At 41.1% G+C, this 72,089-nt stretch overlaps 1 protein-coding gene across 1 annotated transcript; it reads right to left on the reverse strand.

Moving 5' to 3' along the window:
- Positions 1 to 26,553: 26,553 nt before the first annotated feature.
- SERTM1 (serine rich and transmembrane domain containing 1) lies at positions 26,554 to 54,803 on the reverse strand. The gene is made up of 2 exons (XM_062195366.1): positions 54,714 to 54,803; positions 26,554 to 30,178 (listed from the first exon to the last, which is right to left on the reverse strand). The coding sequence occupies exon 2, from the start codon at positions 29,988 to 29,990 to the stop codon at positions 29,667 to 29,669; it is 324 nt and encodes a 107-aa protein (XP_062051350.1). The 5' UTR covers positions 29,991 to 30,178; positions 54,714 to 54,803; the 3' UTR covers positions 26,554 to 29,666.
- Between the last annotated feature and the right edge of the window lie 17,286 nt (positions 54,804 to 72,089).

Consider the following 72,089-nt stretch of genomic DNA (forward strand, 5'->3'; position numbering starts at 1 on the left):
TCCTCCCTCTCCCATTCCCAGACCCATTCTCTGTTAAGAAAAAAAAAAAAAAAAACTTCTACAACAATCAAGACAAGGGCTGTTCAATTCATTGCTTCTCAAATTGTCAATTTCACTTCTACACATTTATTTTAGATGCTCTATTATTTATCACAGATCAGGGGAAATTATGGTATTTGTCCCTTTGGGACTGGCTTATTTCACTAAGTATGATGTTTTCCAAATTCATCCATTTTGTTGCAAATAACTGCATTTAATTTTTTTTACTGCTGTGTAGTATTCCATAGAGTATGTATCCAATAATTTCTTTTTCCAGTCTTTAGTTGACAGGATTTAGATTGATTCCATGTCTTAGCTACTGTGAATTGAGTTGCGATAAACATGGGGGTTTAGATAACTCTTTCATATGCTGATTTCATTTTCCTTGGGTAAATTCCCAGGAGTGCTTGGATTGATTTGTGGCATTTCTATTCTGTTTCATTGGTCTATCCATCTGTTTTTGTATTAATATCAGGCTGTTTTGATCATAACTGCCTTGTAGCATGTCTTGAAATCTGGTATTGTGATGCCTGACTTTGTTTTCGTTGTATAAGATGATTTAGCTATTTGAGGACTCCTGTGTTTCCATATGAATTTCAGCATCATTTTTTCTAGATCTGAGAAGAATGTCTTTGGTATTTTGATTCGTATTGCATTGAATCTGTAAATTGCTTTCAGAAGAATGGCCATTATGATGATATTTATTCTGCCAATCCATGAACATGGAAGATTTTTCCATTTTTTTGAAGCTTCTTCTATTACTTTCTTTAATGTTTTGTAATTTTTGTCATAGAGATCTTTGACATCCTTTGTTAAATTTATTTCAAGGTATTTGATTTTTTTTTGATCTATTGTGAATGGGATTGATCTTAGAAGTTCATACTCAGCCATGGCATTGTCTGTGTATACAAAGGCTTTTGATTTTATTGTATTGATTTTATATCCTGCTACTTTACCAAACTCTTCTATGAGTTCCAATAGTCTCTTGGTGGAGTCTTTTGGGTCCCCTATATATAGAATCCTGTCATCTGCAAATAGGGATATTTTGACTTCCTCTTTCTTCATTTGTATATCTTTGATTTTCTTTTCTTGCCTAATGGCTCTGGCTGAAATTTCCATGACTATATTGAATAGCAATGGTGAGAGTGGGCATTCTTGTCTTGTGCCAGATCTCAGTGGGAACACTTTCAACTTTTCCCCACTCAATAGGATGCTGGCTGTGGGTTTGTCATACATTGCCTTGATTGTGTTGAGGGATGTTCATAATATACCCAATTTGCTTATGGTTTTCATCATGACAGGGTATTGTATTTTATCAAATGCTTTCTCTGAATCTATTGAGATAATCATATGGTTTTGTTCTTCAGATTGTTAATATGACATATCACATTGATTGATTTGCAAATGTTGAACCATCCCTGCTTACCAGGGATGAATCCCACTTGGTCTGGGTGGATGATCATTGTGATCTGTTGTTGGATTGGATTGGACAGAATTTTCTTGAGGATTTTTGCATCTACATTCATCGGGGAAATGGGTCTGTAATTCTCTTTCTCTAGTGCATCTTTTTCAGGTTTACTAATTAAGGTGATGCAGTCTTCATAGGAAGAATCTGGGAGGATTGCCTCCCTTTCAATTATTTTGAATAACTTGTGAAGAAGTGGAGTTAGTTCTTCTTTAAATGTCTGGTAGAATGCATCTGTGAAGCCATCTGGTCCTGGGCTTTTCTTTGTTGAGAGGGTCTTTATTACTGTTTCAATTTGTGTTTTGGTAATGAGGTTTTTTGTGTCTTCATGGCTCAATTTAAGAAGGTTGTATGTATTCAGGAATCTATCCATTTCATCCAGGTTTCCCAGTTTGTTGGCTCTTTATAGTAATTTCTGATGATTATTTTTATTTCTGTGGTGTCTGTTGTTACATTTCCTTTTTAGTCTCTATTTTTTTTATTTGGGTCTTCTCTCTCCTTTTTTTGGTTAGTTGGGCCAAGGGTGTGTCAATTTTTTTCTTCAAAAAAAGCTGTTCATTTTGCTGATCTTTTGTATTATTTTTTGTTTATATTTTGTTGATTTTTCTCTAATTTTAATTATTTCTTTTCTCCTACAAGCTTTGGGTTTGGTTTGCTGCTGTTTTTCTACATCCTTGAGATGCATTTTTTTTCTTTTATTTAATGAATATAAATTTCCAGTGTACAGCTTATGGGTTACAATGGTTTCCCCCTCCCATAACTTCCCTCCCACCTGCAACCCTCCCCTCTCCAGCTCCCTCTCCCCTTCCATTCACATCAAGATTCATTTTCAATTCTCTTTATATTCAGAACATCAATTTAGTATATATTAAGTAAAGATTTCAACAGTTTGCACCCACATAGAAACACAAAGTGAAACATACTGTTTGAGTACTAGTTATAGCATTAAATCAAAATGTACAGCACATTAAGGACAGAGATCCCACATGAGGAGCAAGTGCACAGTGACTCCTGTTGTTGACCCAACAAATTGACACTCTAGTTTAAGCCAGTAACCACCCTAGGCTCTCATCATGAGTTGCCAAGGCTATGGAAGCCTTCCAAGTTTGCCAACTCTGATCATATTTAGACAAGGTCATAAAAGACAGAGTGAGGATAGTAACCAATGATCCTAAGAGTGGCATTAACCAGGTTTGAACAATTATACAGCATTAAGTGGGGAAGAGGACCATCAGTACACACATGTTGGGAGTAGAGCCATTGGTGGTAGAGTAGAGGTTATGATTACGAAGGAATGAGGCCCAAGTACGCTAGACAGGGCCTAGAACAAAGGACAGAGTCATTATTAGAGGAGCTAAGAAAGGTGCTGTCTAAGCTACAATTAAGTTTTCTGATTGAGAGGCAAATAGAACCTGACAGAAGGGGCTTGATAATAATCTGGTGGGCTTTAGGCCTTGTAAGTTAAGAGGCCCAGACCTATCTATCTCTTCACATGGGGTACATCCTAAGGGAGGTGTGAACCTCCTAGGGGAAGGCATTCTGTTGACTTTCATTACTTGGCTGGCCTGGGAGGAGAGCTGGCCAGGTAAAGGCAGGTGGCATCTCTAAGAAGAAATTGACAGTTCTGCCTGCAATGTTGCTGACCCTACTTGACCATCCCCTCAGCTGCAGTGGTCACTTTGGAAGTTGGGCTGAGTGAAGGGCTTTTCAGCTTAGAGCCAATAAGATCTGTGGCTCTGACCTGGGCATCCTTCGACTCCAGGGCAGGTCCATTTCCAGTGATCCAACTCTTGGCATAGCTGCCAGGGCTCTTCACAAGTTGACTTCTGCTGAAGCCCAGGCTTACCACATTGAAAGCCACTGCAGTAGACTGGCCTGTTGGGTCTCCTTGAGGGCAGATCACTGTACAGATCAGCCATTAATAGGCCTGCCACCCATTGCTTCTGATGCCTAGCTTTCTTTTCCTCCTGGTTTGTGTTAAAGCAGACCAGAGGATGCAAGTCAAGGGAGTGCCCAAGTCCCATCTCTAATCTTCGGTGGCCTGAACTACAAGTCTATAGTCACAGGCATGTTCTGTAGTAGTTTTTCTAAAGTAGACAATGCCCATGAGGAAAATTATATTCTCACTTTAAAACTTTCTTTCCCTTTGGTCTGAAAGGGAGGTTTTTTCTACTTACTGTTTACTTTGCTGATGGCGAAGTAAATCTAGCTATGAGATTATTATTTAAGCTCTTATTTTGGCTATGCTATTACAGAAAGATGTTAGCCATCTCTTTTATAAGGTCTAAAGATTAAATTGTGCGTCCTAGATTCAATCATAATAGAATTAGTTTTCTAACTTGAGGAGAATAGAGAAATGAAAGAACAAGTTGGGCTTAGAATAGAGAAATGAGGGAGCAAGTCCTAGATCTCTTGCTGACAATAGCAATATCACATGAATACTTAGCAAACCGTTTCAACCATTAGATAACAACTTAAGAAAACATTTACCAGAAGGTCCAATGCCTTCTATAAATTTTAAGAATCATGTATTTGAAAACACCTCTTAAATATCTAACATGGTGTAGTTTGTTTAACCAATAAACTTAAGCACAACCATATAAAATGCTTTTAGTTTCTTTCTACCAACAAGTATAAAACATATGATGCAGAGATTCAGGTCACATGAATTAAAATGTATCTTTGATTAATTTTAGCAGCTTAAATTTATAGACAATCTTATCTATAAGCCAATTAAAATAAAATTCTTAATAAAATTTCCCCATGTGGACATACAATATGTACACACATATAACATAACATAATAGACCAATATAGCAATTTTAATGACAGCTTTTAAAATCTTTAACTCTTTTTGTAGATTGCCAATTGATTTGAATTGCTTTTTGTTTTTAGTAACCTCAGTTAACCATACTTTCTCTCAGTTGGTACTGTTAATACATTATTGGCTTCACCTGTTTACAGAGCCATGCCAAAGTACTGAATACAATAGACATGGCTGGGAAAAGTCCGTAGGAACCTATAGGAGGACAGCTAAACACAGAACCAACAACACTTTAGTTTCATGAGCAGTGAATCATATATAATTGTGGATGACAAAAGACTTTAAGTTGCCATGTTTAAAATTATAAATTCATCAGCCAACAAGAGGCACTTGCTTACTTCACAGTATTTTTGAAAGCACCTGTAGGATTTTACAAGTATTTAACCCTTTAGGCCTCTGGGGCATTCTCATTAAGCTAACTATCATGAATAGTAACACAAGATCATTAGACTTTTTAATTCTCAAACATTTGTATTAATAGCATTTTCCATTATAGAAACTTAAAATTTAGTACCACGTCACATCTTGACAGTACTTCTAATATAATACAAATAGCCTGATTAGTTGGTGTCTCTATAAGATGAGAGACATAGGTCCTTCGATTTTTTCAGTTGGGCCCAAACTGGAAAAACCAAAGTCCAAGATTTACTGGAAATTTTAGAGTCCAAATTGTTTGGAACTTTGATTTTTTGAATGCCTGTCTCTTGACACCAAGAAGGCTCAAAATCCAAAATATCTGGTTGAAATAAGATTCCTTAAAATCATGACATAACATAGACCAAATTTGATCATTGTTACAAGGTGATTATTCAAATTTTTGAAAAAAGCACATATTTAAATAACCCATAGCTCTTAATAAAAATTCAGCTGTTTTTGAACAATTAGAATTTAACAGACATCAAGAGAACATAATAGATTACTTTAACACATTGCTTTAACAGAGCATCAGAGTTTAATTCTATGTCAAAGAGAAATTGAGCTTCCTGTGATCTTTTGCTGTGAGGTTTCCTTCCTTTACCTTCTTTCATATTGGTGACCATGTTTCTGTGTTTCTGTGTGTAAGACATCTTTAAGCATCTTTTGCAGGGCAGGATGAGTGGCAACAAATTCTTTCAGTTTCTATTTGCTATGAAAAGTCTTAATTTCACCTTCATTCACAAATGAGAGCTTTGCAGGACATAGTATTCTGGGCTGGCAGTTTTTCTCTCTTAGTACCTGGGCTATGTCTCGCCATTCCCTTCTAGCTTGTAGGGTTTCTGATGAGAAGTCTGCTGTGAGTCTAATTGGAGATCCTCTAAGAGTGATCTGACGTTTCTCTCTTGCACCTTTTAGGATCTTTTCTTTATGTTTCACTGTGGTGAGTTTGATTACAACATGTCGTGGTGAGGATCTCTTTTGGTCATGTTTATTAGGGGTTCTATAAGCTTCCTGTACTAAGATGCCTCTGTCCTTCTCCAAACCTGGGAAATTTCATGCTAGTATCTCACTGAAAAGGCCTTCTAATCCTTTCTCCCTCTCCATGCCTTCAGGAACTCCTAGAACCCGAATGTTAGGTTTTTTAATAGTATCCTGTAGATTCCCGACAATATTTTTTAGATTTCTAATTTCCTCTTCTTTGGTTTGCCTGTTTCCTTTCCTGTTCTCTGTCTTCTAATTCCGATATTCTCTCTTCTGCTTCACCCATTCTGTTTTTAAGGCTCTCTAATGTGTTTGTCATTTGATCTGTTGAATTCTTCATTTCATTATGATTTCTTGTCACTATCACAGTTTCTTGTTCATTTCATTTTGATTCCTCCTTAATATTTCATTTTCACGAGAGAGATTTTCTATCTTGTCCTTTAAGGATTTCTGTAGTTCAAGAATTTGTTTTTGAGAACTTCTTAATGTTCTTATCAATTTTTTGAGATCCACTTCTCTCATTTCTTCTATCTCATCCTCTTCATAATCTTGGATTGGGGTGTCTTTTTCATTTGGGTGCGTCATAGTGTCTTCCTTGTACTTGTTACCTCGGTTTTTGCGTTTGTTGTTTGGCATGTTGGAGATATTTGGTTTCTTCACTGTGGTGTTTTTTCTTGTTATACTATGGCTCTATATTAAGTGGACTGTCTGCTTTCAATGAAGCCTTAGAGGCTTGAGATGAGCGTGGCCTGAGAGCTCTGTTTGGTTCCTCAGGTTAGGAGTGGTAAATCTCTCTTTCTTTCATTCTTTTTTTTTATTCAAAAGGGAAGTAATTCCACACAGCTGAATGTAATTGGTGGTAGTTCGCAGGTGAATGATATACCCACAGGAGCCAGAGATCAGAAGCTCTTTCCCAAGGACCACACAGGGAATCTGTGCTGCCCTCGGTGTGGGCTCCAATTCTCCTGCAGTCTCCCACTGGATTGCCAAGTTAGATCCTAATCTCTGTTATTTCACCCCCCTAGAGTCAGGTTTTTCTGCTAGGCTCAGGGCTGGTTCAGACCTGAGGTCGCCCTGCTTATGACGTATGTCCAAAATGGCACCTGCTCTTTGTCTTGCTCGCTTTTGAGAGGTGAGCCGAGAGATTGAAACTCGTGTCCATATCGGTCACTTTTTTTTTCCTCTCTCTCTTCTAGTTAGCATGGTGAACTTTTCCCCATGGGGTTTCAAGTCTTGTTCCCTCTAGTCTCCTCTTTCCGCTTGCCCGCTGGTGTCTCGGGCTATTGAGGTTCGGCTCACCTCGCGTTCCAGTGCTGGTGTGTTGAGTCTGCCGCTGGTGTCCCGAATCATGGGCTCCCACACTCTCCACACAGGTCCACTGTGAATCACTATTTCCGGAAGAGTTTCCTCTGCTGTTTCTTCCCCTACTCTTCCTTGACCCTTCAGTGTCTCCATTTTTATTAAACTGTCTCTTCCCGGACTATCAGTGTTCTCCCTTCCTACCCCGCCATCTTGCCGCTCTCCTGGAGTGTCTGCTTTCAGGGAGTACCCAGGGCTGTGTGGTGAGTGTGGTCAGGGAGCTCTGTTCAGTGCTTCAGGGTGAAGGGTGTGTCTGAGGTGACACATCCCGGTTGTGGTGTTGTGGTGGTAAATGTCTATTTTTTTTTTTTTTTAATCAGCGGGGAGTTTTCTTTTTCTCTGTTGGTATAGACTCAGCTGAGCTCATATCCTTGAAGGAGACCAGTGACTGAGTGCTAGCCCCAGTGAGTATGTTATTTGTCTGCTCTGCCACAAGGACTACACAAAGGTTCTGTGCAGTCCTCAGTGTAAGCTAAAATTCCCCAGCAATGTCCCTTGCCAAGAACCAGGAAGCCCTGATCATGTGGAACCTCCCTCAGTGACTGCTCAATGTCTCAGCCACACCCTGAGTCCTCCCGCACAGCCTCAGTGTTTTCTCAATCCCTAGATCCCAGCCCCACTCTGTTCTCCCCATTAGACTCGGGAGTTTCCACTTGGAAACACCTGGCCTGGCTGTTACATATGTCCAAAGTGGCGCATGCTCTCTGTCAGTTTGTTGCAGGATGATCAGGGAGAGAGAAAAAATGCCCCACCTTTGTTTTTTCTCCTGTAGCTTGGCAGGTACACTATCCCCCACAGGGATCCAAGCCAGATTCCCTCTAGGCTCTTTCTGTAGCTTTTTCACCAGTGACTTGGGCTGCTACAGTCTGGTCTTGCCTCACTCTCCAACGTTGCTGCAGAGGCTCTTGGCTGCTGGGGTCCTAAGTTGTGCATGTTCTCACCCTCCATGTAGGTCCACTGTGTTCCTCCAATTTGTGTAGAGTTTCCTCTGCTGTTTTCTCCCGAACTCTTCCCTGAGACTGCACTCTTTCCACTTTTTAAAAACTATCTTCTAGACTCAATCAGCAAGCTCCCTCTCCAATCTCCACCATCTTAATCCAATCCCCTGGCCACTGCTTCTACCCAACTTTAGGCCACCACCATCAGGTTAGCCTCTCAGATTGTCTGTCCTACTTTCTCCAACCACAGGACATTTTTCCAAAATAGCCATAGTTTCCTAAATGTATTCCAAAGCCTAAGCCCCTACTCAAAACCTTTGACATTTTTCATTTCACTTTGAATAAACTCCAAGCTATAAATCTTAATAAAATTTAATATTGACACACTCTGTCTCCTCATTCTCTCTCTAACTTTTTGTGTCATTTGCCCCCATTGTCAGTAAATTCTATCCTTTTTGTGCTTTCCTTTCCTCAAATATGCTATATTCTCTAAATACTTTGGTACAGGCTAGGCTCTCTGCCTAGAACACTGTTCTTCCAACATATTGCACAGCTACCTCTTTTCATTTTTGAAATCTTAGCCTAAGTGTCTACACCTTAGAGAAGAATTTCCTGACATTCTATTGTTAATGAAAGTCCAAACCACTTAACAGTTCTTCATCTGTTCACATTTACTTTTGGTTTGTTCCCTGTTAGCATTCAGGCTCCCTAAGGGCAGAGACATATTTGTTTTGTTTTTTTCTATTTCTAGTACATAGACAGTGCCTTACATAATGGGCCTCTTACTAACATTGTTAAATGACTGTATGAGCGACTGTGTGAATGGTCCATAATTCCTTGCTCTCCTAGGGTTTCCACAAAGGTAGGCATCCAATACTTACATTGAGGAGCTCTGTGAGAATCTCCCTGCCTGAAGGTCTCTGTCTCATCACATCTATTATGGTCCTGCTATCATTTTACATGATTGGAAATGCTTCTCCATCAGAACCAGTTCTCTTCCCAGATGTGGTCTCTAAGAGGTCACTATGACTAAGCAAAATAATATCCAGGGAGGCGAGGTCTTGTATTTCTGTTAACTTGCACTATTTATTCTTTAGTGGAGGTTAAGATAACTTACTGGGTTGCATAACTCCTTCCCTTGGAAATCCCAGAGTGTCTAGGCTAAGATCTCAGAGGTAAGATCTATGAGAGGCCTGGAAGTACAAGATGTGGAGCCCAGGGCTGGGTAACAAAATAAAGAAGAAAAGTTCATTTTGGCTCATGGTTCTGGAAGTCCCAGGTCAAGGGACTGCATTTTACTGGCAGAGTGCTTGGTTGATACAGGACATGGCATGGCAGGAGACAGTGAGTGTGTGTCCTCTGGTTTCTCTCTTCTTGTAATGTCACCAGGAGTCAATCACGAGAGCTCCACCCTGAGGCCTTATCTAATCCTGATCACCTGCCGAAGGACCTACCTCTAAACACTGTAATCAGACTAAATTTCTATCTTCTTAATAGTCTACAGTGGGGATTAAATTTTGACACAGGAATCTTGGGAGACACACTCAAAACACATCCAGATTACAGCACATAGGTTAAAAAAAAGTCTGCCTAGAAAAAGGCTTCTCAGTATGAAAGCATAAGGTTTAACCTAAGAAAATCCTTGACAAGGACCCTTGCCAGGAAACCTACAGAGGAAGTTTCAAATAAGAATCTGTAGTTCTCATTAAAATGTGAAATATACTAGATAAGCTTCATAATGACACAAATTTTAAGTAATTTCCACAAGGGAGGACTTTGATATGTTTTGCTTAGTGTGCAAGTGTTCATGGTTAAGAAATACTTATTGTGCTCCTAAAGAATGGTGAGCATGGAGCTATGCTCTGTGTATACAAAAGTGTGTTAGACCTAGTCACAGTTCTGGTAGGAAGCCAGCTACATTAGCACATGATGATGACATATCGGGCGATAATAGCTTAGGAGGTGTAGGAAGCAGTAATGAATTTTACTTGGGAATTAAAGAAGACTCAAGGAGGAAGTGACATTTAAGTTACACTTTGGAGAATAAATAAAAGCCCATCATGTATATGGAGTAGATGAGGGCTCTTGAAAGCACAGAGAACGCAGGCACAGAAGCACAAGAGCAAGGAGCCTGAAGAACTGTGATCCCTGGGAAGGACAAGAGCACCAGGTACAGTTGAGAAGGGTGGGAGTTGGGGTGGAAAGGGGCCAGGCATACAGGGTCCTGCTATTCTTGCAAAGGAAGCCAAACTTCACCCTTCTGATAATGGGGCTCACTAGTCAGGTCAGTGATGCTTCTGGAAATATTATGAAAACATCAATAAGAAGAGGATAGATCAGAGGAAAGGACTGAGGGCACAGACACTAGAAGATTGTAATAGTCCAGGATAGGGATAGGAGAGACTTGAATTAAAGGGCAGAAGTAGCAGAAACAAAAAGAAAATATTAGGAAAGTTTTAAAGAAGTACATCAACAACTTGGTGATTGATTAGATCTTGAATGGGAGAAGGAATGAGAAGCATGGAACAACATTTCATATGCTTTATTTCTTTATAAAATTTTAAAAAATTTTATTTGAGAGGTAGAGCAGTAGAGAGAGAGAGGTGCACCCATCTACTGGTTCACTTTCCAAATACCTGCAAGGGCCAGAGTTGAGTCAGGCTGGAACCAGGAGCCAGAAACACATTCCAGGTCTCCCATATGGATGGCACTGACCCAAGTACTTGAGCCATCATTGCTGCCTCTCAGGGTCTTCCTGCATTGGCAGGAAGCTGGAGTCAGGAGTTGGAACCAAGAAATGAGCCCAGGAACTCCCATGTGGGACAATGCTACTCTTAACTGCTAGGCTTTAAATGTCCCCTTCCTATTTGGTTCTTGGTGATTCTGCATCCCTGTTTCTTCCAATCCTTCACTAACATATATCCAATGAAATGTTTAGAAGCTTCTTTATTGTTTATGTTTTTTCTCTTATTTGTGAGGGGTCATGCTGAAGATACCACATACAGTAAAGAGATTTTACAGGGTTACAAGGAGTCAGCCTGGCAACAGAAACCAGAGCAAAGTTTCAAGCATTCTGATATTCAATTTTGGCAGAACAGGATATTGGTGATGGTGATATTTGTGGGCATGACCAAAAACAGAATGACTTTCAGTTTCTCTGAGAAAAGTATTTCTTAGTGGCAACCTCAAATTAGGGCTGAGAGGGATAGAAAAATCATTGTAAGAGCAGAGGAATTAGGATAGTTGGGAAAAATATAAGATCTCAGATTCTGTCCCTCATGTGGTTTACATATAGAGAGGGAGATGGGTGCCAAATAATGTAAGTGAGTAAATTCTATGGTGTCTTAGAAGATGATATATACTATTGAGGAAATGAGGTAGAGGATGCTAGTGGGGATCATGATTGTGTGTGTGTGTGTGTGTTCATACACCTAGGAGGTACTTCAAAAAGTTCATGGAAAATGGAATTAAGTTTATTTTGGTGCAATTTTGAAATCCACACATAGTGTTTTCATAGTATGCATTTTCATGAAGTTTTTGAAGATTTCTTGTATCCATGGAATTCAAAAATTGTTGATGCCCAAATAAACTTATCTTTTATTTCCAATTGCCACAAACTTTTTAAGTGTCCTCCTACATGCATGTTATTTTATCTGGGATGGGAAGGGAAGGACACAATGAAACAGTGACAGGCACAAAGAGTGCCTGTGTTCATGGACTCACATTCCCTGGAGGAATCAGACAAGAACCCTACTATAGGACAGAGTCCAAGTTGGGGAATGCACAAATGGGATAGGAGTGTAGGCACTGGGCTTCTAACACCGCTGGGGAGTAGAGGATGCTAAAGAAAGCATCTTGAGCTGTCACCTGGTTGAGCCAGAGTAAAGCAAGCTGAGTAAGATAAGGAATGCAAAGGGTTTTGTAAGAAGGATTTGGAGCACCGGATGCCAAGGCACAGGTTCTGATGGCTGGTAGATACAGGGACTCTCAGTGTTGAGCATAATTAAAGAGCAGGGGTGACAAGCATGGAAAGGCTTGATCATGAGTAGACTTTGAACATCACAACAAGGACTCTAGATTTCACAATGAAGGTCGTGTGTGTGTGTGTGTGTGTGTGTTCATTTAAAGATTTTAAGCAAACAAATAGTGGATTTGTTTCTAGAAAGATCAGGCTAAAGATACCATTAAAGATGGATTAGAAGAGGTTAGGGAGGAAAAGTAAAAGATAGAACTTATCTAATGGAAGCTGAGGGAGAGAAGACAGGCCCACAGGTAAAGACCCTAATATATATTATGACAAGGGCATAAAAGATGGAGTCACGGAAAGTAGGAGCTCAATAATTATTTGTGACTTCAAAGAATTTTTTTTAAAAAATGTTGTTGGCATATGAAGAAAGTTAAACTCTACTGGGGAAGCTGGCTGGGGAATTTTTCACAGAGAGAAAGACATTTACAATTGGGATGCCAGAAATGTGGCACAGTGGGTTAAGCTGCTGCCTTTGACATGGGCATTACATATGAGTCCCAGTTCAAGTCCTGGCTGCTCCTCTTCCAATCTGGCTCCCTGCTAATGTGCCTTGTAAAGTAGCAGAAGATGGTTCAAGTGCTTGGGCCCCTGCACCTATGTGAGAAAACCTAGATGGAGTTCTATGCTCCTGGCCCTGTCCTGGCAGTTGAAGTCATCTGGGGGAGTGAACCAGTGGATGGATGCTCTCTCTCTCTCTCTCTCTCTCTCTCTCTCTCTCTCTCTCTCTCTCCATCTCTCCTTCTCTCTATGTAACTCTACCTTTCAAATAAATAAATCTTTTTTTTTAAAAAAGACATTTGAACTTGATCTTGAAGGATGAATATGTGGTTTGCCAGGAAGTGCAGGGACAGTATTCAATTAAAACGAACTGGTAATAGCAATGGAGACATGCATAGTCAGCTGTGAAATTATTTTTCATTTTGAAATGTAGCTTAAGTCCACAGTTATATTCCATTACCTAAATTCAGCCCTGATTAGGCAGGAAGGAAATGATTTTATTCCGAAGGCAGAGACATAAATAATCACAGAAATCCAAAAATATAAATGCTATTTATTTCTGGTTCTTCTGTTAATGTATAATTAGCATTTAGAATAAAAATGCAGGGGAAGCTAATTCTAATATTTGGAAGGATTGAAGATACAGATTTCAGAGGATCCAGGAAAGGCCTGTGAGGAGCACGATTGGAGTTAAACCAAGACTTCCAAATTCCTTTCCTATCTACATCAGCCTTGTTTTGCCTCATGAATCGACGGTGTTGAGACAAGCACTGAATGTAAGTAGCCCTGAAGCAGTGTCCTTTGGAGTCCTGGCAAGGCAGGCTTGCTACTGACATAAAGGAGCTGAGGATGACCACAACTTAAAGCTTATGTAGCCATAAGCTGCCCCTCACACCCCGTAAGCTATTCTCTTTAGCTCCTTATCATGCTTCAAATAGGGTACAGACTCCAAACCAACTGCATGTATCTGCGAAAGCAATGAAAGCCCGCCAGAGACAAGCATTACATTTATGGTTAACACTAAATGAATTTATAGAAGCTTCTCTCTGACTCAACCAGTACCAATTTGCATTTGCTAAAGATGCAATGTGAGGACTGGGTTTGTAGTAAGAATCTTAGTATCCGGCTTTTCAACTGCTGACATTCAACCAGAGAGAAACCATGGTGACCTCCAAGAAAAACACATGTACCTGCTCTACTGTCAAGGCCCCAGTAGATATTCACATGTATGATTGGCTTTACCCTTCCCCAAGGTAGTAGGGAGGATAGAAATAAACTCAAGATCCATTTCCAAGGAAAAAAACAACAAAGAACGATTGAGTATATCCTTTCTCTCATTGTTACTGAGTTCTGACTGGCTGCCACAAGCAGGAAGACAGCAGCCAGCAGGAGCTGGATGAATCGGAGCTCTTCCTGGAAGGGGAGCTAATCTGGCTTTGGAATGACGGAGAGGAGTTGCGATGGGTTGGAGGGAAGGAAGGTGTGACTCTGTGACCAGTAGAGGCAGAGACATGATGAGCAGTGGACAGAGATGAACATGGTCCTGTGCACAGAGGAGGGTGCCCTGGAGGTCAGAAGTATAAACAGTTAGGAACAGAGCTGCACTCTCAAGGTCATGGAAGCTGCATGAAGGAAAGTAAGACTTGATGAATGGGTGGAAAGCAATAGGAGCCATTGGACGTTCTCAAGCAAGACCTCAAGATGGAAAACAAAGTTTGTGCTCAGAAGATTTGTCTGGCAATGTGGTTCAGAATAGATCAGGTGTGGGGACAGCAGCCTGGAGATTGTAGCCGTCTTCTGAGTTGTTTCAGTTATTCAATTCCAATTTATCATGTGGAGACAAAGGGAGAAGGAGGAAGATAGGAAAGAGCTACCATCTCGTATTATCCAAATATCTGAGGAAAACATTGGAGAGGGGGCAGTTTGAAAAAAATTGTTGTCTGATTAGGAATCTAGGAAAATAACTGAACAAGTTTTACCCACTGAACAGTGCACAAAGAGGTCATGATTCACCAGGGTTCATGATACAGTCTCATCATTTGAAAATGGCTGACTTTGTATTCCTATCTGTGAATGGCTAGGCAGGTGGTGGCGTGATCTTCCAAACTGAATATGGAGTCTAGTGTGTGTGGAAATGCAGACTTTCCAAATCAGGAAAGAAAGCCCAAAACCAGAGGGAAATGAGACATCTGAGGTTTCTGCAAGGGAATTCACAGACTGCTCTTGCAGGATCAGGATGACAGTGCTGCCCCCTGTGGCACCTGAAGAACATAAATGGGAAAGATAAACCCTCCTGTGCATCATAATTTTCTACACACTTAAATTCCTTCCTTTCCTTTCCTTTCCTTTCCTTTCCTTTCCTTTCCTTTCCTTTCCTTTCCTTTCCTTTCCTTTCCTTTATTTGAAAGACGGAATTACAGAGAGAGGTAGAGACAGAGAGAGAGGTCTTCCATCCGCTGGTTCACTCCCCAGATGGCTGCAATGGCCGGAGCTGTGCTGATCCGAAGCCAGGAGACAGGAGCTTCTTCTGGGTCTCTCACGTGGGTGCAGGGCCTTCTACTGCTATCCCAGGCCATAGCAGACAGCTGGATCAGAAGGGGAGCAGCCAGGACTAGAACCGGCGCTCATATAGAATGCTGGCACTTCAGGCCAGGGCTTTAACCAGGCTATGAGTAACCCAAGAGCATGATCTGTGCTTTCCTGATTTTTGATTATGAGTAATTGTTTAGGGAATACAGAATCTATATAACAACAGGGACCTAAAATATACAGACCTTCCAGATTTGAATTTTAAATTCTTTGAGGATGCCAATATTCTAGCTTCTGTATTTATTTTGTAGAGAAGTACAAAGAAGTAAAAGTTTAGGATAAGCTTCAGATAGTAATTGCAGAAAACCTTCACTTAGGGTTTAACCAAGGGTGTGTGTTATATTAGGAACAGATCATCTGTAGAAACTGTATTAGTGCATTCAAAATTCAATCTGAAACCCACATTTATAAAATCCACTCAAATTCTCAAACTGTACATTTTATGAGCCAAACAACTTGATGCCATTAATTTTAACAACGTCTTATATTTTCAGCGAATTCGTTTTATTTCTAATGGTAAGGTAAAGGTTGTTTTTGGTAAAATCTTTACCCTGCAGGGGAATAATCAGAGCATTGAGTACTAATAGCATACTTCCTCCACGAGGAATTATTTGTTGTAGTTTAGCATTTGCTATGACAACGTAGCTGAGGATAATTGAATTGTGATCTCATCTGGAAAAGAAAATAAACATTCTAGCTACCTGCAGGTTTTAAGCAGGTACCTTACGGTTATGAAGAGAGCTTTAAAGATTTTTTTTAACTGAATTGTTTTGTGGTAGTCAGTGGTTATCTGTGTTCATTCTGCTTTGAACAAGCAGGTCCAACTCAGTTAAGAAGGCAACTTGAAAATTCCTGAGTCACACAGCTTTCTTCAACGAAGAGAAAGTGTGTCCAAAAGAGAATTAGTAATGGCTGGGGGCACACACAGTGCAGTGCAAGGACATGGGGTGTAGTGTATCATATGACTACTCTAGCTGCCCAAGACACAAAAAGGAATGGATCCAGCGATTTGGGAAGCCAATTGATAGGAATGTGCAAACACTGAAAAAGATGACACTGAGCTTTATGCAATTCAATGACTTAGAAAAATCATTTAAACTAAAAAAAAATTTGGTCTTTGATTCCTTGGGGGTATTTAGCTGATAGACAAGCCTTTAAAAGTGAGGTGTATTGAGTTTGTTACTCTAAATGAATTTTGTGTGGGGAAAATTTACTTCCGTTTTTCATAAATTATTCTTCATTCATTTGTGGACTCTTTACTCATGGCATCTTCTGTACTGGGTCCTGGATATGAGGATAATTTGTAGCCTTCCTTGCCTGCAAAGAACTCAAACATCTGTTAGTGGTGAAGCCTGTGTATTCCATCAACAGGGGATAGTGTGAAACCCATAGGAGACACCAGAACCTGCCTGGGAGACACCATGTTTGTCTATGTGTGAGTGTTTATGAGTGTGTGCTTGTGCAGAAACCAGACTGCAGTAGGCTGAGGAGCGAAAGGAAGCTATAGCAGTGGAGGTAACTCTTTCAAAAAGTCAGGATGGCAAGTGGAAGAGTGATAGTTGAGAGCCTTCTTGTTGCTTTGGACACCTACATTGGCTCTAAGTATCCTCCTAAGGAGGCAGCAGGTGATGGCTTAAGGAGCCATCCTAAGGATGTGCCTTTGTAGGTCAGCTAATTTCCCTCCATAAATGCTCTTTCTGTTCCTGGTGACCTTGATCCTTCCCCACACTTTGAACCATGTTTCCATGTTCTTGCCATCTTTTATATTTTCTGTCTTCACACTTAAGTTAGGACCATGGATGCTCATTCATTGTATTATAAGGAAATTGATTTCTTTAACAATGCTACTCTTCATGCATGATGATCTTCCTTGACTAAATTATTGTGCCAAATTTGAGATATGAATGTGCTATTTGTGTAGGAAGATTAAAGTGAAATATTACTCCACATTTTAGTTATATTTTGGAAAGGAGGTAGTACTAAAAGTACAAAAAATCATTCCATCATTAAAGCAAAAAATGATCATTCCAAGTGCTTTTCAAAACAATTATATATTGGGGCTTAGCAGATAAAGCCACAGCCTGCAGTGCCAGTATCCCATATGGGCGTCGGTTCGAGTCCTAACTGCTGCACTTCCAATCAAGCTCTCTGCTATGGCCTAGAAAAGCAATGGAAGATGGCCCAAGTCCTTGGGCCCCTGTACCCGTTTGGGAGACCTGGAGCAAGCTCCTGGTTCCTGGCTTCAGATCGGCACAGCTCCAGCCATTGCAGCCAACTGGGGAATGAACGAGTGGATGGAAGACCTCTCTCTCTCTCTCTGCCTCTCCTTCTCTCTCTGACTTTCAAATAAATAAATAAATCTTTAAAAAATTATATATTATAGTCACAAATGATCTAAACATGCATATTTGATGTCAGTCCTTCAGTAATTCCCCATATTCATATAACTAAAAAGCAAATCCTATGCAGAAACTTCTGTAGATTGAACCTTAGCTCTGCTAGGGTTACCAGTCAGTTTTAAATAACACCGGATGAGACTAACAAACCAACAGGTGTTGCTGGTCCTGCACCAGGGATAAAGCTTTCAGAAGAGTACCGAAGTGAGAGAGCTGCCAGGGGAAAAGTGAAGAGCCAGTAGAAACCCTGGAGAACAGCCTTTGGTATTGATAAAGGACAGCATCAGAAGGAAGTGGGATATAGGGGAACAAGTCACTCTCACAAGTTGGAGGGACTCCAAACCAGGAGGCAGCAAAATCGCTACAGTGGAAAAAGCATTCAGGCAGAACTGTGGATTTCATTCAACCTAGTAAACAGTGGAGGATCAATTGTCTACAGGGTCAGTGAAGCCAAAAGCACAAATAAGATCGAAATACTTTGATATTTATGTGGAACAGCTGAGTGAGAGCTATACTGGCAGAGTCAGAACAAGGTTTAAAATTTCAGAGAAGCCAAGTTCACTGAACCAAACTAGATCCTGTTTCCTGTTCAGCAATTTTTGCGTTTGTTGGCTTATTACCACTTTCCTTGTCTCCTCCCAAACATTGCCATAGCATATGATCTGCCCTGCTTTATCAAACTGCTCCTCAGTCCAGACACTCAGTGATCCATGGTTGTCTGCCAGTACCACTTCTTTCTGCTCAACTCTCTGAGCAAACGAAAAGCTGCTCAGCTGCCATCACGGAACATTCAGTCGAAAAGTCCTCAGAGGGCCTCCGATCAAGTTATTGCCATCTTTTTTTTTTTTTTGACAGGCAGAGTGGACAGTGAGGGAGAAAGAGACAGAGAGAAAGGTCTTCATTTTTGCCGTTGGTTCACCCCTTAATGGCCGCTGCGGCCGGCACACTGTGCTGATCCGAAGCCAGGAGCCAGGTGCTTCTCCTGGTCTCCCATGCGGGTGCAGGGCCCAAGGACTTGGGCCATCCTCCACTGCACTCTTGGGCCACAGCAGAGAGCTGGACTGGAAGAGGAGCAACCGGGACAGAATCTGGTACCCCGAGTGGGACTAGAACCCGGTGTGCCGGCGCCGCAGGTGGAGGATTAGCCTATTGAGCTGCGGCACCGGCTATTTCCATCTTTTAAAATTTGTTTTTCAAAACTTTTATGTATGGATTTTCATTTTATCTGAAAGGCAGAGAGAGAGAAAGAGAGAGAGAGAGACAGAGAGAGAGAGAGACCGACCATTTGGTTCAAACACCTGCAAGGACCCTTCTAATCCAGGGCTAGCAACCTAATCAGGGTCTTCCATGTGAGTGGTAGGGACCCAGCTACTTAAGCCATCACCTGCTGCCTCCCACAGCACACATGAAGAGGAAGCTGGAATTGGAAGTGGAGCTGGAGGTAGAACCCAGGCACTCTGATATGAGGTGTGGATGACCCAAATGGCACTTAGCTACTGTATCAAATGTTTGCTTCCGTTGATTTTTTTAGATGGTGCTGCTGAAGTCTTGGGGAGTCAATTCTCCTCCGGGTTTAAGAGTTCTCATACTGACTTTCTGAGAATTGAGAGGATTTGTTCCTGAATTTTTGGTCTTTTACCCTAACTCATTTATTCTACAAACATTACAATACCATTTCTTGGAGCCAAGAACTGCAAAAAGCCAAGATTTCAAGTGTGAAAAGCCCTTCTGCACATAATATTACTTACACTTCACACTTGATCTTAGCTAAACGGCTGAGAAGCACTATTTGTCCTTTAAAATAAACTTGTGAAGTGTATGATCATCTCATTCCCCTGCTGGTGAGGGCTCAGTAGCATTCCCAACCACAGGGTATTATCCAAGTCTTATATAGCACACAAGGTCAGCTGACTGAAATCCTAGCTGACCCCATATCCTACCACCACCTGGAAGTGTCCTGTTTTGTCATCTTGAGGACTTCAGGAGGAAGCATATCCTCAGACCCTCAGAGATGGGGTGAGGTAGAGAGGAGGAAGAGCCTCCTTTGCAGGGCCACTTCTCCTGGATCTTGGATTTCATAGTAGGATATGTAGCTACAAGCTCAAAGGTGCTGTTCAGATACAGGGCAGCAGGAATTAAGAGATTGTACCAAGAGTGAAAGATCAAGGCTCTTAGGAGGTGGCTATGCTGATCTGCCTCCCACCTCTGTATTATGTGTGAATATAGTGCACTTGTACATGGTAGACCTTCTCAGCCTCATGCCTGTGGGCTTGCTGTTGTTACTGGAACCTCTCCTTCAGCACCCACCCACATGGGCAACGATTGTCTCAAGCTTCCTCTACACAGGAACAAGCTCTGCCTCTGTATGCTTGCTGTACCCTATCCCAAATTCTGGGAGAGTGAATTTCACAGCTTGCAAGTTCCAATATGTGTTTATTCCTGCTTTATGAGGCTGGATTGGGAGGACATCAAAGTATGTCTTCACTTATATTAGGTGAAAAGAAATCATCCAAACCTTTAGGTTTAGAATTTCCCCTATAAACTGCATCTGGGGATGGAGCACAGAGCAATGAGAGGTCAAGACAATGTGTGATGGCTGATTTGTTTTCCTATTCTTTTTTTTTATTCAGGTATGTCTATGAGATCTGGGATTTTGATTTGAGGCTTTATATCGACTAACTCCAAGTTATTGAAAAATGGATGTCCAGAATTAATTTTCACATCATAATCTTCTAGAAGATTTCAGAAGATTGATCTTCTGGACTTGCATCACTGGTTTGTAAATTCTATAAGGAAAGAAGAGCAAAAAGATTATTTCTATAAACATATTTATTTTCATTTATTTGAGAGGCAGAGAGATACAGACAGAGCCTGAACAAGATCTCCCATCCACCCATTCACTTCCCAAATACCTGCAACAGCTAGTGTTGGACCAGATTGAATTTGGCAGTGGGGTCTCAATCTGGGTCTCCCATGGAGAGCAGGGACTCAATTATTGGATCTATCACCTGATGCCTCCCAGGGTAAACATTAGCTGGGCACTGGGATTGGAAGTGGTTCTGGGACATGAACCCAGATGCTCTGATCTGGGATGCAGGCATCCCGAACAGTGTTTTAACTGCTGTGACCAACACCTCCCTCAAAGATTATTTTTGCAGCTCATATAACATCTGAAAAAGGGTCTCCCTTTCAATTTCTACCTAAACTTCCAACTACATTCAACTTTTACTTTTTTCTTGTTTTATTTTTCTCCTGTAAATTATTCAACATCCTAAATATTTTACTTGTATTGTTTTTTTTTAAAGACTTATTTTATTTATTTGAAAGAGAGAGAGAGGTCTTCCATACACTGGTTCACTCCCCAACTGGCTGCAATGGCCAAAGCTGGGCTGTTCTGAAGCCAGGAGCCAGGAGCTTCTTCCAGGTCTCCCACATGGGTTCAGGGACCCAAGGACTTGGGCCATCTTCCATGCTTTCCCAGGCCATAGCAGAGAGTTAGATTGGAAGAGGAGCAGCCAGGACTTGAACTGGCTCCCATATGGAATGCTGGCACTGCAGGCTGGGGCTTTAACCTGATGTGCCACAGCGCCAACCCCTGTATTGTTTCTTCGTAGTTATAATGTTAATTCATTGAAGGAGTGTCACCTGTTCACTATTGAATTCCAAGATCAAAGGGCAATAACTAGCATGTGGTATGTTCTCAGTTCTCAGTAAATATTTTCTAAATGAATGAACACTTCTCATTTCATAAAAAAAAAGTCCCCAAGAAGGGACCCTCAGGTGCATGCTGTGTGTATGTTCCTCAGAGTTCCTCAGGATACCCAAGCATTGAGACCCATTTCATCCACATCCAGAAGAGGGGCCCCTGCATTGTATTGTATCATTTTGTTCTCCAGAATATCAATGAGTGGGTAAACTACGTGGGACTTGTGTCTGTATTTAGATAAGAATGCAAAAACCTAATGTCCTTTTATCCATTTCAACAAGTAAGTGTTTATACTGGAGTGAGATCTATTGCAAACGCTAATGTGTGTCTGTGTATTTATTACTTGACATATGTTGTAAATAAGCATTTCCACAAACATATCTATTAAAAATGATTAATTTTTGAATGAATGAAGGAAAAGAGTTAAGCCTAGTAGTTAAATTGAACTTAAAGTCTGATTTTTTTTGCACTGGAGTCTTAATTCTACTACTCACTAGCTTTATGACCTTCCTTATTTCCTCATCTGTAAAATGGGAGTCATAATAGAACTTATTTTATCAGTTGTTATGAGTATATACATAAAGTGCTTAAAAGTATTCCTGACACAGAGTGATGATGGTATGAGGGAGCTTTGAAATGTTTGTGGAAAAATGGAAATAAAAGATAAGTTTATTCTGGCACAACAAAGTTTGAAATCTGGGGTGGGTGTTTGGAGCAGCAGTTAAGAGTGGAGAAAGAAGAAAGAGAGAAAGAGAGAGAAAGAGGAAGGAAGGAAGGAAAGAAGGAAGGAAGGAAGGAAGGAAGGAAGGAAGGAAGGAAGGAAGGAAGGAAGGGGAAAGGGAGGAGGGAATATCCTTATATTCTTAAAATTTCATCTGTGAACTATATTGAATCTGCTGTCTATGTATTTAATACCACAGTAACATGGAAGAAAACAAACAAACAAAAAAGACTTCGATTTGGATACCCACATCTCAAGCATCTGGGTTTGGTCCCAGCTCACTTCTAATTCTAGCTTCCTGCTAATATGTAGCCTGGAATATAGCAGAGTAGTAAGGACTCAACAAAAGAGAGATTAGATTAGTCAAGTAAAGAAAGGAAGAATGGAGGAATGAGAAGCATAAGAGCAGAGAAAGTAAGGTGGTAAGCAGACATAATAGAAAAATGTGAACGTTCTGAAGTCCAAAGCTCCAAGAGCTGTTTGCTTGATGTCTGCCTATGTGCACTACTCACCAGGTATTCAGCAATGCGGTGTTTGTTACAGTTTATTTGCTATTTCTTCCTGGATCCTCACAACATTATAAGTAGATTATTATTTTTTTCATGTTAAGATCTGGAGCCTCAGAGACGCTGCCTAAGATCACAGAGGTAACATTTCGGGTGTAGGTATTCAAACAGAGGTCTGGCTGAAATCCTGTGTTCTGTGGCATGCAGTGCTTAAATAATCCAGGGTAGCAGATAATGGAGGAGAAAAGATCCAAAAATGTCAGTTAGTTAATTATAAGAGGCTAGAATCATGAGGAATGGCCATGTAGTACATAAAGAATGATAGCTTTTTCAGGAACAGAATTTTAAAAGGAGCAGCATTTTAAATGCTTCAACTTTACTGCAGTATCAAAGTTTCATTGGAATATTAGTCACACATCGTGATGAAGATACTAGAGGAAGAGTTCCATGGACTGAAAATGATTGAAAGAGTCTAAGTAAGGGCCAGATGGGGACAAGTTCAGGGAGGACAGGAGGAGGCTTGGAGCAGGAGGAGGAAAAAGTGGGGGAGGAGGTGGAGGGGGAGGGAGACAATGGGGGAGGGAGGGGAGTGTGTGGTGGAAACTTATGGAGGAGGTAACAGTCATTCTCAGCGAAGACCGTTTCCATGGCTAGAAGATGAACAGATATTTGTAGCCAGGAGAACAACTCCCCACCCACTCCCGTATCCCACCCAGATTGAATCTGAATAAGACTTTTAGTCCATTTCTGGTCTATTTTCCATAAAGCAACTGGAGTAATCTTTCTCGAGCATAAATTCAATTATGTAACTTCCCTGTTTAAAATCCTACAATGGATTCCCATTGCACTCAGAATGAAATACAAACGCTAGTATAACTTTCAGGTCCGACATAACCTGTCCCTGCCCACCTCTTCAACCTCATGCTTAGTACCCAGTACTGAGACTTTTCTGCTAATACAATCCAAGCCTTTTCGTGCACAGGGCCTTTGAATAAGTTATTGCCTATGCAGAGAATACTCTTCCCAACACCCTTCAAATACTTACATGTGGTCTCATTAGAAAGGCCCTCCAGGACCACCATAACTTAAGTGAATTTCCTTTGTTGTCTCTCATTCCACAATTTTCGTCTCTTCATAGTGTTAATTGCAATTGCAACTATATGTGGTGTTTGTTCATTTGTTTTCTGGGCATCTTCTTCATGAGATTATAGTCTTCATGAAGGCAGGAACGACATCTGTTTGCTCTATCCAGTGCCCAAGGATATATTCATTTATGTAATAAATACTTGTTGATTATAATATCTCCTAAACAGTGTTCAGGGTGGAAAATGCCCTGCTTCAGAATGGACCCAACTGAAAAGAAAGAAAAGCCATTCTTATAATAGTTTGATGAGTTTTCTGGATAGACAGAAGGGACTGCAGGGGTTGGTGGCTTCTATCATGGTAAAAGAAAGTGGCAATTTGCCACTAAAAAAGGGTAGAATTTTAGCCATGGCTTTGAAGTAGAAGGAAAAACAAAGGGGAACTAGTGTTCCCTGCTCATTTTTGAAAGTAGAACTATATTGAGGTAAGGGGACTTTAAAAACTCAAGTGTCATCTTTGAACATTTTGAATCATTGTTCTTGGGAGGGGGTGTTTGTATTTGTGTGTGTGTGAGATGGGGTACTTTATTTTTTGAGAAAACTTTTATTTAATAAATATAAATTTCAAAAGTACAACTTTTGGGTTATACCAGTTTTTTCCCCCATAACCACCCTCCTACCTGAAAACCATCCCATCTCCTAATCCCTCTCCCATCCCATTCTTCATTAAGATTCATTTTTAATTATCTTTACATACAGAAGATATACTAAGTGCTGTACATATACAGTATATACTAAGTAAAGATTTCAACAGTTTGCACCCACACAGAAACACAAAGTATAAAGTACTGTTTGAGTACTAGTTATACAGTTGATTCACATAGTGCAACACAGGAAGGACAGAGATCCTACATGGGGAGTAGTGCACAGTGACTCCCATTGTTGAATTAACAATTGACACTCTTATTTATGACGTCAGTAATCACCTGAGACTCTTGTCATGAGCTGCCAAGGCTATGGAAGCCTCTTGAGTTCACCAACTCTGATCTTATTTAGACAAGGCCATAATCAAAGTGGAAGTTCTCTCCTCTCTTGAGAGAAAGGTACCTCCTTCTTTGATGGCCCGTTCTTTCCACTGGGATCTCACTCACAGAGATCTTTCATTTAAGTCATTTTTTGCCACAGTATCTTGGCTTTCCATGCATGAGATTCTTTCATGGGCTTTTTAGCCAGATCCAAATGCCTTAAGGGCTGAGTCTGAGGCCAGAGTGCTGTTTAGGGCATTTGACATTCTATGAGTCTGCTGTGTATCCCATTCTCAGATGGGGTACTTTAAAACGTTTTTGGAAAACAGGATTAAAAGATAACTTCATTTGGTGCAAAACGTTTAAAATTATTAGAGAGGGAGATGGAAAGAGAGAGAAAGAGAGAAACAGAGACACAGAGAGATGGTGAGCTCCCATGTTTTGGTTTACTCCCCATGATGCCTGCAACTATACTGAGGCTATGACCAGGAATTCAATCCATGTCTCCCATATGGGTGACAAGGACTCAACTACTTGATCCATCACTACTGCCTCCTAGGGTGCACATTAGCAGGAAGCCAGAGTCAGGAACCAGAGCTAGGAGCTGAACCCAAGCACTCCAAAGTGACCATGAGGCTAAATGCCCACTCCATGGTGCAAAACGTTTTGAAATCCATGCATTTGTGTATCATCAAAACATTCAAGGAAAAATGCATGCTATATAGAAGCTGTGGGTAGATTACACATTTATGTGAGTTTCTCTGTGTGTGTGTGTGCATGTTTGCCTGTAAGAGCTGCCTAGAGGAGAACAGGCAAGCAAGAGAAGCACAGTTGTCTGCTCAGTGATGGACAGCAGGGAAAAGAGCTGGTTCTGGAAGCTCAGAGCTTCACTTGGACTCTTTTGCTCCTACCTTCCCTCCAACATCCCTCATCAATTAGCACCCTACACACAGCATGGGGTACTCCCTCCTCAATAACTCAGGGTCTCTGAAGGCAGGAGTCCTGTGTGTTGACCCTGGGGATACATCCAAGGCAACTTTCTAATGTAGCATGGGACAGTAGGGCCCAGCATTGGTGTGAAGTGGGAGCCCCTCATGGAGGGGATGGCTGCCTGTAAGCAGATCATAAGTTTAGAAACTGGCACTGTCCTTGAGAATGACTGATATTCTAGTTGCACTGCTGGTTTCCTTCAAATTGCGGGACTAGTCTTACCTAGTACTGACATTAAATGTTTTGTTTCATCTTTAAAATCCTAGCTATTACCCCAGTCCTCTAACCTTGTCCTTTATATATGCATGATCTAGTGAAAGTGGAGTCTTGGGGAACTAAGAAATGCAGAACCATCCTCATGTTCCTCTTCCACTAGGCCCATTATCATAGCAGCAGCTGTTTAGCGAGGAGGAGGGTAGTGTGGAGTCCAGACCCAAGCAAGAGAGTAGGTCTCAGAGCAGGCTGTGAGCTGTGGAGCCTGGGGATCTCAGTGGCTGAGAGGTAAGGACCCCTGTCCTCCCACATACACACTAGCGACGGAGGTGACCTTTCCTCTGCTGCAGTGCATCCCACTATCATCAGCGTCACCTGGGGCTTTGCTAAAAATACCCGCTCTCTGGCTCCACTCCTGAGAGCGTGGGTGTGGCCCGAGAACCTGTGTATTTTCCAAGCACCCAGGTTATCCTCATTGAGTAAAGGACACAAACTGCCCTTGAGGATGTGGCCCTTGCGAGGGTGAGGAGAGGCTGACGTTTGGCTCCATATTATTAACCCTGTTTCAGAGAATGCAGAAGTGAGGCAATATACATATATGCATCTATACTCAAATATTTAGGTGTATCACTCTATATTTTAAACTCCTAGCACAAGTCTTCTTTCTGTAAGAGAAAATTGTTGATCACCTTTCTAAAAAAAGCAAAGCAAAGCAAAACAAAACAAAACAAAACAAAACAAAAAAACCAGAAAAACCAGGCTTTCAGTGGGCTCCAATTCTTTATTTATAAACCCAACCTTTCTGAATCTCTTAAACATTACAAATTCATCTCAAGTTATACAATTCGTTACCTTAGCAAGCTTATAATGACAAATCTCATTTTATGTCTTTGAATGTTGCTTGCAATTATGCTACTTAATGCTGAGGGTAAGACTCTCTGTGGCAGGGAGGGATGGGAGCAGTATACAGATTGAACTGGATTTGATTTTATTAAAGTAGTTTTGCTGTCAGAGTCTGGATAGCTCTTTCAGAAGGAAAAGCTACACAGTTTTCCCTTAGGAGGGATCCTACTCATATTGTCCTATTGTGTGGTTTGTCCTTTGATTTTAAAAACCACTTCACCCGTGTCCTCTTCCCTTTCCACTGCAAAAATAGGACAAGATTAATCAAAGACCAGCGTGATAACGGAGCTACCTCTTGTAATTCTTTGTCATTCTCACACAACTTTTAATTGGAAGAATACTAATAATGATTGAAAAGAGTTTCTCTACTCCAGTTTCTTTTTTCTTTTCTTTCTTTCTTTTCTTTCTTTCTTTCTTTTTTTTTTTTTGACAGGCAGAGTGGATAGTGAGAGAGAGACAGAGAGAAATGTCTTCCTTTTTGCCGTTGGTTCACCCTCCAATGGCCGCTGCGGCCGGCGCATCGTGCTGATCCGAAGGCAGGAGCCAGGCACTTCTCCTGGTCTCCCTTGCGGGTGCAGGGCCCAAGGACTTGGGCCATCCTCCACTGCCTTCCTGGGCCAGAGCAGAGAGCTGGCCCTGAAGAGGGGCAACTGGGATAGAATCCGGCACCCCAACTGGGACTAGAACCCGGTGTGCCGGCGCTGCAAGGTGGAGGATTAGCCTGTTAAGCCACAGCGCCGGCCTACTCCAGTTTCTATACTACACAATGTCACATGTCACCCAACCCATTGTCACCCTTCAGAGGCAAACATTTTACTGATTTTATATTTTGGGGCAGCAATTCTTTGCTGGCATTATGGTCTTTGGGGACTTCAAAGAATGGTTCTGGTAGTTTTATTCATAGTTACCAAAAGAATGGTAACAACCAGTGTCCTTCAGTTGATTAATAGATGAACCAGTTAGTGTACAACTGTTCTAGGGACCAATTAGTAACAAGGACTGATGTGTGTAGTGACATCAGTGAATTTTAAGGACATTACACTGAGTGAAAGAAGCCAGACTGAAGCAGATCCTGCACATGGTAGGGCTGCATTTAAAAAATATTTTGACAAAGGCAAAATTACAGGTACTGAAAAGAGATAAATGGTTGTCCAAGGCTGATGGTAGCAGGAGGAGTTGAGTACATAGTGACAAGAAGGGAATTGGGGGTAATGAAAATGTTCTCATTCTGATGATGGTGTATGTCGAACCATTCACTAAAATGGTAAATTGCACTCCAACGACATTGCTTCATGTTGGGAGCAAGAAAATAGCAGGAACAATTTTGATATAAAAGAGTTAAATGTGGTCTGATTAAGTGAGGCTTATGAATTGGAAAGCAGCAGCAGCTTTCTGTGCCTCCTTACTGGTCCTCAACTTTCTCAGCATTTCAGGGTGACAAAGATAGGTCCTGTGAAAACAGTGGGTTCTTTCTCCCATACAGTCACCAGTGAGAGTGCTGACTGCACAACCCACCCAAAGCCAGGGCTGAAGCTCCACTGCTTCAGTCTTAGATGTTTTGCACAAGGAACGATCAGGTTGCCATATGGATGCAGTGGCCTCTGTAGGTTAAGTGCCTGAGGCCATTTGTTTCTAAATTAAATAGAAAGTCTTATTTTGGGAAGCTGCTGTTTGTTGGCTTGCTCTTGTTTTTAGAAGCAGCATGACTTCCTCAGCATTCCATGTCTGTGCTCACATGTGTGCTTCATGAAATTCCATGTCTGTGCTCACATGTGTGCTTCCTTTCATGGACAGCCACTTGCTTCTCCTTACAACTTCAGATGAATTTGGCTGACCACAGCATGGCAGCTCCCACAATCACCAAAGCTCCCAGCAGCTACACAACTTGCGTGTCTACAATTCTTAAAAAAATTCACACCCTGGAATCCTAATGCAGAGTATTGTGTTGACATACAGCAACTAATTATCAGAGATGTATAACATTTATGGGATATACAACAACACATATATTAGCAAGTTAATCTCTAGGTTTTGCAACTTGGCGAGGGTGAACAAACATCTGGCGTATTGGAACCTTGATAATTCTGCACAAAATGATGAGAACCATGAAATGGGATAAAGGAACAGACACAACTGTAGGAAATATATTACTGCATAAAATACGACTAAATGACTCTTTTCCCTATACTTAATTCCTGCAGATAGAAATTACAGATATAAAATAAAACTTGGTTTCTCTTCTGGTGCTGCTCTTAGTAACAGTAACAGCAATTGCCACAAAGAATTCCACAACTAAGGGGCATTTTGACTTCAACTAAAGTAGAAAAAAAAGCCCAGGAGGCACAAATACATTACAAACAGCATCAGAATATATATTTTTCTTGCTAGTGAAAGTTAAACTCCTTCAAAACTTTTCCAAATGACTTTTATCTATCTATAAATGTGATCTTCATATGTTAAAATAAAACTAAACATTTAGCATATTTTACTCTCAGTTTTAGAAATGTTACACATTAAATGTAAATTGCCTCTCTTCTTAATTCAGTGACTCCACTGTCTCATTTAAATAGGGAAAATATCTTCTAAACAGTTCAGACATAATTTTGTCAGTTTCTGTTGATCTCACAGTTTCATCAGGGAATTAAAGCACAAGCCCAGATCTAGCCTCCACTGGGAGGCTGCCTCCAGCTAGTCCCCCAGCAGCCAGCAAAGTGAAATGACTTGGCCCACCACACTGAAGAAGCCAGCTCCAGATTTTTCCAGGGCTTGGTATGAAATTCTGAACCTCAAGGTTTGCCCCCACTTCTGTCAGCATCAGCTTCTCCACTCAGATACAAAGCATTGTGAATAGAAAAAACAGTAGAGATGGAGGAGAAGGGAAATGGGTCAAAATCACACAGGTCTTTTCTTTCCGGAGGCAACATGTCTTGTGATGCTTCCCATTAGGAAAACCTAAGCTGTTGCATTCTAGGATTCTTCCATTTTCTTCAGGATGAAAGATTTGAAAAAGTGGACCTTTGAGAAGAAATACTGCAGACTTCCAAGTTGGTGAAGGAACTTCCAGCTTCGCTTGGGTACTCTGGGTAGGAAGAACTGGAGGAGATGATGTTTTTGAGCCTTTGAAGAGCAATGATTAAAAGCAGAAGCAGAAACGCTAACAGGCTGAGGAATATTGACACGTAGATGTAGACATTTGACAGGTGCCCCGAGGATGGGTCCACTGAGGTGGACAGCGATGTAGGAAATAGCTCTAGGAAGGTGCCATTCTCCACACTGCCCGCCAGCCCCGAGGAAGGGTCGTGTTCAGGCATCTTGAGAGGGAGGGTGAAAGAACGAAGGAGTATATTGAAAGTCACAGCTTCATACAAGGGTTAAAGAGGATGCACTTGACATTGTCTTTTTGTGACAGTGTCCCTAGAAATTGTGGGCTGGTAACTCAGAGCAACAATGCTTCTTGGTTTTCAAACAAAGACAGCAGGGGATCAGGTGTCCACTGAGACTGCAAAACAACAGCAGAAGGGAACTTAGTGCATTCTTCAGAAAATTTCACATTTAAACCTAATTTTTAGTTTTAATTTAAGTAAGGCTTAAATATAAAACCCACCAGGGAAGGGAAGAAAAGGATGAAATAATGACCTGAGAAACAAGTGATGTTTATGTCTTCATACTACAATGGTGATAGAAAAATGAGCTTTTATTTTCTCTTCACAATACCCTAGGTGCCAGGTTTTCCCAAGGAATTAAAGAGAATGTAAAAAAGAAACTATGTTTCTGATGTGCTCCATCTGCTGTGATCTCAACAGATGGTACAAGTGGGTGCTCTGAGACTAGAAGCCACAGAGTTAGCTCTAAACCCCTTCCACCAGAAAATCAATTCCTCGCATTCTCCAGCCCCTCTGGGATAGTTCCTGACCAGTACACTTTGGAGAATCACTGCACATGTAAATATGCTGTATGTTGAAGGGTCATGGTATACTAATTTGTTTAAAAGAATTTTATTTCCCTGAATTCAGGGGTCATTTCTATGACTTATATCCAGAAAAACCTACTGTAAGTTGGAAGTATCATGAGTAAGGTGAGTGTTTAGCCCCGAAGTTAGGCTCCTACTTAGGATGCATGTGTCCCACATCAGAATGCCTGACTCTGGCTCCTGAATTCAGCCTTCTGCCGAAGCAGATCCTGGAAGGCAGCAGTGATGGCTCAAGTCATTGAGTTTCAGCCAACCATGTAGGAGACCTGGATCGAGTTTCTGGATCCCGCCTTTGGCCCTGACCAAGCTCTGGACACTGCAAGCATTTTAGTGAACTAGTAGATGGGAACTCTCTGTCTCTGCCTCCCTGCCTCTCAGATGAATAAGATAAATTTTAAAAGTTAAAAGACAAGGAAATATCATTGAAACAAATGCATTGAATCCACCTAAACTACTGCACATCCTAGGTTAGCAACACAGCGCACACTGCAGTCGCATGTGATGACTCCTGATCATGGGCTGACTGGGGGCTTTCCAGCATTGTGAGAGAAATGGACCACATATCACTAGGCTGAGAAAAGTGCAAAATTCAATATTCAAAGTATGCTTTCTACTGAATGCTCATGGCTTTCCCACCGTCAGAAAGTTGAAAAATCATTAAGTGGAACCGTTAGGAGCTGAGGACCATCTGCTTTTGATCTTTTAATGGGCCTAGGTGCTTTGTTGTATATACTTTCAGTATCCTAAGAAACTTCAGATTAACTCATAAAAATGAAGCCTGGATTCTCACAGAGAATGCTAGGTTTGCTGTCAAGAGGTTTACATTTGGCCTGCATTTCCCCTTATCTTTGGGAAGTTGGGCAAATGATCTGCGTTTTCTGAGCTTCACTCTTCTCCTCTGTAAAATGGTACCACACCTGCCCCATCTCCTCACTGTGTTGTGCAGAGACTAGGACAACAGGCAGGGAAGTACACTGGTAATGGTAAAGAGTTGGGCCAAAATTAGTTCAGTGTGTATGTGTGATGTGTGTATTTGTGAGGTGTGTGTGTGCAGGTGTGGCTGTGTCTTTGGTAGTAGTGGGGTGTATGTGTCAGTATTTCAAGGGTTGTGGAGAGGGAATATTTCCTCTAGTCAGGCATGAAGGATTGCTGTGCCCTGTGTTCAGGGATGCAGCCTGAGGGAAGAGGGCCTCTCTGGAAGAATTCTCTGCAAGATAAGCTGTTCTTCCCAGCTCTGTATGGCAGTCCATCACTTTGTTGTAAATTTCTCAATCTGGGTGAAGCACAGGAAATATATAATAGGAAAACTTCACTAGGCCTGAGTGTCCCCTTCCTAAATTCTGCCTTGCATTTTGCCTGGAGAATTTGCCTTTTCCTCCCGGTCTCCAAATCTAATTAAGCAGCTGATTTTTTGAGTGGTTGACATTTGCTGCTGTCAGACAGAACTGAGCAGCTCTGTGGATCCAAGGGAAGGAGGGACGGCTTCGGGGAAGGCTGTCCCGGCGGGTGCCTGGCAGGCTGAAGCATCTCAGTGAGCTCCTCTAAGTGGGCCAGGGACGCTGTCTCAGTGGTGCCTAAAATGACTTGGCTCCCACTTCTTACTTTGCTTTGTGAGGTGATTTTAACGCCATTAGGCTGTTATAAGCATCTAACAACCCTTAAAAAGAAAGGAGTCACAGTGGGACTGCAAGTATGTTTGTTACGCTGACTTGGCAACACCTCGACTTTTCACAGCAGTAAATGTTCCAGCCGTTCATCTTTAGAGAATATAGCCAAGTGTCTCAGAGGCAGCAAGTGCATGCATGGGAAAGAAGACTAGGGTGGAATCTCATAGACTGCCTTGGAAAAATACTCAAAATGTTCTGGTACAGCCTCCTAAGCATGGCTGAGGAAAGAGGGAAACAAAGCAGCTCACTGATTTGACAAATGTAACAGATCTAATTAGAAGACAAGCCAGGGCTTCAGGCTTCTGTCCAGCCTCACCCCTAACACCATCTGGTCTCAATGTTTGCATTGCTTTGGAGCTTCTACCATTTCTTTTCTAGCAAGGGCCAAGAAGGTAAAGGATGTGCATCTTGTCAAGAGCTCCTCATAATTACTTTGTAGGACAGGTAGAACACAGATTATTCCCATTTTGTAGCTGAGAAGACTGAGGTTAAAGGACATTGGGATTTACTCAAGACACACAGCTAGGTGGTGACAGAAAAGTGACTGGAACGCACGTCTGAACTGAATTCTTGGTTTTGTCAACTGTGAAAAACAGTACTTTTTCACTTCTTGAAGAGAGAAAATGTGTGATTTGGATAATTAGTTTTCATCTGCCACTCGCTTTGACCAAACCCACAGTCAGCCTTGACAATTCAGTTTTCTTGTTTGCATGGTAACATCCAAATTTGCTACTTCTTCAGGTGGGCCTGAATGAAGATGTGACAATATTTCCATAAATACAATTAGAGAATAATAAAAGACCACCCCCAGTAAAGTGTGAGTGGTCAGACAGCTCCTTCTGAATGTCTAGAAACATCCGAGGAACATTCACAATGTCTGCAGGTCTTGCAGTTCTGACATGTGCTAGTCATTGATGAGCCGGAGTTGGCTGATTTTTCTAAAGCCACTTTCTTGGCTACCCACATCTGTATCATTTCTAGGAGTGGGGCTGCAGACACGGACAATGTGATTGTGGTATCAGCAGTTTTGTGGCAAAACTCAGAACGCTATGAGGCCACCTGTTAAAGCGAAGATACCTCTTCATTGGGTAAGTATTCCAAGAATATTTTTTACTTTCTAAACACTGCCATTTAAAAAAGTATTCCTTTTATGTATTTGAAACTCACAAATTGGTTTATTCCCCAAATGCTTGCAATCACTGGAGCTGAGTCAGCCTGAAGCCAGGAGCAAGGATCTCACTCAAGGTTTTCCATGCGGCTGGCAGGCACTCAGCTATCTGGCCTACCAGCTGATGCTTTCCAAGGCACTTGTTAGCAGGAAGCTGGAATTGGGAGTAGAGCCGACACTAGAACCTAGGCACTCTGATATGGATATGGGTGTCCTAAGCAGGGTCTTAACCGCTACGCCAAATGCCTGCCCAAAGATTCCTTCTTTCAGACCAAAAATCCACCCTGAGCCTCTACTGTCTATGGAATAATTCTCAGGAAATGAAATTAAGAAGATTCGGGTAAAGAACCTGATCTCCCAAGTGGTCTTGGAACAACAGAAGGAAAAAACAACACAAACAAAAAAATGAAACCTTAAGTCCTCAATTGACATTTTACAATTAAGTATCTTCTCCTTTAAATATCCACTTCCAAATATTGCAGGTTCAATTTCATACTCAGAGTTCTTCTTAATTTAAAATGACAGCTATACACCAGTTTCATTTCATTGCTCTACTCTAAACAATAGAGTTTGTGCACTATTAGGGATGGTCTTAATGTGGCAACATTGATTTTCATTTCCTTATTGAAGTTTAAAATATTGGCATATTTTCTTTCTCTTGGGTACATGTTTTATTTGACAGCAAGCATCTAGTGCTCGGAACGAATCAAATTGTATGTGGCCAGGCAGTGCGACAGGTGGTACCTCAGAAAGGAAATCAAATGAGTGTGTTTCAGGTGACGCTTCATGGGCTCTGCCTCACAAACAGATAAGGATTAAAGTAAAGAAGAAAGAAACTTCATCTCAAATGCATAGCCTTGACCTGTCTGCAGGCAGCACCAGCAGCTTCTCATTTCGGGTGACACCTAAAGTCATGTGGGGATTTTGATGCTTTTTTTTTTTCCTGAGCCATCCTCAGAAAGTAATTTTTTTGAGAAAGGAAAATGAGACTTTTGGATTACAATATTATAAATGGAGATCTGCGGCAGTGTTTTAGCTCATGGTTAGCCAGCTTTCCTTTTGTCTTTTGGAATACAAAACTGCTGGGTTGAAGTCTCTGTAAAGCAGTGACTACAGAAGTGGGGGTGGGGGGGCTCTCATCAGGAGCCCAGTGGGGTGGGGGATGGATAGACAGCACAGGCACGGCAGACCTGGGGGGCTGCTCCTAGTCATTCAGCACCATGTCACTGCGACTCCTCCTAGAGAACAGAAGCTTTGCTTCCCATGGGTGATTATGAGGACTGTAATGTTCTGGGAGAACAAAAGCACACAAAAATCCATTGTGTGCCTTGTCCCTGGTTAACGGCAGAAGAGCTGACTGGCCTCATCTCTGAGTCCCTTTATATAAGCACTGCAAGTCCTATGGTGGAGACACTGCATGGGGGCACAGCCTGTACCATGGCCATGATTTCTGGACTACGATGGTTGATAAAACTTAGCCTACCAGTCAGTCCCAAACGTGGCAGGGCAATTTTGATTTTGTGCCTTTATTCATGTACATCTCTAAGTGAATAACAACTATTTAAAGGTTTAAAGTTTTTTTTTTTTTTTCTTTGTGGAAAACTGGGACAAGCCGCTTTGTTCCCCTGCAGACATATTTAAGGAGTGACCTGGTTGTCACCATGAATGTGGCTATAACATTTCATCATTATTAAGTTGAGCTGTGTCATACTCTGAAAGGTGGTCCCATGGCAGGCATTTGGCCTAGTGGTTAAGTTGCCTGCACCCCACATTGGAGTACCTGGGTTTGATACCCAGCTTTGGCTCCTGACTCCAGCTTCCTGTTAATGCATACCAGAAGAAACAGCAATGATGATCCAGGTGAGTAGGTCCCTGCACCCATGGGGCAGAACTGGATTGAATTCCTGGCTCCCATCTTTGGTCCAGACCAGCTCCAGTCATTGGAGAACATTTGGAGCTTGAACCAGTAGTGGGGGGTGGGAAAGAAAGAGAGGCTCTCTGTCCATCTCTAAGAATAAATAAATATATAAAATACATAGAAAAGAACAACGAGAATGGCAATTTAAGCAAATGAAAAAGGTAGGCCTCCCCAAACTACTAGGAAGAGTTTGACAAAGAATTAATAATGAAAGAAAAAAATTCTTTTTCCCAGATACATCCATAAAAGTTGATATTATAGTGTAATTAATGGTTCCAGATGATGATAATGTATTGGGTGCCTTTCTCTGTGGAACACATAGAAACCACTATTTCCAGAATGCAAAAGGGGCCTTATCACATCTGAGAAAAGATGTTTTTAGTTCTTAGGAAATAGCATGTTTGATATAAGACCTCATAGCCATTCTTTTACCCTTTGCACAATTATCTTCTCTTAATGCTCTCTCATTACCTGATGGCCTTTTAGGTTATGTGAGATGAGAGAACATTGGTGCTGAAAAGACACACTTCCAATCCTCTGCTCTAAATATACACTGCAGTCAATGGCAAACACTTACCTCTGGGCTTGCAATAATCAAAATAAAGTTTATTATCCTATGTGCTATCCTTATTCCAAGTGGATACAGCTATCCATTTACTTGCCTACGGAGAACTGCCCTTAACAGAATAATGCTTTGGGAACCTGCACTATTGTGTGAACTCTCATTATGATTCCTTCTATCAGCCCAATAAAAGCCATAACCACATTAAGGCAATAAACTGCATTTATCTATTATCACATATTGGGTTACAGGGAGATTCTGAATGGGGCATTGGAATTCATGGATCTGGACTGGATAAGTGTAAGACAAAAAATGAAAATTTACAGTCTTCTTAACAAGAGTTAGAATGAATCATCAGGAAATTTGGAACTTTTTCATAGTATGTTGGTGAAAAGTAGAGAAAAGACAAAGTAATAACTGAATTATCAGTGATGTATTTTAACAATCATTCGGAGTCAATCCCATCATCTTCATCTCCCTCTCCAAACTAATGACTTTTGTCTACCTGATTACTCTCAGGGTCTGCAAAATATTTCCTCAGGAAGAAAAAAATTAAATTATATTCAGAATGATTTTATATTAGACAACTTATTTTGACTTTATTCTTAAAAATAAGTTATCCACATAAGTTATAATTCTAAGAATGTTGAGAATACCTTTCCTGAAATACAGAAAAGCTCAAGGGAAGTTAAAGAAAACACAAGACAGTACTTCATAAAGCAGTATTATCATAACTGTTTTACTTCTGTCCTGTATAGTCTCAACAGCATGAGGTATGAGTCCCTTGCATTTAGATAGTACTATTTTCCTGGGAAAATTGAACTATAATTCTTAGTACATTTTATTATATTTATATTTCACAGGAAGATTTATCTCTAAAATGACTGCCTTAGCAAGAAAAATCATTTTTAAACAGATACTATTTTAGAATAAGGTATATGATTTAAATGGATAGTTTTCTAGATTAAAAAAAAAAAAAAAAACGAAGTTCAAACGCAAAGCCAGATCCGAGCACAACATTTTCATGATTCTTTTATGGTGTTTAGAAAAGACAAGGAGAGGACTCCCTGCACCTCCCTGCACTCAGGGGACATTGGACTCATCTCGGCCAAAGTAATTCATCTAAACCAAAAATTAGCAACTTGAAGGTTGAAGAAAGAGTGAGCCAATTGGTTAAGAAGTAGCAGAATGATGAAAGCCACTTCTAAGGAGCAGGAGAAAAGGTCATTGGCTAAATACTTGATTGAAAGAAAAAGCAAACAGCAAGAGAAATAATGATTTGAAGATCATAGGCAAGGTCATAGTGAATCAGCAGAAAGAAGGTAAAAAGCAAGACTGGCTTTTTAAGATGTTACAGCATTTTTAATGAGGGTTGTTGGGTTTCATTCTCTCCCTCCCCCAACTCTGATAATTTCAAACATTTTAGAAATGTATTAATAGAAACATTTCTAAAGATTCTCAGAGAGGCTAGAATTGATTAAATCACAGCATTAGTTTACAAAATGGTTTGCTTATTTTTAGCAAGACTAGACAAATTTTAAAACATTCTTATTAAACCATACTGTGGTAGGATGAAGGGATGGTGTTTGTACTTTTTTCTAATGTGACTCATTTTGTCTCTATAGTTAAAATCATTTGTATCCAATATATATTTTTTCAAATCAGGAAATTCTCGTAACTGTCTCTTTACATAGTGTGATATTTGGCAGGATTTTGTTGTTGCAACTTATTTTTGTGATTGTCATAAATTCTTATGAGTGAGTCAACCAGAGATAGGGTTTTTAAACCCTTGTAAACCAGAAGGTATCTTCAGTCCTCAGGAGCCTTTGACTGCCTTTAAGACTGCTCTAAGAGAGCAGGGAAGAGCTTGGAGATATGGTTTTGACAACCATGCATGAAGCCCACCCTAAATTTAAGCAGATTACTCAGAAGTGGGCAGTGAAGGGCCATTAAGCCACTTGGTATGAGAAGAAAATGTGAGATTGTACCACTTACCACTCACTCTTTGCCAATACCACTCTTTCTTTTCTCTTTTCTTTGTACTACTACCTCCCTCTTTAAATACAGCCATTCTTCAGTTCATGGCTTACTGGCATCTTGATCCTTTTTTTTTAATTTGACAGGTAGAGTTATAGACAGTGAGAGAGACAGAGAGACAGAGAGAAAGGTCTTCCTTCTGTTGGTTCACCCCCCAAATGGCTGCTGCGCCGGTGCACTGCGCTGATCCGAAGCCAGGAGCCAGGTGCTTCCTCCTGGTCTCCCATGTGGGTGCAGGGCCCAAGCACTTGGGCCATCCTCCACTGTCCTCCTGGGCCACAGCAGAAAGCCGGACTGGAAGAGGAGCAACTGGGACTAGAACCAGCACCCATATGGAATGCCGATGCCACAGGTGGAGATTAACCAAGTGAGCCACAGTGCTGGCCCCTTGATCCTTTTTTATCTCCATTCCAGATTCTACCTCCTTCCATCTTCAATAAACATCCAGGCTAATGTGTTCAACAAAGACCTTTCTTTTTGTGTACACTCCTGTAACTGCCAATTTGTGTGTGTGTGTGTTTTCAATTTACAACAGTGGATATACAATAAATATTTAATTCACTCTGAAATTTAGAACAAAACTTTATTTCTTCTTAAAATCTCTTGATAATTGAAGCAAAGAGAAAAATAAATTTAAATTATCTAATGTACCCAATTCTTTATTTTTGCATGTAAGAATAAACCAAAGAGTAATTGTAGGCACAATTTGAAAGGAAAAATAATGCCATATGTTGTCTAAAAAGAACTTCAGTTTTAGCCAAGCAATCAAGCAGGCCACCATATACATCTATCTCTATTGACATCTATACTCATGTATTTGCTTCAACCATGGTGCTTTATAGACTATTCTTATAAAAAGGATTAGAACATTACAAATATGCATGAGTCTTACGTGTCTTGCATTCTCCCACCAGAGACCCAAGCTCACAGTCTTTCAATTAATGATATTTTAAATCAAGGCATAGCATTCACTTGAATTAATGAGCCATCTTTTCTTGTAATATAACTACAAATAGCATCCTAGTTGATTATACAGTCCATAAATTGTTCATCTTGCCTGGATATTAGCCTAATGTTTAGGACAGTATATACATGTGGATTTTGCCAAATAAATGTTCTCATTCTTCCAGTCTTCTATGGCTGACAGTCAAAGCATTATGATGCTCTCCACAGTAAAATGGGTATTTAAAAAGAATAATGCTTACTAATTGGCAGCTTCTGCAGGCTGTTTTGGATCCATCCAGTTTTGGCCATTTGAGATTATTTAGTAGTCTGCTGACTATTCAGAAAACAAGAGGTAAGATGCAGATTTCATGACTTACCCCTTAATGCAGTGCAAGAGCTTTGCTGGCTCTTGAATCAATTTGAGGGGGGGAAAAACCCTTGTTATAAAGGACATTGTTAGGACCACTGGGGAAATCTGAGTCTAGAATGTACATTAGATAAAGGTATTAGATCAATAATTAGATTTCCTAAGTGTGATATAAGGGAATGTCCTTGATCCTGGGAAGTACATGCTGCAAAATAGAGCCATAATAAGTCATAATACTGGCAATTAACCCTCAAGTGGTTTGGCCAAAGCAACAAAAACGTACACACATAATAAACATATGGAAAGAAAGATGTCAAAATGTTAACAACTTGTTAATACAGTTGAAGTATTTACAGGTGTTCAATGTTACTATTCTTGCAGCTTTTCAGTAACTTCAGAATATTTTAAAATACATATTGAGAAAAAATGATTTATTTTCAAGGATATCAAGAATATATATTTGGAATAATATGCAGTAAATCAGCCAAAATGTTAGAAACTTCCAAAGTACAATGATTTAAACCTGATTCTTCAATAGGCATGGTTAATATTCAAATATTCATGTTTGCTACCTCCAGCAGGTAATGGTCACTAACCCACATGTACTTCTGATGAAGCACCAGGGAATGTCTCAGGGAAAGTTTAATATGTCAGGAAGCTGGATACAGGGTGACAGGAGTTGTTGCCTGAAGACCAGGCAACTATTCATGACTTCACTTTCGTCAGTCTCCACTGGACTGAAACCTTCCTGGGCTTCCTGGAGCAAGGAATCCAGTTACATTTGTCTTACATCATTATTGAGCTATAGAGCTAGCCAAGGACATCTCTCCTGCTGTTTAAACATGCAGACAAAGGCAGGGACTTTGGCCACATCTTGAGTGAGAGAGTAGTTTTCTAATGATGGCAAATGAGTAATTGGACTGTGAGAATTCACATCACCAATAAGGTCCAGTTTCAAATTAGGGACTATGGGACACAACCACAATGGAAAAGCTGTAAGAAGTGGAAGACTTCACTTGGCCAGTGGAGCCTGACATAGTGCAAAATGCGAGTCCTGTAGATCAAAGAACTCACACTCCCAACGACTCTTCAAACCGGTTGCCACTTCTTGGATCACACTGGTTCAGGTGAGTTCCCTAGTGAGGCAAGAAGTTAAACTCAGCCCCCGAAACTGACTTCCAGTTCAAGGATCAGAATCTTAAAACAGGGGTCAGTAAATTATTTAGAAATTGAATACAGTCATTGCAAAATGCAATTGAAAATAAAAATGGGAGGGGGGAGGAAATGATTTTAGACTTGCTTCTTCTCAGGCATTGCCAATCAGATGACTGAGGGTATGGGTAGATATCCTGAAATGATGAGTACCAGATGAGTCAAATTTCAGGCAGAAGTTACATGAAACACTATCCCTACAGGAGAAAGTGCTGTCTTAAGGCTGTAAAATTACTCATCTACCTACATTTTCTGGTACATCAGGGAAAGCAGGAAAAAGAAAGAGGACGTTGTGTCCTTGATTAGGAAAGCATGTTCCCATATGAGATTTCTTGAGGTTCTGCTAATCCTTTGTGTGAACACAGCAGCAGAGCCTGCCTGAACGCGCCCTCTTTCTCTCATAGGCAGCACAGTGAACTCAAAAGTCTGCTTAACAAAAGAAAATATCTCCATGTTCCTCCTAACATGGAACAAGATGACATGGCAGGCTATCAAGTGTGGGAGGAAGTCCCAGCCTCAGTAGCCTATTGTCATTTCAGATAACGACCCAAGACCAGACCTGTCAAAGCAATATGGAAGCAATAAACAAATGTAGGTTCACGTTTTCCCAGAGTGTATTTCAACCTAAAAATGTAAGAAGGTAAGATTGAAAAATAATTGCAAATTATTTGTAGAAAAGAGGCCACCACACTGGTGATGTATAGAAAATAGTCTTTAAAAATAAATATAAAAGGGTTTGTAGCCAAAAAAAAATAATGAGTGGCCTCCTATATGTGACTTAAATGACTTTGCCTTTGCCTTTTATCAATCTTGAGGTCTTCCCATTACCTTTTAAGGTTCTGTGTTCAGTGTGTTTTATTCAATTGTAGGAATAGTTTTGGTCGAAAACACATTCATTTGTCACTCACCATTCTAATTTTAAAAAGATTTATTTATTTGAAAGGCAGGGATATGGAGAGAGAGAGAGAGAGAGAGAGAGAGAGAGAAAGATTTTCCACCTGCTGGTTCACTTCCCAAATGACTGCAATGGACAGGACAGGGCTGGGCCAGGTAGAAGCAAGAAGCCAGGAAATTCTTCTGGGTCTCCCACATAGGTGTCATGGGTCCGAGCACTTGGGCCATTTTCTGCTACTTTCCCAGGTGCATTAACAGGGAGCTGCATTGGAAGTGGAGCATCAGGGACTCAAATTGGCACTCAAAGGGGATACCAGCATTGCGGGAGGCAACTCAACCTGCTGTGCCACAATGCTGGCCCCAATTTGCGTGATTTTAAGCCAGAGATTTCTAGCTTATTGCTATTTTAGCATTATGTACCTGCTACTGACCAACATGGAATTTCTGCATGTGATTTCAACATGTCTCTGCACTGTGACAATACAGTTTATGATAGGTCTCTAAGATTTTAACTATAAAGAAATCAACTTCTGAATAACTGAGGGTTGCATGATATATATATATATATATATATATATATATATATATATATATATCCTTTATAGTACTGATGAGAAAGAAAGGATGCTTTGGTTGGTTTTAATTTCATATAAGCACTAGGCTTGAGTGAATGAGAGTTGGCTACTTCTAGAGACAAAGACATATTCCCTAATAAGCTGAGACCAAAAAAGGATAATTTTGACCAGATGTCACTTAAACATTCACAAATGATTTCAAGTAGAAATAGGTGAGAGACAATGAAAATACTAAAACTGACTCATGACTCCCACTAGAAAGAACAACTAATTGTACAAAGAAGAATCAATGATATTATCTTTGGTAAGGAAAAGCTACATATTTTGATGCATTCAATCATTCATTCAATAAATGTTAACTATGTACTGGAAGGAGTCAGATATGATAATTCTCTGTATTAGTATGCTGCACCTTTTTTAAAGATTTATTTACTTATTTGAAATGCAGAGTTACACAGAGAGAGAGAGAGAGAGAGAGAGAAAGAGAGAGAGAGAAAGAGAGGGTATCTTCCACTTGCTGGTTTATTCCCTGATGGCCACACAACAGCCAGTGCTGAGCCAGGTTAAAGCCAGGAGCCAGTAGTTTCACCTGAGTCTCCCACGTGGTGCAAGGGTCCAAGCACTTGGGTCACCTGCTGATTTTCTGAGACCACTATCTGGGAGCTGGATTGGAAGTGGAGCAGCTGCCACAATGCTGACCCTTAATTTTTTTTAAATTTTTTATTTCATAAATGTGAATTTACAAAGTGCAACTTTTGTATTGTTGTGGCTTCCCCCACCAACCTCCCTCCCTCCCGTGGCCCTCCCCTCTCCCTCTCCCATCCCACCCTTTATCAAGTTTCATTTTCAATTACCTTCATATACTGAAGATCAACTTAGTATATACTAAGCAAGGATTTCAACAGGCTACATTCACACAACTGCACAAGGTATAGGGTATTGTTCGACTAGTAGTGTTTTTAAGTTTCATAGTAAAACACATTAAGGACAGAGATCCTACATGGGGAGTATGTACCCAGTGACTCCCGTTGTTGATTTAACAATTGGCACTCTTATTTATGACGTCAGCAATCACCCGAGACTCTTGCTATGAGCTGTCTAGGCTATGGAAGTCCCTTGAGTTCACCGACTCTGAACTTGTTTAGTCAAGGCCGTGTCACAGTGGAGGTTCCTTCCTCCCTTCAGAGAAAGGCGCCTCTCTCCTTGATGGCTTGTTCCTTCTGCTGGGGTCTTGTTCACCAGGGTCTTTCATTTAGATTGTTTTTTGCCATCGTGTCAAGGCTTTCCATGCCTGTGAGACTGTCATGGACCTTTTAGCCAGATCCGAATGTCCCAAGGGTTGATTCTGAGGCAGGAGTGCTGTTTTGGGCGTTTGCCATTCTATGAGTCTGCTGTGTGTCCTGTTTCCCCCACAGGATCATTCTCTCCCTTTTAATTCTATCCTTCATTATTTGCTTACACTGGTCTTATTTGTGAAATCTCTTCGACACATACCCTATCTTTTTGATCGGTTGTGTATTTATACTTATCACTTTACCAAGTGTGCTGGCATTGGTACCTGCCTTCTTGGTAAAATTGATTTGAAATCCCCTGGCACATTTCTAGTTCCACCATTGGAGGTAAGTCCGAGTGAACATGTGCCAACCTATATATCTCCTCCCTCTCTTATTCCCACTCCTATGTTTAACATAGAGCACTTTTCTGTTAATTTTAAACGCCTAAGAATGATTGTGCATTGATTACAGAGTTCAACCAGTGGTCTTATGTAGAACAAACAGAGCAACAACAACAACCACAACAACAAAAATACTAAAAGGAATAAAATAGTTAGTTGTTCCTCAACAGTCTAGACAAGGGCTGATCCTGTCATTGTCTCTCATAGTGTCCATTTCACTTAGCAACAACAACAACAACAACAACAAAAATACTAAAAGAAATAAAATAGTAAGTTGTTCCTCAACAGTCAAGACAAAGGCTGATCATGTCATTGTCTCTCATAGTGTCCATTTCACTTCAATGGGTATCATTTTAGATGCTCATTTAGTTGCCATCGATCAGGGAGAACATATTATATTTGTCCCTTTTGGACTGGCTTATTTCACTCAGCATGATGTTTTCCAGCTTCCTCCATTTTGTTGTAAATGCCCGGATTTCATTGTTTTTTACTGCTGTATAGTGTTCCATAGAGTACATATCCTATAGTTTCTTTATCCAGTCATCCGTTGATGGACATTTAGGTTGATTCCATGTCTTAGCTATTGTGAATTGAGCTGCAACAAATATCGAGGTGCAAATGGCTCTTTTTTTCTCCCCTTTAATTCCATTTGGGTAAATTCCAAGGAGTGGGATGGCTGGGTCCTGTGCTGACCCTTAATTTTTATAATTACTACCCTGAGTAAGAAATATAAAGACCCTCTCAATTATTATCTGTCCTACATTTTTTAAAGATTTATTTTATTTATTTGAATGACAGAGTTACAGAGAGAGGTAGTGATAAAGAGAGAGGTCTTTCATCCTCTTGTTCACTCCCCAGATGGCCGCAATGGCAAGAGCTGCGCTGATCCAAAGCCAGGAGCCAGGATCCAGGAGTTAGGAGCTTCTTCCGGGTCTCCCACTTAGGTGCAGGGACCCAAGGACTTGGGACATCTTCAGCTGCTATCCCAGGCCATAGCAGATAGCTGGATCAGAAGAGGAGCAGCTTGGACTAGAACTGGCACCTATACGGGATGCCGGTGCTTCAGGTCAGGGCTTTAACCTGCTGCGCCACAGCACCAGCCCCTATCTGTCCTACATTATATGCCCCATCTTGTCTGGCCACAGGCTACTTTTCCTGTTTCATTTTCCCATTGTACCTATGACTGTTATCAAACTGTTGTCAATTTCCCAACCTTTGAAAATGTAAACATGTAATCTGGGGTGGGAATTTAGCCTAGTGGTTAAGAGGCCTGTGAGTTTGGTACCCAGCTCTGGCTCCTGATTCCAAATTCCTGTGAATGCATTCTCCAAAGCAGCAGGTGATGGTGGCTCAGGTTCCTATAACCCACCTAGGAGAACTTGATTGAGTTCTGGGCTTCAAGCTATGGCCCCCACTAGTGGTCACTGGGCCAACTGGGGAGTGAACCAGAGAACAGCTCTTTGTGTCTTCCTCTGTCTCTCGAGTAAGTCAATAAATAAAACATTTTTATAAAATTTGTATTAAATTTTGTATTATATTATCCACTACATTTGTATTTGTCATCTCCCTAATGTAACCCCAGTCCAATTTTATTCACTTAAAGAGCCCACTGCAGCCATCCTTCCTCAACGCTATCTGGTTATTCATTCATAACACACGTCCCCACCAACCCTCTCTATGCACACTTCTGGTTGGCTCATCTGCAATCTCAAGGCATTTTTTTAACTTTTTACATTAGTATTTCTCATTTTTTTGATTATACTTGTGTTTATTTACCCTTATGCCTGCTTTGATAAGCTGTAAACTCCTATGGTAAAGAACCAACATTTCACTTGCCTTTACATATAGAGACCATCACAGAGTATATAATAAAGATAACAAAGGGGATTGAGGGAGGGAGAGAAGGAGGGAGAGAAATATGGTTATCTTCTTAGAATTGTACCTATGAAATACATGAAATCTGTTTTCTTTATATTAATAAAACATTTAAAAATAAATAAAAATAGAAATTCAAATAAATTTAGAAAATCATAAAAAAAAAAGATGATTATTAAGGATTTGCTGCATGGTGCCATTAATGAAAGAATAAACGAATGAAGAAACTTGAAGCTTTGGAGCTGGCACTGTGGCACAGCAGCTTAAGCCACTGCCTACAGTGCTGGCATCTCATATGGGTGCTGGTTTGAGTTCCAACTGCTCTACTTTCTTTTATTTATTTATTTTTTTATTTGACAGAGTTATAGACAGTGAGAGAGAGAGGGACAGAGAGAAAGGTCTTCCTTCTGTTGGTTCACCCCCCAAACGGCCGCTACGGCTGGAGCTGCTCCGATCCGAAGCCAGGAGCCAGGTGCTTCCTCCTGGTCTCCCATGCGGGTGCAGGGCCCAAGCACTTGGGCCATCCTCCACTGTCCTCCTGGGCCACAGCAGAAAGCTGGACTGGAAGACGAGCAACTGGGACTAGAACCCGGTGCCCATATGGGATGCTGACGCCACAGGCGGAGGATTAACCAAGTGAGCCACAGAGCCAGCCCCACTTGCTCCACTTTCAATCCAGCTCCCTGATAATGTGCCTGGTGAAGCCATGGAAGGTGGTCCAAGTCCCTTGGCTCCTGTCATCCATGTGGGAGACCCCGAAGAAAATCCTGGTTCCTGGCTTCATCTTGGCCCATCCTTGGTTGTTGCAGACATTTGGGAAGTGAACCAGTGGATGGAAGATTCTCTCTCTCTCTCTCTGTAACTCTACCTTTAAAATAATAAATGATTTTTCTTAAAGAAGCTTGAAGCTTCTTCGAGAGATAGGCTGTATTTACTTTTTATAGGCAAAAATATTGAATGAATTAATTGTCTTGTATAAAATCATAAAGCATAACTATATAAAGAGTATAAAGAATAATGAAGCACCCTCCCTACATTTTACAAATATTTTAGTTATGGAAATGAAACTAACAGTTTCAAGTTCTGGAGAAAAACTCTGTTCTTACTTTTTATTTTATTAATCATTTGTGTCTTTCAGTGGTATCCAACATGGGACAGGCATTTGGTATAGTGGTTAAGACATTGCTTGGGATGTCTTCATTCAATATCAGAGTGCCTGGGTTCAAGCCTTGGCTCTACTCCCAATTCTAGCTTTCTGATTATGAGCACATAATTGCAGTGGGGGGCAGAAAGTGATGGCTCAAGTAGTTGGGTCCCTTCCTCCCATGTGGGAGACCAAAATTCTGGCAGTGAGTTCCTTACCAGTCTCTCTCTCTCTCTCTCTCTCTCTCTCTCTCTCTTTCCAGTACCTTTAAAAAACACACAAATTATATAAAATAAAAATCCAACATAGGCAAGATTTTCTTTGGTCAAGCATTTATCAGGATAATTGAGTAAATGCTATAAATACTGAAATACATTCTTGTGAACATACCTGTAGGGCTGGAACAAATGTATTGCCAAGAGCACAATAAAAATCAAAAAAATTATCATAGTTGAGTCAATGAAACACTGATTATAAATGAAACAGAAAGTATTTTTTTTTTAATTTAAAGTATTATTTAACTTAAACTTCATTGTACTTTCATCCTTTGAAAATTTGAAATCCCTTATAATCACAACCTATGACATTGTGCTCATCTGTGGAGATAAAGAGTCAAGGAAAATATCTACTTTTTGATCAATGTAGGGGAAATTCACTATAATTTCCTACAGCGAGGACTATCATATGCCGGAGTACTGTTAGCTACTCTACATCAAGTCTAAACCAAACCAAATCAAACCAACTCAAAAGATTCAATAGAAATCAGTGCAGAAAAAAAAAAACTGTTTTCATCTGTCTACATTTTTTGACTTGAGTATAAGTGCCACTTCAGAGATCAATGCTACTCAAAGCAGCCACTTCTTTCCCTTGGTGATATTTTGTTTACAAGGTTCTGTGAGATAAGGAACTTGCAATAAATACTACTTCCTTCAGTAGGAAAGTCTTTCCAGAACACAAAATAAAATAAAGCCAGCTAAACTACAGGAGTGTGGTTACTGTATTATTTAATTTATATTCTAGCACAAGTTCCATTTCTCATTACAAATAAGTAACAATTAAAAGACAAGCATGGGACATGTGTAAGGAGTATTCCATGCAGATCATAGCCATGGTGGCATGAGTAGCAATTCCCAGCAATACTATGCTAGGGAACTAATCAGAAACTTTAGTTCCTTAGCAAAAGAATAAGAAAAATAAAAACAGATGAGACAAAAAAGAAAATTAACATTTTCTCTTGCATTCATTGTACAGCTAACTTCAAATATATATCATATATCTAGTTGATTCTTTATTTCCTTTATAGTGTCCCCTCCATATTAACTTTCTCCTATTTAAAAAAAAAAACAAGCAAAGCAAAACAAAACAAAACAAAAAACTGAACAAGCAGCAGTAATAATAGAAGGGAAAAATCCTTCATAGAATCAGAGAGTAATAAATCCTTACAAATCACAGAAACAAGGCCTCCAAATGTAAGCAAATGTTGATAAAAATATTATGTGCTACACGTAGAGAAGATGCTCTGAATGTCTACTGCTTGTTGGTTTATTTAATGCTTCCTCTTTTGCCCCAAAATGTACAGCTTTAAAGGCTGAGAGTGTTCATAATAAATTTTAAGATCTTGTCCTTTGGAAAAATATCAGACAAGATCCATATACAAAGTGTATCCTGCAGCTAAATGTTGAAAATACCAAAATGCCCAAGAGTCAGTGACTGGTTGAATAAATGAGAGAAGAGTCATATAACAGAGTATTAGGATACTACTAAACAGGACTATATTTTCTAACATGGAAAGAGGCTAAACATCAAAGAAGTAAGCTTTAGAATAGTGCATAATATGATTTCATTTTTGCAAAACAATGCCTACTACTACTGCTACTACTACTACAAAAATAGACACAATTTCTTTTTTTTTTAATTTAAAAAAAATTTTTGTAAGGAATACAAATTTCATAAGTTCAATTTTAAAAATAGTTACTCTTCCAACCATATCAGCTCTCCCATCTACACTCTCACCCTTCTTCCTCCTCCCTCTCCCCTTGCCATTCCCATTCTCCATTAAGATTCATTTTCAATTAACTTTGTACACAGAAGACCTATACAAAGTAAAGACTTATACTAAGTAAAGACATATACTAAGTAAAGATTTCAACAATTTTCACTTACACACACACACACACACACAAAACTTAGAACTGTTTTTACAGTTAGCTCTCAATACAACTCATTGAGGACAGAGGTCCTGCATGGGGAGTTAGTGCACTGTGACTCCTGTTGTTTAACACTTAACACTCATGCGGCGGGCACCGTGGCTCTCTAGGCTAATCCTCTGCCTGCGGCACTGGCACCCTGGGTTCTAGTCCTGGTTGGGGCGCCGGTTCTGTCCCGGTTGCTCCTCTTCCAGTCCAGCTCTCTGCTGTGGCCTGGGAGTGCAGTGGAGGATGGCCCAGGTCCTTGGGCCCTGTACCCACATGGGAGACCAGGAGGAAGCACCTGGCTCCTGCCTTCAGATCAGCGCAGCGCACCGGCTGCAATGTGCCAGCGGTAACAGCCGCTTGGGGGGTGAACCAACGGAAAAAGGAAGACCTTTCTCTGTTTCTCTCTCTCTCACTGTCTAACTCTGCCTGTCCAAACAAATAAACAAAAAAACACAAAACACTCTTATGTATGACATCAGTGACCACTGGAAACTCTTGAAATGAGCTGCCTAGGCCTTTTGAGTCCACAAACTCTGTCAGTATTTGGACAAGGCCGTACAAGACAACGTGGCAAAAAATGTTCTACATGAGGGGCTGGCACTATGGTATAGCAGGTAAAGCTGCCGCCTGCGGTACCGGCATCTCATATGGGTGCCGGTTTGAGTCCTGGTTGCTCCACTTCTGATCTAGCTCTCTGCTATGGCCTGGGAAAGCAGTAGAAGATGGCCCAAGTCCTTGGGCCCCTGCACCCATGTGGGAGACCCAGAGAAGGCTCCTGGCTTCGGATCGGTGCAGCTCCAGCCATTGTGACCAACTGGCGAGTGAACCAGCAGATGGAAGACCTCTTTCTCTCTCTCTGCCTCTCCTTCTCTTTCTGACTTCCAATTAAATAAATAAATCTTTAAAAAGTATGTTCTGCATAAAGGATCTCAATGTGTGAGACCCCAGTGGAAAGAAGTGGCAATCAAAGAAGGATGTACTTTTCTCTAAAGGAAGGAGAGAACTTCCACTTTGTTTATGGCCTTGTCCAAATACAGACACAATTTCAAATCCAAAACCAGCAAAAGAAAGCAGGAGGTTATGCACCAGGCTGTTACGTTTCTGTGAGAGGGTGGTATTAAGGAACATGTAAATATCTTACTTTGTGCATTTCTATATTTGAATTTTGATACTAAGAACATGCATTGTTTTATAGTAAGAAAGAATAAAGATATTTTCATTAAGAAATAGAAAAAAATTAATTATAGTTGCTGGATTTTAAGCTCAGAACTCTTCATCTCTTCCTCTTCTTCCCCCATTCCTTCCTCTCCTATATTGTTTATACTCAACACAGACCTTTGAAATGGTTCACTGTACCATTTCCTTGAAAATGTAAGGTTCTTAGGCTGAGGCCAGAGAAACAGTCTTCCCAATACAGCTGAATTGCTGTTCGAATTATAGTTGCATTTTATGGGACGTTGTGAATGTTCTATTTAAAAAATATTATGTAGGATCTCTGTCTTTAATGTGCTGTACACTCTTATTTAATGCTATAACTAGTACTCCAACAGTATTTTTTTTTCACTTTGTGTTGCTATATGGGGGCAAACTGTTGAAATCGTTACCTAATATATACTAAACTGATCTTCTGTATATAAAGAGAATTGAAAATGAATCATGATGTGATTGGAAGGGGAGAGGGAGCAGGAAAGGGGAGGGTTGTGGGTGGGAGGGAAGTTATGGGAGGGGGAAGCCATTGTAACCCATAAGCTGTACTTTGGAAATTTATATTCATTAAATAAAAGTTTAATTAAAAAAAAAGAAATGACCAGAGCATACCCTTTTGCTATAATCCTAATCTCACAGAAATTGAAAATGAATAAGAACCGAACAAAAAGCTGAATTGGCAAGAGTTGATAGATTATCAGGCACTCCTAATCTGTATCAGGCTACTGTGGCAAAGTAATCAGGAAAACTGCAATTTTAGCTTCCTCTGGGGAGTGAATCTATGTATTGAGTCAATTGAGTGTGTGTTTTAGCTGTGATTTATGTTGGCTTCCTGTCTTTCTGAACTTGAAACAGGTTCTTAGAGCCTGCCTATCCTTCTGTTTCCCATCCAAAGTGGGGTTCAGCTCCTTTAAATAACAATTCCAAGTTTACATCATCCAGACTCTTTGATTGTTGTCTGGAGAATATCAGCATCAACATGGAAGCTCATAATACAAATTGTAAACCTGGACCAACTAATCTTGCATCTTAAGTAGCGTAATAGATGGGAGTTTAAATGTGTGGAGCTCAGGAAATAGTCACGACTTATCCTGTTCCTAGCATGAGTTTGAGGCATGGAAACATTGGCACTGTCTCGGCTGGACTGTGATTTCACGCTTAGGGATACGTGCTAAAGATACTGGCTATTCACACAGAATCTCTATCTCCTTTTATTTATTTATTTATTTTTATTTTTTTGACAGGCAGAGTGGACAGTGAGAGAGAGAGACAGAGAGAAAAGTCTTCCTTTTTGCCGTTGTTTCACCCTCCAATGGCCACTGTGGCTGGCGCGCTGCGGCTGGTGCATCTCGCTGATCGGAAGCCAGGAGCCAGGTGCTTCTCCTGGTCTCCCGTGGGGTGCAGGGCCCAAGCACTTGGGCCATCCTCCACTGCACTCCCGGGCCATAGCAGAGAGCTGGCCTGGAAGAGGGGCAATCAGGACAGAATCCGGCACCCCGACTGGGACTAGAACCTGGTGTGCCGGCGCCGCTAGGCGGAGGATTAGCCTGTTGAGCCACGGCGCCGGCCTATTTATTTTTAATTACCAAACTTAGTAAAGGCTAAGTGACGACTATTTTCTGGTTCCATATATGATCATGAGTGTGGCCATGTTCCCAATTCTTGAGGGAGGTACTCTGGGTTAGGAGACGGAACATCTCAGAGCACCATATCCTATGGACACATCTGTCACAAAGCAGGATGAGAACTTAAGGACCAGCAGAATTTAGCTCAAGTGGCCTGTCATGCTGCACTGGAAATGACCAGCAAAGGCATAGACGGACTGACCGAATTCCAAATCAAAGGCTGGACCATGTATGCTTACCAAAGACCTAAGAGTCTGGCGTGCGTCTTCTAGGATATGCTGGCAAGAAGTAACCCTGCCAACTCATGCACTTAAAGGCTGGGCTGCTTCTTTGTTGGATTCCTTATTCCATTAACCAACTTCAAGGCTTTATTATTTTTTTTTAGTTGTTATTATGAACAAAATGAAACTTGATAGAAGTTAGGCCTATGATGCTTGATGTTAAGATAGTAATACAATATGCTCCATGAATAGATAGTTGGAGAAAATGGCAGGCTTCTTCATCACTATGTTTCAAGCTTTTGGTTTAACTGAGCACAGGTTTATTGAATGGCTCCTGGGTTCCAGGCCCCAGGCAAGTAGGACCTACACAGTGGCTGACATTAAGGACCTTTCAGAAAGATATTTTCTTCAGGTCCAGAATTTATTGTTTCAAAAGCCCAGATGAGTAAAACACAAAAATTCAGCATTATTTTATTTTTTTTTGTTTCTTCTAGGAAGAAGCAAAAATATGCTTATACAAACTTTTTTGTAAAGCACAAAAAGAAAAGTATTAAAATATAAGTGCAGGGAGAACAAGCTAGGAGAAGAGTTATAATCAAACAAGCTCATATGATCAAGAAGAGGCCAAATCAGAGAATTTTGCCAATGACAATGTTATTCTTTTATTCTTCTAATGACTATACAACTCCAAGTTTACTTGATGATTAGTATGATTAATTATGCTTACCAACCAGCTCTGTCATCCCTCATCTGCTCTCATTAAAAAAAAAAAAAAGAAAGAAAGAAAGAAAGAAAAAGAAAAAGAAACACTGGAAAAACTGCAAATAATCCCTCTGGTGGATTTGATGCCACACACAATCACACCGTTATTTATCTGTTAACACTTGACATGCCTGTGCACATCATAGACATCTAGGAAAATATCTCTAACTAAACTAACCAACCAGGAGAAACAGAATCAATTCTACCTTACATTAAGCTTTTCAAAGCTTTCGGTATTATGTGGAGGAATACATGATACAGATAAGATACCGCAAACTCCAAACCCAAAGCATCCACTTTCTAGAACTCTGTGTTACAGAACATTTCTGAGGGTGGCTGATGGCTTACCATCCTGACAATGCCCTGCGTTTGAAGGTGACTGGGGCATGGCCCCAGGGAGTGCTGTCATTACAGTGCTGTGACAAGGCAGCCTCACTCACAAGCACTTCAAAAAACCATTTGCTTTAGGAACCAACTATGGGCTGATGATAAAGGGTGGGCTGCTTGGGGTGGTGTCAGGGGATGAGGCACCTCTATATTTGGCAAAATGATACATATGCAATCACAAAATAATATTTAAGAACCTCCATGTGCCTCACAAATAAACTACAAAACCCAAATTAGTTGCATAATTAAGCAAATTAAATATAATCTTATTAATCGTGTGTGTGTGTGTGTTGTGTGTGTGTGTGTGTTTTAAGGCGGGTGCATTTGGCAACAAGACTGCGTTCAGAGGTAAAACCACTAAAGAAAAGCCTACCTCGTACTTCGCTCTTTTCCTGTTGCTGGGCCCTTGTCTGACCAATGTATCCAGGAAATCTAAAGCGAAAAGCGCTGGTTCCCTGGGTGGGCCCCGGACCGGTGCCTGCTGCCCACCTGCCCGCTCTTTGCACCTGTAGTGTGGACCGTACCAAATGCGATGGCTTGGAGATGTTATCCAGTGATAGAGCCCTCCATTCACCACAAAGAACGCCCGAAGTAGCCACTTAGGCAGAAAATTTTCCGAAGGGAAATGAAAGCACAGAGGAAATGAAGGACATTAAAAAACAGAATCCGTCTCTGGAGTGTGGTACGGAACCTGAGAGCCACAGGGCCGGGACATCTGGCGGCGCAAAGCGCTCAGGCACAGTCCCCTAGGCGGCTTCTCCCCAAGATGTTTCTGTGAATGAATGCTTCCCTCTGCTTCCCAGGGGAGGGCACATTACATACCCCCCACTCCCACATCAGAACTCAGTTTGCCCGCAATTCTTGCCCGCAGCAAGGAAACGCAGCACGCCAGTATCTCCGACCCGGGCTAAGGGAAAGGTCGCTGCTGCCCTTACTTGCTTGGTTTTCTGCCAACTCGGGAAGCCACCGCTGGGGAACGCCAAGTGTTCAGCGCCAGAGAAAACTTCCCCGGATTCGGAGCCACCCGAAGACGGGTGAAGACTCAAGGGAACACCGCCCGGTGCAAGCCTGTCGGCAGCGTTTGCACCACGAGCCTCCCGGAGGGACAGGCGACCTTAGACATTCAAATAGGCGCAGGGCAAACCCAAGAAGGACGATCCCCTAACCCCCTGCCCGACTACACACCACAAAGCCACGGAGACACACACAAAATGCATCTAGAAATACACTCTGCGAAGTGCGGAATCGTCTACACCTGCACGGAGGACTGGCTCTTCGCATCAGCGGACGCGAGAGCAGACCTTCCTGGCTCCCCACGTCCCGGACCGACACTGTCATCTCAGAGCCAAGGGCACCGCTCACCGGCCCCTGGCGGCTCCTTCTGTAGCCCGCAGAGTCACCCCCAAGCCCGGAGAGCCGGGCTGCTCCTGGCCTGCAAAGATGGGTTTGGGGTGTTCCCTCGCCAGGAGCTCGGGAAGGAGCAGAGCCTCGGGCGCCCGAGGCCACCCCAGGCGAGGAGTCAGGCGTCCCCCGCAGAGGGCGAGACCATCCTACCCCCAGCGCTCTGCATCTCCAGTTCCCGGCTCCTCTGCTTCAGACGTCGGGCCGGGTTGGGAGCCTCTCACTGACCTGCAGGTAGGGCGAGCTCCGACGCTCGGGTGGGGCGGCGCCCTTGGCTGGGCGATCTGCGCCCGCTCTGCGCTCGGCGGGAACGCTTGGCGCGGCGCGCGTGCGGGCGCACCGGCAGGCAGCGGGCTCAGAGGGACTGGACCTGGGGCTGGCTCCTCGGTGCAGCCCGCGCCTCGTCCCTCCGCCCCTCCCGACCCGCGCAACCAATGGCCGAGAGCGGGGCCCACTCCCTGCCGCCCCCCAGCCGCTGCTTGGGCGGGTGCTTGGCGCTGGGACAGCACCTCGCTGGGGCGAGGGAGGAGCTTGCGCCACCGTAGGAAAATCCCGGAGGATGAGGAGGCGTTTTCGCAGAGAGCCCATCTGGGGAAGGCAGGTGTGGTGCGGTGAACTTTTGTGCGTGTGTGTGTGTGTGTGTGTGTGTGAAGGAGGGGGGTTGCAGCTTCTCTGGGACTCGGGGCCTCACTGCAAGAGAAAGCATCCACTTCCTGCCAAGTTTGTTCTCTCAGATCTTTCGTGAGTCCCGCTCAGCCCCCACCGCCATGGTCTGGGTACATCAGCAGCAGCCCAGCCCCGGCTGAGTGCTGGGAACAGCGCCTCGGCCCAGCGCGAGCTTTCCCTCCGACATACCTTGTTCTGCTGTTCTCCCAGTTCTCTTCCTGGATCATCACATGAATGAATAGGATTGCAGTTCCTACCGCCACCAGGGCGACAGACAATCCTAAAAGTCCCCACTGGGTAACTGGCAGGAAGGGAAAGGGAGGGGGGGGGGGGAGACACACACACACAGAGGGAGAGAGAGAGAGAGGGAGAGAGAGAATATTAAAGAACTCTGGAAAAAGAGCCCTTGGCTGCTATGACTAACTTCAGTTACCAATAAGTTTAGTGACCTTACCCAAGCCTTTCCCTCACTACATTCTGTTTCATGGCAAAGGAGAGGCTTGGATCATTTGGTTTCTGGAGTCTTTTCACTCTGAATCCAACAATCCTGTTGGCTCTGTGGCCTGCAAAGGGCTGAGCCTCTCAGAAGTGTCTGTGTGGTTACCTTTTTTCCCAGGGGCTCCTACTTCACCCACCTCTGCTGTTTGCATCCTGAGACCCTTCTACCTGTACCCAGGAGAGCAAATGATGCATATAGATACAGAACCCTGATGCCCAAGCCTCAGCGGCCATTCACACCTGCACGAGCCACCCACCAGGGCTCGTCTGCCGGCAACTTGTGCCATGTTCAGCTTGTTCTCTAGGTAGACACAGGCAGGGGACACCTGGCTTGATTCTGAGGCTTTTTGGTAAACAGGCCTCTGTCTTCCCCCTTCCTTCTCCAGGGCAATTGTGGGAGTCTGTGAGCTTTTTCTATCTGGGTCTTTCTGTGCGTGATCTAAAATGCAAGAGAATAGAATTAATGACTGTCAAGAGGATGGACTCAGAGAAAGGCTTCTCTCCTAACACCCTTGCATTTATGTCTAAACTTCACCCATTCAAATGCCACTCTCCTGTTTTGTTATATTCATTTACTGCTGGTTTTATTATATTATATACACAATAGGTTTTACCTTATATTTTTACTTAACCTCATCATACACAATGAAATCCATGAGATCATTGGTTTGTTAGACACTGGTTGTATTTCAATACCCAGTAAAAGCCTAAGTTCTCTGGACCCACTCAAATCATCTCAAAAAACAAAACCAAAAAATCGCTGGCTACTTTCACTGTTCCATTTGAGGACCCCTGGGGTGAATGGAAGGAGGAGCAGACTGGTTGACTTTCAGGGCAGTGGCCCTCAAACTTCTTTGTGCTTGAGAGTCCTCAGCTCCAACCCCACAGTTTGGTTCATTCCCCCTCCACCTGATTCTCATGCAGCTCATCCATTGTGAAATCCAGCAGACACCTTGCAAGTGTCCCAGAAGGGAAAGGAACTGTTTATTGTCCTGGCTGGCAGGCTCTTCATAAGGCCTAGGACAAGCAATTTTCTTTTCCTTGTCTTTGATGTGTGTTCTGGAAGGCTTTTCTGGACATTTCCTGAACCACATTACTGTTTATTATTATTTTTACTGTAGGCATGTATCACTTGTTTACTCAGAAAAAAAAACCCACAAAATTCAACAATTCTGGTTAACATGCATATGCTTTGATCTCCTTAAAATTATAAATTTAATATTATTTAAATTTGAAAGCGAGAGAGATAGAAAGTGAGCAAGCTCACTTTCTTCCATTTGCTGGTTCACTCCCTGCATGGCTGGGGCTAGGTCAGGCCAAACCAGAATCCTGAAACTCCATCTATGTCTCCCACATGTGTGGCAGGGGCCCAAGCATTTGAGCCATTCTTTGCTGCTTTTCCAGGTACATTAGCAGGGAGCAGAAGGGAGTTAAATATATGCTCCAATATGGGTGCTCCAGTATGTGATGCAGGCATCCCAAGTGTCGGCTTTAGGCATTGCACCACAACACGAGCCCCTGTACTCTTCAAAATATCTTCAAAAAGTCTATTCTTGCACTAGAGACAGAGCCCACTTCCTTGAGATCCTCCCTGGGACTCCCATTGGCTGTTTGCTTTTCACCACCAAGGTGCCCCCAGCCCACCTCCCAAACATCAGTTCATCTGTGAGCATTTGTTCACTGAGGACAAAAATGGTGTTCCTGTGCCTTCTGGAACTTTGTGCACTCTCATAGAAGGAATGAGAAGCCTGCTGCCTTTTAGAGAACTTGCTTGGAATGGCCGAGTAGCCCAGCAGAATCAGGATTCCCCCTTTCGCGGCAGGGTGCTGCCACTTCCTCCTGCATGCCATCTTGCCAGCAGGAAACGGTGGGAGTGGTGGTTAGTGTTGTTTCCTGTAATAAATTTCCACGAACCAGGTTGCATGAAACAGTGGGAATGCCTTCCCTCACAATTCTGGAGGCTAGAAATCCAAACGTTGGTTGGTTCCCTTTAGAAGTCCTGAGAGAATCCACTGCATGCTTTTTTCCCTAGCTTCTGGAAATTCCTGGTATTTCTTGGCTTGTAGGTAGACGCATCACTTCATCTCAAATAGCCTCCTGGATATGTTTCTTCTCCTCATCTCTTCTCCTGTAAGAGCACTTTCATTGGATTTAGAGCTTACCCTAATGCATGATGATTTTCTGTCAAGATTGTTAATTATAACCATAAAGAACTTTTTTTTTTTCAAATAAGGTCACATTCATGAGTTCTAGATTGGCATATGTTTTAGATAGGTCCCATTCATGGTCCAAACCCTCTGCTTTTGGGTCAGGGTATTGTATCTCCCCAGGAAGACAATAGGTCAGCTTGTGACATTACACTTTTGGGTAGTTGGCAAAGACAATAGGGGCAGTTTGCAGCTCTTTAGAAAAAGGCTGGCCCCTTAACTGTGACACAGAGATAATACATTCCTAAGTTTTGGGGTCTCAATAGCTAACTCTCCTTTCTCTTTATTTCTTTGGATTAAGGGGCATTAATGATGTCATCCTCTGTTTCAAATGATATAAAACTCCTTTACTGCCTCTAAGTGTAGTGGAGAATTAAAGCAGTGAGCCTGATGTGGCAGGCAAAGCTCCTGTTTTCCTTATCCATCCATCCTTACAGATGTTCCTTCCCTAATAAACCTTGCTATTTTACCTCCCACTAAAAAAAAAAATTTCATATACAAAACATTTAAAACATTTTTAGTTGTCAAATTTATTTCCATATGATGTATTCAAAGGCAAGTTGGGTACCACTCAAATGCCCGGCAGTTTAGAGGCAGGGTTTGGAGACATAGCTTCCAGGGAATGCAATTATTAGCTCTTCCATAATTTCAGTCTTACCAGGGAGAAATAGGTTGCTGAAAGAAGTGTGGAATTTAGAATTACATAATGGACCATTCAACCTGATGACATCACTTAATATTGATGTGACTTAAGCCAATCACTTAACCTCTCTGGCCTCATCTTCCTTTTGTATAAAAATGAGAATTTGGTCTACTTTGTTAAATTGTCATTGACAGTGTTAAGACTCTCAACACATCCACATAAGCCCACATGTGTGCACACACACATGTAGTTACTAGCAGTCATCTGGCATGTAATTAGTGCCTAAAAATATTAGCTCATTCTTTCCTTCTTTGCTGTGATCAAAACAACATTCAGAATTACTTTGTTGATTTGCGAATTTTCTTCTAGGTTGTCCAGAAACTTAAATGTTTTGTTGCAGAGATGGACTTTTGGCCTAAGTGGTTAAGTTGTTGCCTGGGATGCCTGCATCTCACATCAGAGTTTGAGTCTGGCTCTGTTCTGAATTCCAGCTTCCTGCTAATGTGGACTCTGCTAATAGCAGGTGTAGTTCAAATACTTGGGTCCAGCTCCTGGCTTCAACCTGGCCCAACCCTGGATGTTGCTGGCATTTGGGGAGTGAATCAGCAGATGAATTCTCTGTCTCTCTGACTCTCAAATACATACATTTATACATACATACACATACATAAAACATCGTTGCTAATAATTATTAGTATCCAATCCTATGGAAAAAATTCTACATCATAAAGACTATCAAATTAAATTTGACGGACATATTTCAAGCATTAGCTATATACTAGGCAGTGTCCTAGGCAGTGGTGGTATAAAAGTAAGAACAAGTCCCTGCCCTAAAGTGCTTATGTTCTAGCCAGGAGGACAGACATATAGGTAATACTTGTGTGCCTTCAAGCATACAATGCACTTGAGAGTGTTGCCTGTCCATTTTGGGTAATGACATTGTCTTGTACTGGCCAATCAAAATTACCACCCTGTCCCTGGTCCCTTCTAAATGAGCAGCCAAGCTCCTTCTGCCTAAGCAGGTTCAGGATGGGCTTGTCATGAAAGGGCAGCCAATCCTGAGTTAGTGTAATGGATGTTACCTGCATTATTTTCTTCATTGCCCATTATTCTCCATTGTTTGAGAGTCAGTAGGCAGCAGAGCTCATTTCCTACTGATAAAGCCCAAAGGCCACATACTGTTTCCACCCTCCCCCCCACTGCAGCTGGGGTGATAGCATGTCACCTAGACTTGGCCCATCAAATATAACTTCCCTAGGCTTGGAATTTGGAGTTGGTGATACAAGAAAGCTGAGATGAGAAGAGCTATCTATGATAGTAGTTGAAACAAAGTCCAATTTCCAGGGCCACGGGGTACAGGGACAGCAGTGACATTTGGTTTCCAGTGCCCAGGTATCAGTTGCTATTGTTCAGTGACAGCAACAGCCCACCCTTGACAAATGTGGTCATATGATTTGGCTGTGAATCTAGCTGCTCTGCCTCCTTTTGTTTCTATTCATTTTTTGAGCATCTCTCTGATCCTTTAAATAAATTCAAATTTTAGGGGGTTTTATTTTTAATTTTGAGATGACATATTTTTAATTTACATTATAATCAAAGGCTTAATTGCTTCACTAAGTAAAAAATTCAACAAATAATAACTGAAAAGATCATAGTTCAGATGGAAGATAAGCAAGGGAAAGAGACAATAATCAAATGAAAAGAAGTTGAACTTTACTCAGTTAATTTTAAAAATAATCACAAAAATCATTAAAAATATAGTAGTAAAATAAATTCCTTTTTTAAAATTAAGCCAGACAAATTGATTTGCATTGCTGGCAATTAAGAATTGCTGGAGCCTGCTATAAGGGTCCTATGTCACGAGAAGAATGTCAATTAACTGGCCCAATTCACCTCTCCTTCTAGTGCATTTGAATTGGAAATATTACAGTGGGTCAATTAGAATCCAGAACAGAAAGTAATATACATGTCCAGAGACTATGAAACAGCAGGGACTATATGTAGGCTGAAATAATGAGTAAGAACTTATGAATAAGCAGAAGTTATGAGTTAGCAGATATCAAAATACATACAAAGGAGAGGGAGTTGTAGTTGGCTGATAGAAGCAGGGAGTCAGAATCCAACAGAATGTGACAGTGAGGGAATGAATGAATGAGCACATGCTCTCTGGGGGACTCCAATCTAACCCAGTCTCTACGATTGAAACCCAGGATTCAAGCTGATTTCCAGTTTCCAAACTAAATATCCACACCTGTGAATCTGAATAATCTTGGCTACTAATGGATTCCTCGAAATGCCAGTAGCTCTTATTTGGATGTGTATCATTACCATAAAATCTCCAGCTATTTGAGGCAACCAGGTAAGTCTCTGTGCTGTGTGACCAAGGAGTCCCAAAGGTTACTGCATTGATGCAACTAAGATATTACACAACCGTCGGCATAATCCAAAGGTTGCTGACTTTCCTTCCTGAAGACTTTTTTTTTTCCCCTCTAGAATCTCCCCATAGGAGTGCTCTTCCTCTGTGGTAGAAAATCATTGTTTTACAAGAAAGTCCTGCTTAAAATGTGCTCTATTTCCTAGAGGGAAAGACCAGCCAGAGGTGCTTCTCTCTGCACTGACCATTTGCACCTGGCAGATCATGAGTTGATTTTGGAATCTGAGCTCTCAGAGGTCTGAGAACTTAGGGGATGGCCTTATGTAGGGCAAGAAAAGCTGGGCACAGGTTAGGGGAGGGTGGCATGTAGATGATGAAAAATGGTAAGGAAAGGAGGCTGAAAAGTCTGATGGAATGTCCTATGGAACATTCTTACATGGGAAGATCCAGGTGGATAGCCCATTGTGCAGAGTGTGAGAGCCGTGGGGCCAAGAAGGTGGCTGTGCTAACCAGATGCACCCTGACACCAGACATCCTCATTTCACAGTCTGCTTTGTGCCAACTCCAGAGTGTGAGCCTGCATAATTTCCTTTGCCCTTCAGCTCTTACAGAAAGTAGAGCAGGGCTAAGGTGGACAGAGGACGATGGGCATCGTATCAGCCCATTGAAATTCTGCTTAGAAACCGCACCTGCATTAGTTGTGCCTTGGGGTTTCCTTATATAAATCTGTGACCTTCACATTTTTCTCTGCAGTATATACAACATACAGTACCTTCTCATGCCTTGTGGAAAAGGAATTATCTGACGATATGTCTCACCCAGTCAGTGATTGATACACAACCTAGAATGGGAAAAAAAAGTGTGTATCGGCAAATGAGACTTAAAGAAGGAAGGAGCGTCTTTACACATGCTGCTGTGTTGAAGGCCGTGAAGCACATCCCAGCTGCTTTAATGAAAGCAGAAATCTGAAGTAATCTCTAAAGAATGTTATTTATTTTCTCAAAGTCTAAAATGCATCATCAGAGTCTTCTGTTTTTTTCCTTTTCTCTTCGAGCCTAGTGGGTAGAAGTGTCTTGGAATAGCAGTGAGTGACATTTGGGTGCAGGTAGTAGAAAATACTAATGCTATGGACTCATCTTTTCTGAGTGTACGAGTCTCAGCAATCCTTGTGTGACCAGATGACTTACTGTGGATAACAAATCAATGATGAGCGATGTGGCGAGCAGATGGGGAGTCTAATGCATCCTCCACATCTCTGTCTTGTGACTGGCTGAAGTCCATGTGCAGTTTTGAAGAGGATGTTTGAAAAGGACATTCATCATTTTAAATTGCTCTGTGGGAGCTTTGCAGTTCATAATGTGCCACTTAGGTACTTCTCAAAGATAGGATTTCCTTGATGTGGTTACACTTTCATAACTGCAAAAGGGCAACTTGGAATCGCAAGACAGAAAAGCTACCTTTGAAGGAATGAGCAAGAAATAGGAGGGTACTTCAAAATGCTGGTGTAAAAATGGAATTAATAGATAAGTGCAAGAAAAATTCTGGAATCTACGCTTACCAGGGGTTTTTTAAACAGTTTATGAAAAACAGGTATGAAAAAAACTATGCCTGGACTTCAAATGTTTTTTGGAACAAACTAAGCTTATCTGTTAATTCCACATTTCCACAGACATTTTGAGGTGCCCTCATATAGGTTGGAAAGGAGATGGCTAAAGGGGTGTGAAATAGTGAAGCTGAATTCTACCACAAAATGTCTGGCAATGCGAATTCTCACTGCCTGCCAATAGTTTGTTATCCATTCGTCAGATAAATCCTCAAATACTGCTGGGAAAAATCTATTTAGAGTTTTCGGCATGACTGAAATATGTTTTCTTTTGAGGAAAACAGTAAAAAAATTTTTTAGATTTACTATTGCATATTGAATTATCTTTTTCATATGTTAAAAATGTTTTTCAAGAAGTGCAAGGAGATATTTCTATGCAAAACACAGTCATTAAAATGTTTGGGGAGTGCTGCAGTAAAAACAGAGCCAGTAGTATTTTCACTTCTCATTTTGATATGCAGCCAGGGTGGATAGAGAGAAGTTTCCTGAATGTCCTTTGAAATCTAAATTTTATAAATACATTAATTTATTCAAGAAATAGTTCCTGAGCACCTCCCATAGGCCAGGAGCTGTTGGACAGTCTTGAGCAGGGGCGGCCACGGGCATCATGAAGACATGATGACTGACCTTCCCGAAGATGCTGCTTGTTCTGGTACTTTCTTATTAGATAACTACATGCAAACTCCCACAGTGCCTTTTCTTTCTTTCTTTTTTTCATTTATTAAACTTTTATTTAATGAATATAAATTTCCAAAGTACAGCTTATGGGTTACAATGGCTTCCCCCCTCCCATAACTTCCCTCCCACCCGCAACCCTCCCCTTTCCCACTCCCTCTCCCCTTCCATTCACATCAAGATTCATTTTCAATTCTCTTTATATACAGAAGATCAATTTAGTATGTATTAGGTAAAGATTTCAACAGTTTGCCCCCATATAGCAACACAAAGTGAAAAAAATACTGTTGGAGTACTAGTTATAGCATTAAAAAAGAGTGTACAGCACATTAAAGACAGAGATCCTACATAATATTTTTTAAAAAATTAATTAATTTTCTATGCAATTTCCAATTTAACACCAGTTTTTTTTTCATTTCCAATTACACAGTGCCTTTTCTTATTCTCTCTCCTCTTTTCCTCTCTCTGTCGCTCCCTCCTTTTCCTTTCTTCTTCTTTCCCTTATTCCTTCTTCTCCCATCCTCTCCTTTTCTTTCTCCCCTCCCTCTCCCCTTCCTCTTCCTCTCCTTTTCCTTCTCCTTTTCATTTCATCTCTTCCAGCTTTTATTCTCTCTCTTTCCTTCCCTTTCCAGGGACTTTCAGTTCGGCACACCTCTTCAGCTTCATCAGACGTTTCAAACCACTGGCCCTACTCCTTAGCTCCATTGCTCATCTTCCCCTGTCCTCACCTGCCTCCATACTCAGATGCTGTGGCTCATCACCCCTGTATCCTTTCAACTAGGTACCTGCAGGCACAGGAAGACTTTCTAAGGGAGGAACTGTGCAAGGACAGTTTTAAGGTGGCCCCCAGTTTATATCAGTTATTTTTGTTATATTTGTCCACCTGAGTTCTCACAGGCATGTATAGTACCCTATCATCTACTCCAAATGAGACAGGCACTGAACTCTTCCTTCCCAAATCTTACTATCCTGTACTCAGCTGGACTGTAAAACACATTCAGTGTGCCAAGGAAAGTAATAAGCCAAAATATTATTTTGGGGAATTTTTTCTTACTATTTTTTTTTTTAAATTTTTTGACAGGCAGAGTGGACAGTGAGAGAGAGAGACAGAGAGAAAGGTCTTCCTTTGCCATTGGTTCACCCTCCAATGGCTGCCGCGGCTGGCGCGCTGCGGCCGGCGCACCGCGCTGATCTGATGGCAGGAGCCAGGTGCCTATCCTGGTCTCCCATGAGGTGCAGGGCCCAAGCACTTGAGCCATCCTCCACTGCACTCCCGGGCCACAGCAGAGAGCTGGCCTGGAAGAGGGGCAGCTGGGACAGAACCGGCGCCCCGACCGGGACTAGAACCCGGTATGCCGGCGCCGCAAGGCGGAGGATTAGCCTAGTGAGCCGCGGCGCCAGCCTTACTATTTCTTTAAGACTCTGATGAATTTCTTGGTTTACTTGTCTTCTATGCATTTTTGTTAAGGGGAAACATGGCTGATAAACAGTATATTTTTCCTATATTTGGATGTTATAAATTCAGATATTAGGTAGAATAGTGTGGAAGGAATAATCATTTTTCTGTTTAATGACTTTAGCTCCTTTAGTCTATTATCAATGAAAGCATCGCTCTGAAAGGAAAGTCCTATGAGACCAAAGCAAAGAGGATTATCTTCAAGAAAAGCTGAAAATTAGAAACAACATGTTTATATTCTTAAAAAATACTTTAGATGTTCAATATTCTTATCCTTAGGTCTTTTTAAAAACAAAATTCAAGATTTTGGGACAATTAGAGAGTTACACAAAAATTGCAAAGACAGTACAGAGAATTCCCATATACTGCACACCCAATTTGCATTGTTAATAACATCTTAAATTTTGAAGATGTATGTGTCACAATGAGTTAACCAATCAATACTGGAAAATTGATATATTTTGGGGATCTTCAAAAATTCATAATGAATACATATTATGAAAAAACCTATGCATAAATTTCAAAATGCACTAAAAATAAACTTATTTTTGGAATTCATTTTCCATTATTAACTAATGGCCATATTTTATACAGATTTTCTTATTTTTACCTAATTTTTAATTATTATTATTTCAAAAAAACCCGATATTGTTTTCTATTCTAAGATCCCACCCAACATACCACATAACATTGAGTCTTCATGAATCCTTAAGCTACTCTTGGCCATGACAGTTTCTCAGACTTTCTTGTTTTTGCCGACCTCCACAATTTTGAGGGGATACTTACCAAGTATTTTGTAGGACATTCCTCAGCTTGGGTTTGTCTAATGTTATTCTCTTGCTTAGAATGGGATTATAAATTGTAAGAGAAAGACCCCAAAGGAAAGTGCCCAATTTTGCTCACCTGGCCTGCATTAGTGTTTGGCAATTTTCTCTCTCCTGATGCTATTCCCTGCCCCTCTCTCTAGCATTTATTATTATCTAAATGAAAATAACCTTTGAATTACACTAGTACAATAGATTCATGATCGAATCTTACAAATATCAGTAGACTAGCCAAATTTTAAGATAAATAGGGAAAACTTTATGTGATTTAAGTTCATGTGCATTATTCAATATGATAGTTAAAAATTACTTTCAACAAATCATAAAATATGCATTTGAATTACTACTAATATTTATCTTATTTTTCATTGTAAAATGTTTAATAATTTCTACCTCCTATTTTTTAAACAAAGATTTATTTGAGAGACAGAGCCACAGAGAGAGGGGGAGGGACACACACACAAACACACACATACACATAGAGAGAAAGAGAGAGAGAGAGATTTTCCATCTGCTGGTTTGCTCTCTAAATGCAAAAACAGCCAGCTCTCAGCTAGGCCAAAGCCAGGAGCCAGGAACTACATTCTAGTCTCCCACATGGCGGCAAGGATGCAAGCATCCAGACCATCCTCCACTACCTTCCTAGGTGCATTATCAGGAAGCTGGGTCAAAGTGGAGCAGCCAGGACTTGAACTTGCACTCAGTTATGGAATGCAGGCATTCCAGCTGGTGGCTTAACCTGCTGCACCACAACGTAAGCTCCTCTACCTCCTATTAACAATAAATAATGCTATGTGTTGGCTGCTGTACTGGTGAGTTTCTGGCAATATATTCCTTTTTCTTGAATAAACTTTGAGGGAAATATTGAAGATTAGTGTATGGTAACTGATTGTATAGTGTATGAAATAATTACAGTCATTCCTTAGTATCTATGGGAGATGGGTTATAGGACTCTCAAGGACACTAAAGACCACGATAAAAATGATACTTTAAATATCTCTAGATTAGTTATAATAGTGAATAGAACATGAATGTTATGTAAATAGTTTCCATATTATATTATTCAGGGAATAATCACAAGAGAAGAAAGTGTACACCTGCGCCACAGCTCAACAGGCTAATCCTCCGCCTAGTGGCGCCGGCACACCAGGTTCTAGTCCCGGTCTGGGCACCGATCCTGTCCCGGTTGCCCCTCTTCCTGGCCAGCTCTCTGCTGTGGCCCAGGAGTGCAGTGGAGAATGGCTCAAGTGCTTGGGCCCTGCACCCCATGGGAGACCAGGAGAAGCACCTGGCTCCTGCCATCGGATCAGCGCGGTGCGCCGGCCGCAGTGGCCATTGGAGGGTGAACCAACGGCAAAGGAAGACCTTTCTCTCTGTCTCTCTCTCTCTCACTGTCCACTCTGCCTGTCAAAAAAAAAAAAAAAAAGAAAAAGAAAGTGTACATGTTTGGTAGGATACAATTTTTAAAAAAAATTTGATGTGGAATCTTCAGATGTAGAATTCATGGGAATATATTCTACTCTTGACTGCAAAAGCAAGTAATCTAGCTTATAACATAATTTTATAATTAATTTCTCAATAATTTGAAAAATATCCTTAAAATACATATGAAGACCATTTTAAAATGAAGTCATCCTCATTCTGAAAAAAATGAAGCCTACTATTGCTGTTTGATTTGACATTGATATTAGCTTTGCCAGTCGTATTGCATGAAAGATATTTTCCATATATTGAAAGAACTAAATCTGCAGCTTTGAAGTTTTGATGCAAATGTATAAAAAGTATAATGAGGAAGGGAACCAAATAAAGGGTACATGAGATCCCCTTTATTGTTTCCTATAACAACTACATGTGAATCTATCTAAATATAAAGTTTATTTTAAAAGTGATTGGATAATCCAGCTCTCTGCTATGGCCTGAGAAAGCAGTAGAAGATGGCCCACGCCAGGTTCTGGTCCCGGTTGCTCCTCTTCCAGTCCAGCTCTCTGCTGTGGCCCAGGAAGGCAGTGGAGGATGGCCCAAGTGCTTGGGCCCCTGCACCCGCATGGGAGACCAGGAAGAAGCACCTGGCTCCTGGCTTTGGATCGGCGCAGCGCCAGCTGTGGCGGCCATTTGGGGAGTGAGCCAATGGAAGAAAAACCTTTCTCTCTGTCTCTCGCTCACACTGTCTATAACTCTACCTGTCAAATAAAAAAAAAAGTATGTATAAAAAAATAGAAGATGGCCCAAGTCCTTGGCCCCCTGCACCCGCATGGGAGACCCAGAGGAAGCTCCTGGCTTCTGGCTTCAGATAGGCACAGCTCTGGCTGTTGTGGCCAATTGGGGAGTGAACCAGTGGATGGAAGACATCTCTCTTTCTCTGCCTCTCCTTCTCTCTCTGTGTAATTCTGACTTTCAAATAAATAAGTAAATATATTTTAAAAAAAGTTATTGGATAAAAGCATTTCATCAAACATATTGTATTGACAAAGGTGTAATGATTAACAATATTTATTTTTCCTAATTTCCTTCTGATTACATTAGATTACACAATGTACCTGAAAGTGAGAGAATATCAAATTTAATTTATGTTCAGATATATCGTGGTAAAGATTTTTGGTCTATTTTTGTTCTAGAGGTTGAGAATATAAATGATTCTAATAATCAGAAAACAACTACTTTTGTTAATAAGGGGATTCCTAATACTTTACCAGATTAAGCTGTCAGCTAATAGCTTATTGAAATATTCCTTATGATATAAACTTAAATGATATTTTTGGCTTTGAATTAAGAAGGAATTCAAAGAGCTGAGTGGAATTGCTATAAAATAAATGTTCTTCCATTCCTATCTCCTGCAATATGGAAAAAAGTTTTCTCAGCACATAAGTAACAACAAAATGCAAATATAATTGATGATCTTCATTTTCTATAACTTAATCTAGTTACCAGTAAAAATTACCCATAGATGAAATAGCTAATTAATTGATAAAAAGTGTCTGCATATATCTAAATTGTTCTTGTTCTTATTAAGGAAAAACTTTGAATAAATTTTTAATTTTATGCTTACTGTGATTTATAAAAAAATTTAGAAAATTCATATTTACATTTAAATATATGAGAACTATTTTAGTCACCTGTCTATCAATAATAATTATAATAGCATCTCAGTCTAGAAGAAAACTGTTAACACATAGCTTTAGACCTATAGAAGATATAAAAATTATATTAAACTTTAGTTTATATACATATTTTTGTTGCAGAGAAATGTGTGAAGATGATAAATAAAAATCTCATGAGTATAAAAATACATCATAAAATTCAGTTGCGGGGGTGAGTGTGAAAGGAGTGGACTGAAAGTACAGGCTCAAATAGAAGGCAAATGATGTAAAATTTCTATTTAAGAAGCACTTTTAAATGTATCTTTAATTGGATGATGTAGGTACCAAAATTACATGGTATTTAAATTCATCAGTTACACTTTTTAAAAAGTAACATACAGAAGTGTACTATATGTCAAGAAATATATCAGATTTAAACTAAAATGAGAAATTTAGATGTTACCTTAAAAATGTGTTCAGGGCCCACAGTTTTTCAAAACAATTTTTAGAGGCTATGCAAGCAGAAGAGCTGGAAGAACTCGCAACACTGATCACTCCCTTCCCAACACCTTGCAGTCCTTTCTTCCTCTCTGCTGTCATTGCACACCTCAGGGAGCCAACTCACCCATTCAGTTATACTTACACCCAAGTATCTATCAGCCACATACTCAAGGCTCAGTGTACCTGGAAGGAATCAGGAGGCCAGGGTACTGGTTTCATGTTCAATCCATGGGTACACCCACACCGCCCAGCAGCTCTCTAGTCTTCCATGGCATGTTCAAGCTCTCACTTCCAAACACAACTTCACACCTTCTTTTCTACCTTCTTTTCCATTTCAAATCACAACTTGCAACTATTCCTTATACTTCCTTGAGAAAGTGCTGGAAGTAAAGTAAGAGCTTTTTCATCTTCACTCCAGCGACCTGTGTTGTACCCATTCTATGACTTCCCTCTGGTTAATGTGAATGAAGCTGTTTCCGGAGAAGCCCAACGTTTCCTCCTGTGCTCAGGGTCCCATTCTTTCCCAACTTCTTGAGAACATTGTCCTGGAGGTTCTCCCCTCTCAAGGGTATCCTCACTAATGCCCCCCATATGCCATCATTCCCACAACCTTAATGACCTGCTTTCACAGACTCTGTCTTTTTTTTTTTAACTTTTATTTAGTGAATATAAATTTCCAAAGTACAGCTTATGGATTACAATGGCTCCCCCCCCCCATAACTTCCCTCCCACCTGCAACCCTCCCCTCTCCCACTCCCTCTCCCATTCCATTCACATCAAGATTCATTTTCAATTCTCTTTATATACAGAAGATCAATTTAGTATATGTTAAGTAAAGATTTCAACAGTTTGCACTCACATAGAAACACAAAGTGAAAAATACTGTTTGAGTACTAGTTATGGCATTAAATCACAATGTACAGCACATTAAGGACAGAGATCCTACATGAGGAGTAAGTGCACAGTGACTCCTGTTGTTGACTTAACAAATTGACACTCTTGTTTATGGTGTCAGTAATCTCCCTAGGCTCTTGTCATGAGTTGCCCAGGCTATGGAAGCCTTTTGAGTTCGCCGACTCTGATCTTATTTAGACAAGGTCATAGTCAAAGTGGAAGTTCTCTCCTCCCTTCAGAGAAAGGTACCTCCTTCTTTGATGACCTGTTCTTTCCACTGGGATCTCATTCGCAGAGATCTTTCATTTAGGTTTGTGTTTTTTTGTTTTTTGTTTTTTTTTTTTTTCCAGAGTGTCTTGGCTTTCTGTGCCTGAAATACTCTCATGGGCTTTTCAGCCAGATCCGAATGCCTTAAGGGCTGATTCTGAGGCTAGAGTGCTGTTTAGGACATCCACCATTCTATGAGTCTGCTGTGTATCCCGCTTCCCATGTTGGATCATTCTCTCTCTCTCTTTTTTTTTATTCTATCGGTTAGTATTTGCAGACACTAGTCTTGTTTGTGTGATCCCTTTGACTCTTAGTCCTATCATTATGATCAATTGTGAACAGAAATTGATCACTTGACTAGTGAGATGGCATTGGTACATGCCACCTTGATGGGATTGAATTGGAATCCCCTGGTATGTTTCTAACTCTACCATTTGGGGCAAGTCAGCTTGAGAATGTCCCAAATTGTACATCTCTTGCCTCTCTTATTCCCACTCTTATATTTAACAGGGATCACTTTTCAGTTAAGTTTCAACACTTAAGGATAACTGTGTATTAATTACAGAATTCAACCAATAATATTAAGTAGAACAGACAAAAAAAATACTAAGAGGGATAACGTATTAAGTTGCTCATAAACAGTCAGGGCAAGGGCTGATCAAGTCACTGTTTCTCATAGTGTTCATTTCACTTCAACAGGTTTTCTTTTTGGTGCTCGGTTAGTTGTCATCGATCAGGGAGAACATATGATATTTGTCCCTTTGGGACTGGCTTATTTCACTCAGCATAATGTTTTCCAGACCCTGTCTTAAAGAAAATCCTCTCTTAGTCTCTTCAACTTCTCTACTTTCCTTCATAGCGAGACTTCTAAAAAGGATTTTCTGCCGTTGCTTTGTCACTGTCTTACCTTTCATTCTTGACCCAATCTACTCTGACAGACTTCCTCCACACTGCTTCCTCAAGACATCTTTCACTGAGGATGACAGTAGCTTCCAGACTGCCAAACCCTTGGTCCCTTCTCTGCTCTCACTTAATCCTCCTTCCAGAAGAGCTCATCTTTGGTGTCTGTGACAACCTCCTGGTTTTCTTTCTACTTCATTGACTCCTTTTTTTTTTCCTGCTCATCTTAATGTTTGTGTTTGGTATTCTCCCTAGATTAATCTTAGTTCTTCTTTCCTTTTCAGTCAACAGACATTTTTTTTTTCAAGTTCATACTTGTCTGAAAGGCAGAGACACAGAGGAAGAGAGACAGACAGAATCATCCCTCTGTTGGTTCACTCTCCAAATGCCTACAATAGCTGGCACTGGGTAAGGCCAAAGCCAGGAACCTGGAACTCAGTCTAGGTCTCCAAAACGGGTGGCAGGGAATTCAGTATTTGAGCCATCACCCACTCTCCACTCACTCTCATCACCCACCTCTCCAGGTGCACATTAGCAGGAAGCTGCTATCAGTAGCAGAACCAGAACTTGAATCCAAGCACTCCAATACAGGATGTGGGTTTCCCAAAGCATAACTTAATCTACTATGCCAAACGCCAACCCCAACATACCTTCCTTAGAAGAATTTATTATGCAGTTGAAACATTATTTTTGTGCTAATGATTCTTTAACCATACCAACCTTGACTCCTTCCCAGAGGGGCCTACAAGGTGTCATCATTTGTATACCCAATAGTGATCTTAAATCTAACTTGGTCAGTATAGAACTCTGGATTTCTGTTACTTCTCCCAAATCCTATACTTTTGTTCTATCCTATATTCAGTCTCAATTAATAGTATTACAATTCACCCAGTTCTTAAATCAAAATTTAGCAGTTACCTCTACTTTTCTTCTACATAAAAAAAATTTCTGTCTTCTACATCTTCGACCTTCATCAATTATTTGTCTAGTGTAACCTCTTATGTCAGGCCATTTCTTAC

Source organism: Lepus europaeus, chromosome 6 (genome assembly GCF_033115175.1).
Source record: "Lepus europaeus isolate LE1 chromosome 6, mLepTim1.pri, whole genome shotgun sequence".
Taxonomy (NCBI): domain Eukaryota; kingdom Metazoa; phylum Chordata; class Mammalia; order Lagomorpha; family Leporidae; genus Lepus; species Lepus europaeus.

Coding starts and splice junctions, on each gene's coding strand:
- SERTM1 (XM_062195366.1), bottom strand. CDS start 29,990: ATGCCTGAACACGACCCTTCCTCGGGGCTGGCGGGCAGTGTGGAGAAT.